Below are 68709 nucleotides of genomic sequence, written 5' to 3' on the forward strand. Positions count from 1 at the left end.
TTTTGGCAATTATGGATAAAGTTGTTATAAACTCTCACATGCAGATTTTTGTGTGGACATAAGTATTCATATCTGTTGGGTAAACAGCTAGGAGCATGATTGTGGAATCTGATAGTGAAACTATGTTTTGCTTTGTAAGCAACTGCCAACTGTCTTCCAAAGTGGCTGTACCATGTTGCATTCCCACCAGCAGTGAGTGACAGTTCCTGTTGCTCCGCATCCTCGCCAACATTTGGTGATGTCAGTGTTTTGGATTTGAGCTATTCTAATAGGTATATAGTAGTATCATTGTTGTTTTAATTTGCAATTACCTGGTGACATATGAAATGGAGCATCTTTTCATATGCTTATTTGCCATCTATATATCATCTCTGGTGAGATGTCTGTTCAGGTCTTTGGTCTATTTTTAAATTGGGTTGTTTGTTTTCTTATTGTTAAGTTTTAAGGGTTCTTTGGATAACCATCTTTTATCAGATATATCATTTGCAAATATTTTCTCCCACACTGTGGCTTGTCTTCTCATTCTCTTGACAGTGTCCTTAGCAGAGCAGAAGTGTTTTGTTTTTTTTTTTAATGAAGTCCAGCTTAGCAATCATTTCTTTTATAGACCATGCCTTTGATGTTATATCTTAAAAGTCATCACCTCTTCCAGAAGTTTTTTTAGTTTTGTCTCTTACATTTAGGTCCACTTTGAATTAGTTTTTTGTGAAAGGTAAAAGGTATATGCCTAGGATTAATTCTTTTTTTTTGATATATCCGATTGCTCCAGCACCTTTTGTTGAAATTACTGTCCTTTCTCTATTGTCAGTTGCCTTTGCTCCTTTGTCAAAATATCGGTTGACTATTTTTGCGGTAGTCTGTATCTGGGCTCTCTATTCTGTTCTGTTGGTCAGTCTGTTGATTCTTTGACCAATAGTACACCATTTTGATTACTGCAGCTTTATTGTAAATCTGGAAATCAGGTAGTGTCAGTCCTCCAACTTTGTTCTTCTTCAGTGTTTTGTTGGTTATTCTGGGTTTTTTTGCCTTTCCACATGACCTTTAGGATCAATTTGTCAATATACACAAAATATCTTACTCAGATTTTGATTGGAATTATTCAAAACTATAGATCATGTTGGGAAGAATTGACATTTAATAAAATTGAGTCTTCCAATCCATGAACACAGAATGCCTCTCCATTTATTTAGAACTTCTTTGATTTCTTTTTTTTTTTTTATTTTTTTTCCAGGGTTCTTCTTTTTTTTTTTTTTTTTATTAAAGGATAGTTGATTTACAATGTTGTGTTAGTTTCAGGTATACAGCACAGTGATTCAGTTTTATATATATATATAAAACTGAATATATATATATATGCACACACATATATATGTGTGTGTGTGTGTGTGTGTATATATATATATATATATATATATATATATATTCTTTTTCAAACTCTTTTCCCTTATAGGTTATTACAAAGTATTGAGTATAGTTCCCTGTGCTATACAGTAGTTTCTTGTTGGTTATCTATTTTATATATAATAGTGTGTATCTGTTAATCCCATACTCTTGATTTATCCCTCCCCTTCCTTTGGGATTCTTTGAGGCATAGGTTTGAAGTACATTCTGAAAGAGATATCATTTTTTTCTGCCATGTACCAGGCTGGTTTTTAAAATATTATTTATAATAATAATAATAATAAATCACTTTTAGTCTTCATTATTATTGAAGGTCTTAACAGTGGGAATGGAAGTGCTCCCAGAAAGGCAGGAGCAACAACAGAGGAAGGTCCCTTGGCCACTGCCTGCTGTGACCTCAGTCAGTTGTCCCCTCTGAGCCTCAGTTTCTTCATTAACAAACTGGAGGATAATGGAGCAGTTCTGAGGGCTAATTGAAAAAAAAGTATGTCCATTGGCACACAGTGGCCACTCAGTTTTTATATCTTGAGTCAGAATCTGTTTCATGAACACAGATTGCGGGCCAGTTTCTTGACCTACTTGAATCTTCATAAAAACTCTCCCACGTGTGGGTATTGTTATGACCCCTTTAGAGATTAAAAAAAGGAGGCTGAGAAATTAACACGCCCAAGTCCACACAGAAGTAAAGGGCATATTTTGCGTCTTAGCTCAGTTGGTCAGATGCCAAGTGTCCTTCTAGCTCAGCTATTGCTGGCCGCACCGTGCAGCATACGGAATCTTAGTTCCCGCGACCGGGAATCGAACCCTTGCCTCCTGCAGTGGAAGCACGGAGTCCTAACCACTGGACCGCCAGGGAAGTCCCTAGCTCTGCCATTTCTGATCACCAGGACCTGGAGGCATTGCCTCTTCCACTGTTTCCCTGCCGATCCTCTTTCCTCGGCTACCTCCAGCCTTTACACATTCTGTTCCCTCTGCCTGGAACACTCTCCTTGGCTGGAGAAGTGGCCAAAGGAAAGGAAGATGAGCCCTATATTTACTTTGAAGCTGGACCCAGACCTCTGCAAGAGTTGCCTGTAAATTCAGAACAGTTCCAAGGATCTGTCTGAGCAGCTCTCCTGGGACCTGCAAGTAGGAATCCAGTGTGTCCCCTCCTGAGGTCCTGTCAAGACCGCTAGCCTTTGAGGAGGGAGGGGGAATGCAGGGGAAAGAGGGAAAGGCTGTCGGACAGGATTACTCCAATCCTGCCACAGCATCATTTGATGTTTCCCAGCCTTGTGTTGGGGAGAAAGAATTTTCCTCTACCCTTCAAAGGTTCTTTTGGCTGGTCTGATGATCAAATTGACATGAGACAGAGTAACAGGGGAAAATCAAATTTAATTTTGTCAGTACGATAACCCCACATACATGAGAGGTTAAAGTTAGAAGGGTAAAATGAGGTATTTATGCTATCCTGAGCTAAGGAATGGGATAGGGACCTGGGGCTTCAACAGGAAGGAGGGCAATTCACAGGAACAAGAAGCAAAAGAGCAGACATTTGGTAATTAGATGTTTGCCCTGCCACACAGATGGGTCACTCAGATAAGATTCATCTCTGGTAATAATTCTCATTTAGGGAGAGACTTCCAATTTAAATTCTTCCAGGTAGTTAAGGGAGGGACAGATGTTTCTCTTGAGCCCACAGGGTCTTGATTTCCTTTAGCTCAAAAGAATCCATATGCCATGGCGTGTTTGGGGGAGGCTGGAGCTGAACCTCTTCAGTTGCATGGCTTAAGATGGTCCAACAGTCTTGTGTTACATGCAAGGCTGTTTTCTCTTACTTAGCTGGAATCCAGATCCTTAGAATTTGGAAACTTGCTAAGTGGACACTGACTGTTCCCTGTAACATTCTTTCCTGGATTTTGACAGATAGTTATTGATAAGAGCTGAAAGTGTATGAGCTCGAACCACATACTAGGCACCGTGCTAAGCATTTTATAAGCATTCGCATTTGATCCTCATGAGAAACCTATGAGCACGGTGCCACACGCCCATTTTACAAGAAACGGGCTTAGAAAGGGTGTCTCTTGCCAAAGGTCACAGAGGCAAGACTAGAGTCCAGGTCTGTGGGATGACCCCTTTTTTGGTGTTGCTGTTGAGATTTAATAATTTTTTTTTTTTTTGCCTTATCAAGGACATTTTTTTTTTTTTAAGGATCACAAATCCTGCTTTCTTTTTTTTAAATTTAATTAATTAATTTATTTATTTTTGGCTGTGTTGGGTCTTCGTTTCTGTGCGAAGGCTTTCTCTAGTTGAGGCAAGCGGGGGCCACTCTTCATCGCGGTGCACGGGCCTCTCACTATCGTGGCCTCTCTTGTTGCGGAGCACAGGCTCCAGACGCACAGGCTCAGTAGTTGTGGCTCACGGGCCTAGTTGCTCCGCGGCATGTGGAATCTTCCCAGACCAGGGCTCGAACCCGTGTCCCCTGCATTAGCAGGCAGATTCTCAACCACTGTGCCACCTGGGAAGCCCAAGGACATTCTTAAGTGAAACCAGCTTTTCCCCACCCCGGAGTGCACGGGGGTAAAGAATACAGTGACTACTAGTACAGTTTGGTGTCACTGCCTTGATTCCTGCTAAGGCACTAGCAGTTTTAGATGCCACTGCTTTACACCTTGAGTGCAAATACCCAAAAAGCGAACAAGGCAGATAATGTCTTAGTATTTTCTAAAGTAATTTTGAACTCACAGACCCCCTAAAAGGGTCTTGGAGGCCTCCAGGGATCCACAGACCACACTTTGAGAACAATCCTCTGGGTTATGGGACTATCAGGGATTTTCTGGTTTTTCTTTCCCTCTTCTTCCTCTACCTCCTTCTTCTCCCTTAACATGTTTTCTAATTTTTCATGCAATCCACATGTCTTACTTATATAATTTTTAAAATTTAAGATTAATTATGAACATCTTTCTACGTTAAATGGGCTCTAAGATTTTAATATATTTACATTTTTAATTAAGAAAATGGATATTCCATATGTAACGATACAGCCATGTATTTATTATATTCATTCTTCTCATGCCACCTTCACACATACAATTTTTTTTACTTCACCTTTCTTTTTTTTTTTTTTAAATTGAAGTATGATTGACGTACAATGTTATATAAGTTTCAGGTGTACAACATAGGGGTTCAAAATTTTTCAAGGTTATACTCCATTTATAGTTCTTATAAAATATTGGCTATATTCCCCGTGTTGTACCATATATCCTTGTTCATGCATAAAATTTAATTTTTTTCCTGTTGGATTCTTTCTTAGGCTGTATCCTAGTCCAGTCATCCTGAGACCACCAAGAACAAACCTTTAGTCTGACAGTCAGCTCAGTTGATCCACTGCAATGAGGGGGAGGAACTGAGGGGGGTCTGACTACACAGAGGGCAAGGCGATTACAGGATTTGGGTGAAGAGTGGGGTTAGGTTAGGTGAAATGTAAACCAAGCAGTGCTTTTTTTTTTTTTTTTTGGCCATGCCACGTAGCATGTGGGATCTTAGTTCCCTATCCAGGGATTGAACCTGTGCCCCCTGCAGTGGAAATGTGGAGTCTTAACCACTGGACTGCCAGGGAAGTCCCAACCAAGCAGTATTTTGATAGGCTCAACACAGCACAGGGCTGCATGAGAAGTGTCAGCTTCAGGTTTGGACAGCAAAGTATCCTGTGTTAAGTGGAAACTACAAAGTTGAGACAGGCGTGGAACGTTGAGTCCAGGAATTCCATACTGGGGCAACTTCTCTGTGTCAAAGTGACTTGGCGCCTCCAGGGTTGTTTCTTTCTTACTAACATAATTTCAGACAGCAAATTCCTGATAGTTTGTGATTGTAGCGGAAAAAAAGAAATCCTGGTAAAAAAGTACAAGTAATAATCACTCACACAGCATGGTTATCGGGACACTTTACAGTTGTAACGTGACCTTGGGAGAAATAATGTTTCCTGTTTACATTGCAGCTGGCTTTGTCCGTGCCTGTCTGGACAGGCAAATTTTACCTGCTCATTCCAAGCTAATCTTTACTTTCTCAGCTATAGACCCCCAAACAGAAGTTCTGAACCAAATGATTTAGTCGTTTTTCTTTTTCACTTCCCCTGACCGCATTACCTAAAACAGTCCAGTTCCACCCCCAATCAGTCACTCTGTTTCTAATAGCTATGGAAATGCACCTCGTCCCCACTGGTCACTGCGGTACCTTCGAGTCCTCAGGGATCAGAGGTGACTCTCCCAAGGAAGCTGCTTCTCACCAGAGGCTGCTGTCCTGGAGGTGGCAGGAAACAGAATCATTGCCACCCGCCACAGGCAGAGGGTTGGGGAGCGGGGCAGTCCCATCCCAAACCAAGGCAGCTCCATTGCACACAAATTTCCAAGGCCCCCGTGGAAGTCTGAACCCAAGAATCTGCAGAAGATGGGCCTCTAGCTGGCATCCCTCCTTCCCTGGAACTTCACCCTGTTGGGCCATGCCCAGCCTCCTTGCACTAGACGATCTAATTTTATATTCATAAGGTACTTACGTAAACAGATACACGTCTCTGTATTTATTTATGTCTGTATTTATTGGCTTGTGGTAAGTCAGGCACAAAACCAGATTATCTTGAAAGAATGAACCGTGGCAATTTGCCATAAAATGATTGCAATAAAAATTTTATTTAGAAGTGATTAGAGATGTTTTAAGGTCATAACATCTTCACAAGTTGAGCTGGAAGGGAGCTTAGTTAGAATGATCTTCTCCAACCCTTTCAGCTCACACAGGAGAAACTCTTTCAAACTCAGAGAAGTTAAGTCACCTGGCCAAGGTAACACAGCACCTCCAGAGCTAACTCTTGGACATAGATTCTCCTGTGGGGCTAGGCAGGTGGGGAATCCTTTGTTCTCTCTCCTCCTTGAAGAGATTTTTTTTTAGGTTACTTTCCTAGTACTGACAAGTGGCCCTGCTAACCGTGGCTTTGTGTCTCAGATGATTAAGTCTTGTTCGTTAAATGGCTTTGTTTTGTCTCCAGGAGGCTCCCAGCTTTCTGGTTGGCTGAGAAAACTGGCCTGTCTGGTCCGGGTTCGCTGCACTCCACACCCCCCCACCCCCACCCCACCGCCGCGCAGGGCGGGCAGAGAACAGCTGACTCCAGCCGCTGCTCATGTGACCGTCACAGCTCCCAGTCCCAGGCCAGGGTGGACACTTTCAGGGGCTCCTTCTGGGAGGGGTACCAGGTAGGCACCCCAGCCCTGCCCGTCCACCGCTGGAACAGCCAAGGGGATACGGGACAGGAGTGGTCGGACAGACTTGGGCAGATCAGAAGTCAGACCCCCTGCGCTGGTCCAGGGCTCTTCGGGCAGCGGGCAGCGGGGAAAGAATGTGGTTGGCCTCGCACTGTCGCACACCACCCCTGCTTGCCCTCCCCCTCCCCCTGTCCCCGACCTCCAGGAAGGCCTGCTCTGCCCTGCCCTTCCTTCTTCTGTTCTTTGGCCTTCCTTTCCCCTCAGCTACAGACCTTTTCCCCTTTCTCTCTGCTGACTTAGCAGCGTGCCGCCCGGCGTGGAAGGATTAATCAGTGACAGGAAGCTGCCTCTTTCGGAGCAGTGACTGCTGTGGTCAGGAGAGCCTCCGCCAGGCCAGCCCTAGGAATCTGTCCTGCTCCCCGCCTGCTGCTTACCCCTGCTCCTGCCATGGGGTGCCTTGGGGCCCTCCTCTTCCTGCTTGGGGGCCTGGGAGCTCTCGCCCAGATCTGCGGTGAGTACCGGGATCTACTCCGTGCCTCTTGCCTGCTGGGTCCTTAGGAGAGAGGACCATCTTGTCCAAGCCCCTCATTATATAGCTGGAGAAACAGGCTCAGATGTGTGTGTGTGGTGGGGATGACTTAGCTGCCCCTCTGGGCTCCCACAGCAGTTTGGACTTAGCTGGACCTCAGCGTTGTAGCACATTGTATTGAGATGAATTGTATGTCTGACTCGCCTCCAGACAAGATCACTTCCATCAATTCAGTCATTTGTTCATTTATTCATTCAATACACATTGATTGAGCCTTCTCTGTGCCAGGCACCATGTTAGGCTTTGGGGAAAGAACAAAGAGCAAGACAGGTCTCCCCCCCTCCCTCCTAGAGCTTCTGTTCTAGTGAAGGGGATGGCGGTCAAGAGACAAGTCAGTGCTGTGTCGGGGGCTGTGATGAGTGCCAAAGGAAGCCCAAGGCCTGGAGGGGGTGGGGAATGCCAATTCAGGGAGAAGGGGTGGGAAGGATTTCCAAGGACCAGGGGGTGATGCAGGAACTGAGACCCGAAAGAGGAAAAGGAGCTGGCAAGGAAAGGAGTGAGGGGCGGGCACCCCGGCAGAGGGAAAGCGAGCGTGTGGAGACCCTGGCGGGTCAGGGCAGTGGCAAGGCGTTTGCTTTACCTTCCATACAGGGGCCTGCCTGCTCCGGTGCCCCCGGGAGTATCTCGGGAACTCTTGGGACCTGTCTGGGAGTTGGAGTGCACAGGCTCAGGGCTGCTCGTGCCCGGAGCCCCATGGGAAGCAGAGGCAGGAAGGGAAGGTGGGCCGCCCGCCTCTTTTCATTCCTCCTCGTCCTCTGCCCACAGCGTTTCACTCTGCCTACACCAGCAGGGTCTCCTGTGACCCTTGGAGAAACAGAGAGGCAGGTTCAGTCGTGTGCAGGTGACACATGAAGCAGTCAAGGGTTGAAGGGGCCAGGTGACCTGCCCAAGGCGCCCCAGCTTTCCAGGGCTTTGCTGGACTCAGTTCTCAGAACTCCAGGTCACGGTCTTCCCTGGGCACCAGGAGCCTCCCGCCCGGCGTGTTCCACAAGTGCCACCAGACCCCTCAGCCCTTGGCTCTTGGTTCCTGTCCAGGCAGTCCCCAGGGGAGACCCGGCACCCTCAGTGGGTGTGAACCTTTCAACAGTTGGTCCATAGGCCTGACCCCAAAAGAGCCCTGGACTGGGTTCGGGGGTGCAGCCCACTGCTGCTGGGCCATTTAGTCACCCCCAGTCTCATTCACTCACTTGTAAAATGGGCTAAGAATGCTCCCCTGCCTTCCTCCTTGGTGTGATGCAAGGATCCCACCACCTGCTTTACCAGGTTCAAGCCCTGTGTGGCTGTGAAACTGACACAGATCTGCGCTAGTGCCCATGCAGGGTGGGCTCCCGTCCTTCCCCTTGTCAAAGCCAGTCCTCAGCTGGCGGAGCTGGGCGGCCCTGTGTGCTGGAGGCCCTGAGGGGAGGGAGCTCGTCCAGGCTCACTTTTATTACCCCGGGTGAATCTTAGCAGCTCCTTCCTGCTAAGGAGGCTGAACTGTGTTTACCCACCTCTCTTTACAGCACCAGCTCCTCTTCCTATCACGCTAATCCCAGGGCTGACTCACCCGCTGGAGGTCAGAGCCCAGGGTGGGGGCGGGGCTCCCTCTCCAGTTTGAAGAAAAGGGAGAGGAAAAGAGAACTGTGGAGGGAGAGATGAGAGAGACAGGCTGAGAGATGGAGAGAATGAGATAGATCCAGAGAGAGAGAGAGAGAGAGAGGGAAATTCCTACAGAAATGGGGGCAGACACACAGAAAAGCACTGAGAAAGAGAAAGGAAAAGAGAAACAGCCCCCTCCCCAGTTCCTTTGCTCCGTCCCCTGGGAGGGAAGGCCTGCCCAGCAGCTGGAGCCCCACAGCAACTGGGAGGCAGTAAATGGGGAAAAGTCTAAAGTGGCTCCAAGGCCACCTACTCAGCTCAGGTTCCCTCCCCAAGGGAGGAAAGCGCCAGTCAGCTGGAGCTGGGAAACACCCCTAAGGCTTCTGCTTCCCTCGTGGGTAAATCCCGAAGCACACAGATAAATGGTCGCAAAGGATGATGGCTTTCTAACAATTCACCTCACAATCTCAGGTCCTTTTCACCTAAACTGAGGGGGCAGGAAAAGTGTTATTCTGAGATCTGCCCAGAGGAAGTTCACCAGGCAGCCCCAGTTAGCCAGTGGGCAGGCTGCAGTGTTTTTGTTTTTGTTTTTTTTTAATTGGAATATAGTTGATTTACAATGTTATGTTAGTTTCAGGTATACAGCAAAGTGAATCAGTTATACATATATATCCACTTTTTTTGAAGATTCTTTCCCCATATAGGTCATTACAGAGTATTGAGTAGAGTTCCCTGTGCTATACAATAGGTCCTTATTACTTATCTATTCTAGATACAGTAGTGTGTATATGTCAATCCCAGTCTCCTAATTTATCCGCCCCCCTTCACCCCTGGTAACCATAGGTTTGTTTTCTACACCTGTGACTCTATTTCTGTTTTAAAACTGGGTATGTAACTTGTTCCCAGCGTGGGTTGAAGTTTTTGTAAATGGGTGGAACACACCCCCAACTTTGGACTTCTGTTTCCTCTTTTGTGCAATGCAATGATGACAGTACCTACGTCACAGGGCTGGCCTGAGGACCGAGGGAGGTGGGGCGCAGTGCCTGGGGCACCCCACGCCGCTCGGCATCCAGTCTCTCTGTCACTCCTGATGGGCAGAGTGGCTGCCTGGCACCCGCGTCCTCTGCCCTGGGCCCACCACCTCTCCCTGGCCCACTCCGGCCGCTCTTTCAGGATACCGGCTTTTCCCCTGTTACCGCTGCCTCTCGTTACAGTCGGACTCCCGCATACGAGTAGGGTGTGTGCCAGGTGACAGTAAGGTGGGGATGTTTATTTCCTGGAGAAGACCCTGGTAAGGTCGCTGGTCGCCTGGCCCTGCGACCTCACTTGGCCTGTTCTCTTTCCTAAGAAATAACAGAGGTGGACAGCACGCTGGTGGAGAGGCTGGGCCAGCGCCTCTTGCCCTGGATGGACCGGCTCTCCCCGGAGCAGCTGAACCCCAGTATCTACGTGGGCCTGCGCCTCTCCAGCCTGCAGGCTGGGGCCAAGGAGGCCCACTACCTGCACAGCCTCAAGCTCAGCTACCAGCAGAGCCTCCTGAGGTCTGGCCACGCTCTCTCTCCTCTTTTCCCCATGGCGTGCTCCACATCCTAAGAGACAGGAGATCTGCGTTCCGGTTTGGGCCTATCACTGCTTTGTTGGGAGACCTTAGGGCAAGTTTCATCTCCTCTGGGCCTTTCTCCGTCTGTGGAATGGGGTTGGTCTGACTAGATTGGAGATGCCAATCCGGGGCCCTTGGGCGGCTACTGTACCCTCCGGTACCTGAGGCAGACATTACTAATCCATGGCTGCACTCTTTCATACTGAGCCCAGCAGCAGTATCGTACTATCCGTGCTCCCTTTCCAGGGGGCATTAAGAGGAAGCCTGTTCTGAGGTCCAGCACGGGAGTCTGAATGACAGGTGAAGGGTCAGGACCACCATGGAGCATCTCCTGCTTGGACTCCCTCTTGAGAAGTGGATGCAGGGCAGGGAGAGGAAAGAAAGGGGAGAGTGTATGGGTGAAGTGTGACCAAAATGGTGGGGCAAACAGGTCATTTGGATGCAAGAGCCCTCAGAGTTTGTCCTTGAGTTTAATTTCTCATCTTTATGAAATAAGCGTGACATACACAACTTACATAACTGACTACATCTGCTTTTGGCAGGTCTTGGAAACGTTCCAACTGCTAGGATTTTTTTTCCGCTTCGTAGTGGTGGTGGTGGGGCACCCCAAGCCAGGCTTACCAGGGTGGCACTTTCTCACTGAAGTGTTGTTAACTGGCGTTGTCCTATGTCTGCCTCCAGCAATGACAACAGTGACTCCGAGCCCAAGCCCTCCATGGGCCAGCTGGCCCTCTACCTGCTTGCTCTCCGGGCCAACTGCGAGTTTGTCGGAGGCCGCAAGGGGGACAGGCTGGTCTCACAGCTGAAGCGGTTCCTGGAGGACGAGAAGGGGGCCATTGGTGAGGAGGCGAGGTCTGCTGGGGCGGGGGAGGGCGCATCAGACAACATTGTCTGGTGAAACGTCTACATCAGAACTTTGGGTTTTTTCCCCAGGCCTCTTTCCTGCCCTCCATTCTGCCTGTCTCCATATCCGCTAGAGGCTTGGGCCTGCCCCGGTAGCCATTCTTGATCAAGCCTTTCCTGCATCCCACATACACTCTGTTGGCAAGCCCTGCTGCTCACCCACCAAGACTGGCCTGATTACCCACCTCTGGGACAGCTGCACAGCCTCCCTACTACTCACTCCTTACCTCTCTCTGCTAACTTTCCTGCCTCCTACCTCAATCTGGCACACACAGAGCGAGTCTTTAAATATAAATCTGATCTTGTTAGTGCTGCTTAAATCCTCCAGCAGCTGCTCCCTGCTGTGTTCACAGCCCTCAGGCCCAGCCTGTCTGCCCTTTTCTCCTCTCCAGGCCCTGCCCACCCACCCTCTGGCTCACCCACTCGCCTGCCCCTCCGTGGGCTCCGGCCACCCTGGCCTTCTCTCAGCTCACAAACCAGCGTCTTGACATATGTTCCCTCTATCTGGAAGGTTTCCTTCCCCTTCTAGCTCACTCCTACTCCACCTTTACCTCTCCCCCGCCCTTTCTCCCCAGCATCCCTGCCTCAGAGAATCCTTCCCCGACTCCCCAGCTACTCAAAGACCTCTGTTATTTGGCCACATGGACCTCGGTCCACAGTTCAGTTATAATCACGGTCTCGTGAGCATGGGTTGTGTTATTTCCGGAGGCCCTGGCTGCACTGTGCCTGGCCTGTCATCACTGTTCATACCTCCAAGCACAGCGCCTGACACTTAGTGGGGTTTCAGCAAGTATGAGTCAAGGAAATGAAGGAAAGAAGGATCCCACGACCCAAAGGAGGGTGTCGGGAAGTGCAGGCAATGGGTCCAGTGCTGGCGGTGCTGGTTGCTGGGAGGGGGCAGAGAGGTCACCCCTCAAGCCCAGCATGACAGCCCCACCCTGTGGTTTTCTCCCTCCCAGGGCATAATCACCAGGGCCACCCTCACACCAGCTACTACCAGTACGGCCTGGGCATCCTGGCCCTGTGTGTCCACCAGAAGCGGGTCCATGACAGCGTGGTGGGCAAGCTCCTGTATGCTGTGGAATACAAACAGCATCTCCAGCAGGGCCACTTCCCTGTGGGTGAGTGGACCAGACCCTGAAGGCCAGGCTGGCACTCCTCCAGCCCCCTGCCCCAAATGAAGGCCTCCACCCCTGGTCCCATGCTCACCTTTCCTTGGGACCCCTCCTATCGAGTCCACTAGGAGCACAATGGTGAGGGTTCGTTGTGGTGCAGGGGCTATGAGCCAGCGCTGGGGCTGGACCGGCTTCCTGACCCCATCCTCCATCGCATACTTACTGTAGGTCACCCTGGACAGATCAGCTGGCCTTTCTGGCTCAGCTTCTCTGGTAAAATAACCCACCAGCAGCATCTCAATAAAAGATGCCTTATATGTAAAGGGCATAGCATGGTACCCAGCATGGAGAAAGTTCTGGATACACAGCTCTGATGTTCTCATCAAATGAGCTGAGAGGCCTGAGGCCTGGATTCTGGATCTGCTTCTTCACTGTGTGACCTTGGGTTTCCAGTGCCCTCTCCTGTCATCATGATTGCAAGGTCTCTTCTAGGCCTGGCTGTGTTCTGTGAGTGTGTGTGCCTCATATAGGGCGGGATAGGATGGAGTAGGTTGGAGGTGGGGAGGGTAGGTACCCAGAGAGAAGAAGGCAGCAGGGCCCCTGCCAGCAGAGAGCTTGTTCTGCCTCAGAGGCTTATAGAAAACCCACCGGGGACACATTAAATCATCCCGGGGTGGGGAGCTTAAAACCCCCCAGGGCCCAAGCAGCTCCCTGGACCTAATAAACCAGACCACCTGGGGGTGGACCCAGGCACCTGCTCCTTTAAAAATCTCCTGGTGAGGAATTCCCTGGCGGTCCAGTGGTTGGGACTCCATGCTTTCACTGCCGAGGGCCCAGGTTCGAGCCCTGGTTGGAGAACTAAGATCCCACAAGCTGTGCAGCACGGCCAGAAAAAAAAAGAAAAAAAAAAAAAAAAGAAAGAAAAATCAAACAAACTCCCCTGGTGATTCTAAAGTGCAGGCAGGTTTGGGAACAAGTGTGTAGGCTAAAGTCCTCTTGGCCCTCCCTCCTCCAGTCTCTCTCCCCAACCTCTAACCCCCAGGCAGCAGACAGGGATACGGTGACCACCCATCCCAGTTTGCCATCCTGGAAACTGGGCAGACTGGGCTGTTGGTCCCCCTAGCTGGTGGAAACTTTCTGAAATGCTGCTCTGACCTTATTGTCCCCCTACCTCCAGCCCTCCCGTGTCTGCCCATTGCCCCAAGGTCCTGCCTGGGCTGACCCCACTTGGCTCTGTCCCTTGCAGACACACTGGCCATGGCGGGCTTGGCCTTCTCCTGTCTGGAGCTATCCAACCTCAACCCCAATCAGAGAAACCGGATCACTGTGGCCCTCGGGAGAGTGCAAGAGAAGATCCTGAAGGCCCAGACCCCAGAGGGCCACTTTGGGAATGTCTACAGCACCCCTCTGGCACTGCAGGTGGGAAGGAGACTCTGGGCTGGGCTCCACCCTGGTGGCTGGTGGGAGGTGCACCGGTGGGGTGCTGGAAGACCTGGCCCCTCCCTGCTGGCTGACCCGCCTCCTCTTCCCCATTCTGTCACCAGTTGCTGATGGCCTCCCTTAGACCCACGGTGGAGCTGGGCACAGCATGCCTCAAGGCCAAGGCTGCTCTGTTGGCCAGCCTACAGCACAAGGCCTTCCAGAACCCTCTCATGATTTCTCAGCTGCTGCCCATCCTGAACCAGAAGAGCTATGTGGACCTCATCTCCACAGACTGTCAGGCACCAAGAGGTAGCCGGGCCTTTCATAGAAGCCCTGCTCTTTTCAATCTGCAATGAGGTCTGCCTGTCCCAGGAAGGGAACTTGCTCCGTCTTGATTTGCTGAGTCAACAGGGGTTTGCAGGTGTGCGTGGGACACACGGGCAGCTAAGATGCAGTCACAGATGCTAGAAGCTCACAGTGTGGGGAGGGAGATATCAAATGGTGAGCTCTGGGCGGGCCATGAATCTCCAGCCCCTTGTGTGATACCCAGTACAGAAGTGTTCGAATGAATGAATGGGGAGAGACACATTTTGGTTAGCTCTGATACATCATAATGAGTCCCAGTTAGCTGCTTGAATCAGGGCTTCATCTGGGGGAGGGGCTGGGGTGGGTGGGTGGGTGAGATTTGCCAGTGGAGAAGAGGGGAGGAAAGGCAGAGCAGGGAGGGGGCAGCAAGGGCAAAGGCTCAGAGGTATACAAGACTGGAGTTGGGGGGAAGGGTCTCACTAAAGAGTGGGGTCTGAGAGAATGAGCTGGAGTGGCAGGCAGGAGGGTGAAAAGGAGGGGAGGCCCTCAGAGGTAACATGCATGTTCTAGAAAGAACCCTGGGTGGGGGGTGCTTGTGGCAGAGAGGTGGGAGGGGGATACTGGAGGCAGAAAAACCAGTGAGGGGCCTGACCTTGGGTGGCGAGGGTGGTGGGAGCTGAGGGACAGGGGAGGCTGGAAAGGCAGCCAGGTGGTGGTGGTGTTGACCGGGATGGGACCGAGGGGAAGGAGGAGGTCTCGATGGGCCACAGTGTCTTCCAGGGAAGAAAGGAGGACTAAGGCCTGGCCCCCTGCCCTCAGACCAGCTGCCCCTTCCCCTCTCCCTGGCACAGTCCTGTTGGAACCAGCTACGGAGACCCCTTCACAGACCCAAGTCCCAGAGCTCATCCATGTCACGCTGAAGGTCTCCAGCATCTTTCCTTCGTACAGACACTCCGTCTCTGTCCCTGTCGGCTCCTCTTTGGAAGATGTCCTGAAGAAGGCCCAGGAGCACAGCAGATTCAGGTGAGACTGCCCCCCCACCCCCATCTCCCAGCCCTCACCCGACTCGACCCCACATCCCCAAAACGGGACATGAATGGGGCAAGGGATGGAGAGAGGGTTCCCTTGGGAGAGGCCCGGGCTCTCTTCCACCTTCTCCACCCCCGACTCACCCACGCTGTGGCGGAAACAGGCATCATGATTAGGAGAGCAGGCTCCCGAGGCAGACCCTCCACATCTGGAATCCCAGCTCAGCCGTTCTCCAGCTAGGGACCAGCCAGTTATTTTCCTGCAGCTCATGAGGATGGCAGTTGTGCTCCCCCCATCCACCAGAGCCCATGCAGGAGTCCGGGAATTAGTGCACGGAGAGGGCATGGTACATGCTTTTTGTGTGCAGGGTCCCGCACTTAGAAGTGCTCGATACATGTTAGCTTTCAGAAGAATAAGGATTTTTATTATCAAACGATCTTGGTCTAATCCCTGTGATGATTTAATTACCTGGGCAAGCCCTCTGCAGAATGTGGAGGTGGGACAACAGCCTTAAACTTGCTTCTCACCCTGAGATTTGACAGATCTGAGGACAAGCATTTCCAGAGCACTGCTCTGTGCCAGCTGTGTCTGTGCCTAAATAAGATGGGAGGGATCACCAGTGGGGATCTGGTCCGGAGAATGAGTACGTTCCACCAGACCCCACTAGACCCCAGACTTCTCTTCTAGAAAAATGTGCCTCTGTTTGAGAGGGTCCCAATTTCTGTCCCCAACTGGAGCTCCCAAAGGACAGCATCCTGCTGCCAGGGAGGACCCACAGCGGGCACCTTGGGGTTGTCTGGAGCAGGGAATTTCAGGCCAGAGATATGCAAAAACTCCTATAAAGGATGAAAATTCCCCCAGACCCCAGGTTAAGTTATTTCTGTAATAATATGACTTATATGTGTACTAATGTTTACTATTTAAAGTCCTTTCTCTTTTTGGCTCTTAGGCGGCTATAAATCCTAAACAGCTTTGCAAATTAAATACAAAGAAAACTGTGAAACCAATAACATTCAAATAGGGACTGTCTGCTGAGGAGCAGGTGTACACACCAGTGCCAGTGAGCCCGACGTGCTCAGCACTTTCTGGGTTTGAGCTGCCGTCAGGCGGAGTTTGCACAGGCAGCTGCAGCTTGTAGACTCTTCCCTGGCCCCGAACACGCCACTTATTACCAAGCTGACCTCAGTCCTCTGGGGGCCACACACCCTGGGCACCCTTGGGAGGCCTTAGTCCGGCAGGCCCTGGGATTACCTAGAACCTGCTGGTATTCGTGTTTGGATATTGTCATCAAAATGGAAAAAAAATTGAACTTAACATTTTTATTCAGAACTCCAGGACCTCTGAGAAAACGTCAGGGATACCAATCTGAGAAATGATTCTCTTGGTGGTGGAGGGGGTGTCTGAGACGGTTTCAGGGGCTAGAAGGGAGGCACATTTGAGGCACGTGAGTGCACAGCAGAGAAAGCTGGATTCTAGAAGGAGAGAGAGGAAAAGAGACAGAGAGAGACGGAGAGAGAGACAGAAAGAGGAGAGAGAGAAACGGAGAGAGGCCGGTACAGAGCGGTTCTCCGGGCAGCCATGTGGCCCCGCACTTAAGGGAGGACTGGGGACGGGCTGCTCCCTAAGACCTTCCCTTTGACCAGGTCACCCTGAGGGTATTTCTGTTTCTTAAAACTATGAAAACCCTCCCTCTCTAAGAACAACACCATTGATAAGGAGACAGGAAGGACAGGGCCACAGTGTTTTAAGAGGATCCCTTTGGGGACTTCCCTGGCGGTACAGTGGTTCAGACTCCAGGCTTCCACTGCAGGGGGCGCGGGTTCGATCCCTGGTCCGGGAACTAGGATCCGGGATCCCTTTGTGTTTGTGGCAGTGGCGTCAGGGAGGGGTGGCATGAAGAAGGAGTCTCTTGGTTGCAAAAGCCAGGAATCTAATCCAAGCCTCTCTGGTAGTGGGGAGCGTGGGGTGTGTACGGTCGGAGAGAAGACTGAGCAACCCAGCCACAAGGATGGGGGTGCCCCTGAGCCACAGAAACTTCTGGAACCAGAGACCCAGAGCCACCACTGGGCGTCTGCCTCTGTCTTGCCTTTTCCTGCTTCTTTCTCACGCTGGCCTCACTGTCTCTCGTGGGCCGTTGTCAGCTTCTGATTCCCACCCCCTGCAATGTCAGCCCCCAGAGGGGATGCAGTCCCCCGAGTGGGCGGTGTCCGTGGGGCTGGAGAGGAGGCGTGGAGGAGAGACCCATGGTGAGGTGGCCCAGGAAGGGTTTGGCTAGCGCTGCCCTGAGAGCGAGGGCAGGACTTTCCTTGTGGGGGTGGTTCTACTTCTGCCCTTGGGTCGAGGGGAGCAAAGTCACTTTTTCTCCCTCTTTGCCTGTCCCTTTGGTAGGTATGGAACACAGGCCTCCTTGTCAGGCCCCTACCTGACCTCCGTGATGGGGAAGAAAGCTGGGGAACGTGAGTTCTGGCAACTCCTCCGAGCCCCCGACACCCCGCTGCTGCAAGGTGAGTCTGGTGGCCAGCCCCCTCCGGACGTGTCCCCCAGCCCAGCCCTGTCCCAGCACTGAGGCTTTGTCGACTCACGCCAGCTTTCCCCTGGACCTTCCTGGGCCTCAGCCTCAGATAACCACTGATGCTCAAGTTTGCATATAATATATTTAACTGTATTCTGAAGAATTTTTATGTACATTATTGTGGCAACTCTAGGAAAGCAGATAGGCAAAAAAGAAGAAATTTAAAATTGCCTGTAATCCGCTACCCAGAAATAACTTCTTTTAACTTTTGGTGTATTTTCTTCCAGATAATTTTTTAAATATGTATGTTTGTTTTTTCATAGAAATGAAGCCATACTCTATAGCAGTGCTCTCCGATAGAAATAAAATGTGAGCCACATGTGTAATTCTAAGTTCTGCAGTTGGTGAAACTAATATTAATAATATATCTTATTTAGTCCAATACATCCAAAATATCATTCCAAGATGTAATCAATGCAAAATAATTAATGACATATTTTGCATGCCTGTTTTTTGTACTTTTCAAGTGCTCAGTAGCCACATGTGGCTAATGGCTGGCATATCGAATGGCACAGCTCTCTATACTGTTTTGCAATTTATTTTTTTCAGCCTTAACATATTGTAGCCATCTGTCTATGTTGGTATATGTGGATCTTCCCCTTTCTTTGTAATAGCCACATAGGATATCTCATCCAGCAGGGTGCTTTGGGCTGCAAGTAACAGAAATGTAATACAAACTAGCTTCCACGACATGCATTGGCTCATCCATTGGCTCATGTGACCAGATTCCAGTGGGAGCAAGGATTTCAGCCTCAGCCCTACCTCCCTGTGACTCTCCTCCTCTCTTTGCTGGCTTCCTACCTCCAGAGAGGCTACTCTGTGTCTTCCTGGGGCTGCTCCCTTTTATGACTTGGGAAACTTGTCTCTGAATCCCCCAGCAAATGTCTCCTGGCATCCTGAAGGCGGACTTGGGACACAGGCGCGTTCCTTGACTCATCCCTGTTGCTAGGAGATGGCCCAGGTTCTGCGCCCATCATTGGCTAGAGAGAAGGGACCATGGCAAGACTGGCTTAGGCCAATTAGGGCCCAGCCCTGGCGTGGAGTGGGATGGGTGGACCACAGCTTATCAACTCCTGCTGGACCTTTAGGGTGTCTCCAGTTTTAACTCTTATGCCCCAAGCTGTCATAAGCATCCCTGAGCATCAGCCCAGTCACCAGACAGACTCTTAAGGGTCATCTGTCCCCGCTCCTGCTACCTGGAACTTCTAGTGGGCATTTGCCATGGGCCAGGCATTGGGCCAAATGCTTTACAGAAGGTGGGACTTGCTGAGGGAGCCCAGTAAAAAGCATTCTCTTTTCCTGCCTGGCTTCTGGACAAATTGAGAAATAAAACCAAGAGGTGACAGATGGAGAGACCAGATCTGGCCTCTATTACTGATAAAGGCTGGACAGAGGAGGTAGCCGACGGGGAGAGCCCGATGGACTCGGCCATGAGGCAGACGTGGGTGGTCGTGTCCTCTACCTACCCCCCTCGACTCCCACTCCAGCAGGAAGCCCACTCCCATGGGGAAAAAAGGAGGGCACGGTTGTTGATATCACTATTATCCTCATTTTAGAAATGGGAACACCAGCACTCAGAGAGGTTAAATAACCTGCCCAGAGTCACACCCCTAGTGAGTGCAGAGCTGGGGCTTGACCGAGGTGTCATGCTGGAGCCTGGATTGTCCCTAGTGAGCAAAGGCTGACTTCACTCATGGTCCCCAGACCACACCGAGCAGGTCCCTCTTCCTGAAGGCCCTTTGGGGGACTATGAAGACAGTGACCCTGCCGGTCAGGTGTTGTCAGGGTCTCTGGTTCCTTTGGCCCCATGTTGGTTATCCGGCGTGCTGTCCCATACCCTCCCACACCCTCTGGGGGTCCCCCACTGCAAAATGAGCCTGTGGGTCTCAGCGACCCTGAGGTCACAACTGAGTTCAGAGTCTCCAGACTGGCTCTGGACAGGCCCCCAGTCTCCCATCACCAAGCCCTGAGCCCATCTTACAGACCGTGGCCTCAGGGCAGGGGTCCAGAAGGTGAGGTTGGTGGGGGGAACACTCCGCCCTGTTAACTCCCATCCCACAATATTTCTGCAGGTATTGCTGACTACAGACCCAGGGATGGAGAAGCCATCGAGCTGAGGCTGGTTGGCTGGTAGACCCCAGGCTCACCACCCCAGCTGCCTCCCACACTTCCTGGGCTTCTGCACTCCCTTCAGACATCCCTGTAACAGGCACACGCCTGACCCTGCTGCCTCCTCTTGTGCACTTGTCCCCGGATCGCCACAGCCACCACCCCTGCGGGGGTCCTAAACCACTGCCCACCCTGGAGCAGGGAGCCCAGCACCTTCCCCGGCAGGTCTGTCTGCCCGGGTCTGGCCCCACCTGGCCCCGCAGGTGTCCCGTGAAGGCCACTCATAGGCTGGAGAGTGTGAGCATCTCAGACTCCTTGGCACGAGGAGGCCACCGGCCGCTGGTGTTGTGAGTACCGCTTGCTCTGGGATGGGGGTCCCGCAAGGAGAGCTCTGTGGCCCTGACCCTAGCTTTCCACTCTTCACTCCATCGGGGCTGCTGCCCCAGAGCCAACTGCGGCATAGCAGCTGGCGAGGGCTCTGCAGGGCTGCTGTCAGCCCACCTCCAAAATGATTAAAGAATTGATTTGGCACATGCCCCAGGGTCCTGATGCCTCATGCTTGGAGCCAGTGTGGGGGCTGGGAGCAGAGAAGGGGGAGAGAGGCCCGTGGGGAGCAGAGGAGGGGGGTGAGCATTCTCCTGGGTACGGGCGGGGGGTGCACAGGAACGGTGCTGGCAGTGGTGACGCTGATTACTGTTTAGGGAGCGTGTACTTGCTGGACGCTCTCTTGCACAACTCTGAGGTTGTCGATGTTTCTATTTTCCTCTCTGCTTTACAGAGGGAGAGTGTCTGGTGGGGGGGCATGGCTTAGGAGACAGACAGACCTGGCCTGGGGAGGCCTCCTGGCTCCTCCACTCAAACACTGAAAATCAGGGGCTTTCATGATTGTGTCGACTTAAAAAAACAAACAAAAAAAAGCATAACGTGAGAGTAGCGAGTTAAGTTTTATTTGGGGCAAAATGAGGACTGTAGCCCAGGAGACAGCATTTCAGATAGCTCTGAGAAACTGCTCTGAAGAGGTAGGGGAGGGGTCAGCACTATAGATGATCTTAGCGAAGGGGGTACATGTAGTCAAGCACACATTTTGGCAGAGAGCTGCTGCTCGTCTCGTGCAGGTTACTGCTCGTTGCCAGGAGCAGATGGCTCCATGAATGATTTTAGTGCTTTTCTAGAGAAGAGAAGATGCAAGAATTGGGCTCATAAAATCTTCTCCTAAGAATATCTGCCTGTTCTGCCTGTTTTTCCCAGAGCACAGAGTGCCTCATTCCTGATTTCCACCCTGAACTCCTTTCAGGGTGTGTTGAAGGTCAGCGGCTACAGGGGCTAGTGACCTAATCCTTGTAGAGGCAGATGGCAGTTGACAAGTTTTAGTTGGCAATTGTTAGGATTACATGGCAGAGTCCAAATGCAACTGAAGGCCCAGGACCCTAGAGCTTTTCCCCAAGGCACAGTCAGGCGTCACCCCAGGCCTCAGCGGCCAGTGGGTTGGGGACCCTGCCTCTGTGTGGGAGGGCCTGGGCTCTGGGCTGCCCTCTGGGAAGTAGGGTTCAGGCCAGGCGGGCACCCCACAAGCCCCACCCCACCGAGGTTAGGAAGGGGGTCTGCCCTTGGAGGGGCCCTCTGACAGCATGTCAGGTTTCACAGTGACTCTCACAGAGCCGTCCACGCCATGGATTAAACATGTGCTTCTTCCTCCGATATTTAGGGTCTGGGCAAGTAGGGGAAGTAAGCGATTTAAAAAATGCTTTACAGACATCCAAGTACCTGAAAGCCAAATGAAAAAGCCGCCTCCGTTTTGAAGGTGAAATGTCTGTGCCCAGATCCCCAGAGTGCTTGTTCACCTGTCCTTTCTTAATCTCGGCCAAGGGCACTTTAGAGAGGATTCAGGACCTGCCCTGGGACCCTCTCCTCACAGAAGGGTGGAGGTTCAGAGAGACCTGCGGCTTCCCGCAGGTCACACAGCCTGTGGGTGTCAGAGCCAAGGTCCCCACCCACTGACCCCAGCCCTTGCCCCTGCACCGCCTTGCTGCCTCCCCACCTCCCGAGGAAGCCAGGGCCCCTCCCATATAGGGGAGGCCAGCTGTGGCAGGTCCCAGGCCAGGCTAGGGGGAGGGTGGACTTAACTAAAGGGAGCACCCCTGCACTGGGCTTTCAGCGTCCACGGTCTGGATGTGATCCTCCCTCTGGAGGAACTGTCTTAGTCGGGGTGTGTTTGGCTCTGAGCAACAGGGAGCTACTGAATCCTGCTCAAATCAAAGGATATTTGCTGACGGACTTTCCTGGCAGTACAGTGGTTAGGACTCCATGCTTCCACTGCAGGGGTCGCGGGTTTGATCCCTGGTCAGGGAACTAAGATCCCACATGCTGCTCGGGGTGGCAAAAAAAATAAAAATAAAAAATAAAAAATAAAAAAGGATATTTGCTGAAAAGACTCAGCCCACCAATTTAAGGGCAGCCGAGGGCAGTAGGGAAATGGAAGTTGGGGCTCAGGGCTCCATCCTTCCACTACCCTCAGGCTCTCTCCTCTCCGTGTCCTCCCCTCCGTCAGCTTCCTCTGAACGTGGCCCCAGCAGTGACTCTTCTGACTTCCAGTTTAATTCCCCAGGCCCTCTTATCTTCTTAGCCTGTGTCCCAAAGCCTGGAGAGGGGTCTGACCGGCACAGCCCACTTCTGGGCCCTGGGTCATGTGTCTAGTCTGGCTCCATCAGCAGGGACCCCGAGAAGGGGCATGGGTGGGAGGACAGTCATGTCCACAGTAAGAGTCTGACAAGCAGTGGCCCCCCTGGAATGGGGGCCCAGGTTTGCGTCTGGCCTGCATTTAGAGCTGTGTGACTCCAGACAAGCCGCGTCCCCTCGCGCAGCCTGTTCCTAACTCACAACTGTGGGGTGGCGCCTTGGTTTACATTCATGCCTGTGAGCTCATCATAGATCACAGATGGGGAGACTGAGTCCCCGCAGTGAAGTGACTGGTCTAGAGACATGCAGCGACATGAGGAGAGACCCGTCCCAAGCCTCTGCAGCTCAGTTACTGGAAATGGGTTCTTCTTCCCTCCTGGTGCTTCCCAGGGTCCCGCCCTGAATCACCTGCTTCCTGCAGCAGTGGTGGGGGGCGGCAGGTGAAGGGCAGCACTCAGACCCAGACCGGAGGGATATGAGAGCCTGTGGGCAGGGGCAGGCTGCTCGGGGCTGCTCTGGGCTTTCAGGTGGACCCCAAGGGGTGCGAAGGAGCCCCTGCTGCCCTCTATGAAGCTGGGTGCCCACCCCCGCCATTCTCCCACAAGGGAACATCCTGTGGAGAGTCTTGCTGCCTGCAGGTCAAGGCAGGTTAAAAACTGGGGCTCGGGAGCCAGGTAGACCTGGTCTGAATCCCCCACCACCACTCAAGCTGCACAATCCCTGCTTTGGGTTCTGCCCTCAGCCTCCCCCTCGCCCCCCTCCCCCCCAAGGGTGTACAGCTCTCTCCCTCCCACCAAGGCCAACATAGGCCTCATCTTGGTTAATCCTCATTCCTCATAGCTCACCCCTCACCAGGCCGGGCAGGTGGGAGTGCTTTTTGGCAGTCTTGGAGGAGGTGTAGACACTGCCTACCACTCCGCAGTAGCTCAGCTCTTAGAAGATTGGGGGGTGTTTACTATTTTTTAATTAATTGCTGTTTTTTTAATTAAAGGAAGCTTAACTGGAAAACTGACAAAATCTCAAAAAGAATCTAACCCTTAGAGGCCCTGATTCCTCCTCTTCAGGAAATGTGGGGCTAGGGGGGCTGCCCCCTTGGCTGGCTCAGTTTCCCTCCCACAACCCCTCCTGGAAAAACCCCATCTAAATACCTGCATATTTTGGTCTTTCACCTGGAAATCTCCTGCCCTACAATTTGGACTATTCAGCAGTGATTTGCAGGCTCATGCGGGTGTCAGAATCACCAGAGGCAAATGAAAAAAAATTCACATCCCTGGGCCCACCAGAGGGTATCTGAATTCAGCAGGTCTGAATCAGTAGTGAGGCTGGGGAATTTTAATCCCAGTCCAAGGATTGTGATGGGGATTAGGGGACACTTGCAGCCATTCTGTGTTCTGACCACCAGAGGGCGCCGTGGACGGAGATGAGCGGTCTCCCTTTGAGGTCTTGTTCCTCCAGACAGGTTGCTCGTTCCTCCATCAAGGACTTGCTGGTCAGACGACAGGCTAGGGGTGAACCGTGTCCCAGTGGGAAGGAGCTTCCACAGAGAAGGAAGCTGGACGTCAGGAAAGAGGCTCACAGTGGGCAGTGATTCTTGCACACTTGGACTCCTGAGCTGAGAGAGGCCAGGGCCCAGCCTGGAATCCCTATCAGCCTGTCCTGCTCTGGGTTGTGCTGTTTACCCAACACCGATGCAAGGGCAAAGGCTTAGTGGCAGCTGCTCTGGCTCCCAGCCCACCTAGGGCTCTTTGTCCTGCCAGGGATGGGGGCAGAGGGTGGACCCCAGGAATTTCAGCTATGAGTCAGCTCTGAGTGCCCAGGGGATGGGACAGGGGCTGCTGGCCAGGGATAGATGCTGGCCGGCGGGACCCTGCTTCCGCAGCTGTGGGTGGCCTTGGTGATTCAGCTTCCCTCTGCCTGCCTAGAGGGGGCCCGCCCTGGGCTGGGAGAGGGAGGAGGTGTTGGGGTTAGGGAGGGGTGAGCGAGGGGTATTAAGGGGCCCCGTGGTCCAACTCTTCCGGATGCTGAGGCCCCATGGGATAACTGTGGCCAGAGATTGGGTGGTTCCGAGACTGGTCCTCGGATGAGGTCTCCTGGGGGGAGGGTGTCCTTGAAAATGTAATCTCTTGAGAGGCTAGGGCTTTTTATCAGGCTCCCTCAGAAAAATACCCCAGGGTCTCCCGCCCTGTGTTCATCTCTATGGGGGGCCTGCCTTGGCGCTGGGTGGGGAGGGGCCTGATCCCCCACCGGTGTGGGGAGGGGGGACGACAGGCTGACCACTCCAGCTAGGAGGAGGTCTGCTGACGGAGGTAACGCTAGGCTGATGGAGGAGGAGCTGCGAGCGGGCGGCGTGGGGGAGGGGCGAGACATCCCTCTCGGCTTCGGGGGCGGAGCCTGGCCGGAGGTGGCGCCTGGGGCTCAGCCCAATTTTCCGGGTGAGGCTCGAGGGGCTGCCGCGGAGGCGGGGCCTAGAGCACGGAGCCTCGCTCCCCGCCAGAACCTGACGAGAGATCCCGCCGCAGCCTGAGCCGCCGGGAGAAGGAGCTGGCGCGCAGGCCCTGCCCGAGCCGAGCTGAGTCGAGCTCGCCGTCTGACACCGGCCGCAGCGCAGGCCGGCGCGTCAGCCCGCCGCGGGGTCTGGGCACTGTCGGAGGCAGCGAGCCCGACCACCGGGACCACCGGCACCACCGGGCGCGGGAGTCCCGATCGCCCTTACAGGCCTGGCCTGAGCACGCTGGAGGACCTGGGGTTTGGACTGAAGAGAAAAGGGATGGAGAATTCCATGTAAGCATAACGTGGGCGCTAGGAGGGGAGAAGAGTGGAGACTTTGCCTGGCACGGGGCAGAGGTGCCCGGCGCTTACTAGGCCAGGCTTCAGCACCAGGGAGCCTGGCATCCCAACAGAAGCGACCTAGGCTCTGCCCTGCCTGAGCCGGGGACACAGCATAGCTCTTGGACCTCGGCTGCCGCAGGCCGGGCACAAGAAGCAGTGCCCTCACCTGAGACCGAGCGGGATACAAAGTGGGGCTCTCTGGTGGCCCAGAGCTGGTCGCTAGGGAGCCGGCCTCCTGCCCCGGCCCCACTGGTACGGATGTGCCGCTGCCCGCGGGAGCGCCATGACGGCAGGATGACCTCAGCTGAGGCAGTGGCGGTGGCTGGCGGTGCTCGGTGGCCGTCCCCCCAGTGGCCCCCTGACACCCCGCGGGCCCTACGGCGGCCTGGCCGGGCCTGGGTGGCCGTGGCAGCGCTGGTGTGGCTGCTGGCGGGAGCCAGCATGTCGAGCCTCAACAAGTGGATTTTCACGGTGCACGGCTTCGGGCGGCCCCTGCTGCTCTCGGCGCTGCACATGCTGGCAGCTGCGCTGGCATGCCACCCGGGGGCACGGCGCCCCATGCCCGGCCGCACCCGTCGCCAAGTGCTGCTGCTCAGCCTCACCTTAGGCGCCTCGATGGCCTGCGGCAACGTGGGCCTGAGCGCTGTGCCCCTGGACCTGGCGCAGCTGGCCACCACCATCACGCCACTGATCACGCTGGCCCTGTCCGCGCTGCTGCTCGGCCGCCGCCACCACCCACTGCAGTTCGCCGCCATGGGCCCGCTCTGCCTGGGGGCCGCCTGCAGCCTGGCCGGAGAGCTCCGGACACCCCCAGCTGGCTGTGGTTTCCTGCTGGCGGCCACCTGCCTCCGTGGGCTCAAGTCCGTTCAGCAGAGTGAGTACCCAGGACACTGGTTGAGGAGGTGGGGTTCGGGGTGGGAGTGTGGCCTGGGTGGCCCTGTGAGGGGCTATGGCCATTATCCAGTTTTACAGATAAAGAAACTGAGGTGCATGGCTTGGGAAGAGTCAGGAACTGAGGCTCAGAAAGGGCCAACCGCTCAGTGAGTTCCAGGCCCCAGACTTAGGCTCTAGAGGCCCAACCAGTGTTTCATCCAGTTGGCTGCCATAGCTCTGTGGTCCATGTTTTGTCAAGCCTGGATCTCCATACCTGATCAAGGAAGTCACTATATTGTCCCCATTTGACAGGTAGAGGGGCTTGCCCTGGGCCATGTGAGCAGCGGAGGCAAGATTTGAACCCAGGCAGGCAGACTTCATGCCGTCCGAGTGATGTGGCATAAGGCTGTGGACCCGAGGGAGACCTGATAGTGGAGACTGGGGAAAGAGAAAGAGGGCAAGGCCATGAGCTGGGATTTGGAAGTCGAGGGCTTTTGCTCAGTCTGGGAAGGGCTGGTGTTTACTGGGAGCTGCAGTGTAACTGGTCCCATGCTAGGTGTTGACCTTGAGTCGTCATGGCAACCACCACCTTCATCCCCATTTTAGAAGGTGATGGAACTGAGACCCAGAGAGGTTCATGATTTGCCCACAGTCACACAGCTCCTAAGGACTGGAATCCTAGTCCATGTGGCTCTGGACCTCAGCTCTGATGAAAGGGGGTTGGGGGCTCTGGACAGAGGGTAAGATGGAGGCTCCAGGCCTAGACCCTGCTAAATCACTCTGCCTGAGGGTGGAGACCACCTTCCTGCCTGTCCTACTGAGGGTCCTTTGAGTCACAGCCTCCACCATCTCTCTGCCTCAACCCAAGGGCGCCCACTCAGGTTGGGGAGGCTTGGGTTCCAGCCACACCTGGGCTCGTGCTTCCTGGGCAAACTTGGGCAGAAGGGGAGATCTGGATCTTGTCTGGGCCTCAGTCTCCCCATCTGTTTGGTGAAGGAGGTCAGAGTTGATAGTCCCAGGGCTTTCTTGGTCTCCCTCCCTTGCAGCTCTGAGATCCTGTGACCCAGGCCTGGGAGAGAGAAGGGGCTGCTCCAAGGGCCCTGGGCTGGGGTTAGGGCAGCCTGCAGCCAGGGAAGGTTGAAGTCAGAGCTCAGCCCTGCCTTGCAGTCATCGGAGCCAGGACCCAGAGTCCCTGTACCCATCCTCCAGGGCCCTGAGGTGGGGCCAAAGCCCAGTTCTATTTTTGCCTTCAGGTTACGTGAGAGCTGGGACCTGAGCTCTGGGCATGAGTCAGTGGGAAACTTGACCTTGTACCCTGCCCTGGGCAGGGCCAGAAGGCTGGGAAGGCCCCAGCCTCAAGGCTCACATCACGCCTGCTGAGGCCCAGCGCTTCTCACACAGGAGGAGCCCCAGCCTGCAGGACAGGCTATGGCCGGCCAGGCCTCAGGCACATGGACATGGGGTGGCAGGTGCCTGGCATCAGGCTGCTCCTTGGCTCTGCCAGCTCTCTCCTTGTCTCCTGCCTGCCCCTGAGGCGGGTTGGATGCTTGCTCCAGGCTCCCACAGCATCCTCTGCTTCCTCCATCAGGACTCCACATGCCTTGTATTGTAGCCTCTTGTTTACCTGTCTGCCTCCCACCAGACAGGAGCTCTGAGAGGGCATGGCCTGGTTTTGAGGCACCTCCATGTCCCCAGCACATGGCCTGGGGCCTGGCCCAGGTAAGGTACCCCTTAAATGGTGGATTTATTAATGGTCTGATGGCAGACTTGGCAGGCTGGTTAAACTCCTTGGCTCAGGGTGCTAAGGAGGGAGCTTAGGAGGCTGGAGGCCCCACCAACAGAGATGGGAGCCCAGCAGAGGTGGGGAGGAACAGACTGGAGATAAGGGGTGAGATGGGTTTTGGACAAGAGGAGGTTTCTACTGCCAGACTTTCCAGGAAAGTCATCAGGGCCAAATTTAGACTAGAGTGTGAATGGCTGACACCAGCTCCTTCCCTGAGGGCAGACTCCATGGGAGCAGAGGATGAAAGTCCAGAAAGAGGAGTGCCCAGCAGCCACGGGCAGGTCCAGCAGCTTCTCTCCTTCCTGAGCCAGTTGTGGACCTGGGGGGCTACACGGGGAGAGGAGTGATGCCACCTTCCCACTCACAGAAAGGCTGGGAAGTGGGGTGCCAGCGTGCTGAGACTTGTCCTCAGCTACATCCACCCGCATGAGGGAACAGCCTGCCCCTGCCCGCTGAGCTCTCAGGCTGCTGGGGAGAAGTAGAGATCACAAGGCAGGGGAGAAGTGCTAGAGCCAAGGTGGGCATAGCTGTGGTTGGGTGGCTACTTCTAAGGGAAACCAGAGAAGGCTGCCTGGGGGAGGAGGCAGGCAGTGATGGTGACTATAATGTAATAATAGTGGCGAACACTTGCTGAGCCCTCACTGTGTGCCCACACCATGCCCAGCTCTTCATACAGCCAGAGTAGGAAAGGGTGTTCTGGGAGGGAGAAGCAGGGCTTGCCAGGGCATGGGTGTCAGCCAGCGGGGGCAGCATATGGGGGATGGTGACAGCTGCTGTGGCCAGCACTTGCTGCTGGGCACCAGGCCCTACGCTCAGCACCTCACAGGCCCCCATGAGGGGCATGTTGACACCTTGCCCATGCTCCCACGAGGGGACAGGCATAGAGAGAGGGCGACTTGTGTGATATCACACAGCTCGTGATGGAGCAGAGACGGGATAAGCCAGAAGCCAGCGGAATGGGGTCTAGAGAACATTTGTCCACTGGTGACTGAAGCTTGGCGTGTTCAGATGCTGAAACAAAAGTGTCTTTGGAGGAAGAGAGGTTGTTTGTTTTTTGTTTGTTTGTTTTTGGCCACACATGTGGCATGCGGGATCTTAGTTCCCCAACCCCACGCCCCCTGCATTGGGAGCACAGAGGCTTAACCGCTGGACCGCCAGGGAAGTCCCAGGAGACGTTGAAATGCAGGGTTTGGTGGGAGCTGGCAGAGGAGGCATCGCTGAGGAGGCAGGATGACAGGCTGGCATTTTGGGGCCCCGGGTGGATGGCCTCTGGCAGAGGATCCCTGCTCTTTCCCTGGACTGCAGCAGAGGGAGGCGGAGGGCTGGGTGGGATGCAGAACAGGCACAAGGGGCAGGGGGAGAAAGTTAGGACCTTCCTGCCTGGCTGCCTCTCAGAGGGTGAAATTTGCCAAAGGTGAAGTTCACCTGAAATCCTAAACACCTTCCAGTGATCGCACCTTTAACACGCAGGCCACGGGCAGCTCGTAATGGTGCTAAATTTGGAGCGGACGAACAGGAGCCATTCCAGTTATCTGTTCATTTCTAGAAATGCTTGACAGAGGGACTGTTGCCTAGAGAACAAAGCCAAAACATCAGAATGAAATCGAGAGAGAAATAAGATTTCCTATTCTAAGCATAGCCTGTGAGTAAGCACCTCTGTGGCTCTTTGGAAAGTGTGTGTCAGAAAATGCATGGAGGCTCAGAGAGCCCTGGGAGGGTATGGGGAGCCATGACTCATCTCTCTCCACAAAAACTGTCTCGTTGCCTTCATGCAAGTACTATCATTTCATCTGAGCCGGGTGTGATTTTATGATGGGCACCGCTGCTTTTGTGAACCAGCTGGGTGGTAACATGAATACACACACACACAGGCACACATGCGCAAGGTGGTAGGATCCCCTCTTTCCTTGCAAAGACTAAGGTTTCCTCTGTGTCCTGGATTCATCTTGACAAGCCCCAGCGTTGGTAGCAAAAGATGCTGATTATTGGTAGCAAAAGATGCTGATTATCAGTGATAAACAGTGAGTGAGAGCCGGGAGCAAACAATGACCTTCTTGTTGTTCCCTGTCATCCCAATGGTCATCGAGTGATCGAACATTTGATTCAAACGGTTTTTATTATTTCAAACTCTCTATCTTTTTTAATCTAAAGGCCACATAGCTAGTAAGTGGCAGAACTGGCCTGCTGGTGGCCTGTCCCTACTCTGGCGTGGGAGCTGCACTGTGGGGCTGAGAGTGCGAGAAGGGCTGAAGCCAAGAAAGCTGGGTCGGGGCCGCTTGGTTCAGGGCCTTCAAAGTTGGTTAAGAGCCCAGGATGTTTTTCTCCAGGGCCTGGGGAGCCCCTGAAGAATTTTTGTTTTCATGTTTATTGATCAGTGGGACATCACAAGCAGATTATTGTTTCAGCCTGTGGGAGGAGTAGGTGATAACGCTTATTTATCTTATCTTTCTACATTTACTGAGCACTTACCTTCTAAGGGCTTTATGTACATTATCTATTTTAATCTTTACAACAACCCTGCATATTTAAGGTTTTATTATCCTCCGATTTTGCAGGTGAGGAAACCTAGGCCTATAGAGGTTAAGTGCCAGGTCACAGGTAGTCAGGAGTGGACCCGGGTCACCACGGGTCACCACTCAGGCAGTCTGACTCTGGATTCTTGACCTTCCCGTTACAGAGCGGGAGCCACTAATTCCACCTGAGGGGTTGGGGCAGGCAGGCTTCCTGGAGGATGGGCAGAGGAGGAGGTCGTGCCGGGTTGGCCTCGTGGGGGTTGTCTTGCGCCGGGTGCTGATGGCTGCTGTCCTGGTTGCAGGTGCCCTGCTGCAGGAGGAGAGGTTGGACGCGGTGACCCTGCTGTATGCCACCTCGCTGCCCAGCTTCTGCCTGCTGGCAGGCGCGGCCCTGGTGCTGGAGGCTGGCGTGGCACCGCTGCCCGCCCCCACCGACTCCCGCCTCTGGGCCTGTATCCTGCTCAGCTGCCTCCTGTCTGTGCTCTACAACCTGGCCAGCTTCTCCCTGCTGGCCCTCACCTCGGCCCTCACTGTCCACGTCCTGGGCAACCTCACTGTCGTGGGCAACCTCGTCCTTTCCCGGCTCCTGTTTGGCAGCCACCTCAGCACCCTCAGCTATGTGGGCATTGCGCTCACCCTTTCAGGAATGTTCCTTTACCACAACTGCGAGTTCTTGGCTTCTTGGGCTGCCCGCCGGGGCTTCTGGCGGAGGGACCAGCCTGGCAAGGGTCTCTGAGACCTGAGGGAGCACAGGGGCCACGCGGGACTGCCTCAGCCTGAATCCAGCCTTGGCCAGTGGCCACGGGAAAACGGGGAGAGTGGGCAGCCGCTGGGGCCGTCGGGGGAGGTGGGTCTTCCTGCAGGGCCACCTTGGAGGCTGGAATGGGGACTCCCAGAGAGACCCACCTCCTGTCCCTGCCTGCCTCTCCTCATCACAGACCCCACTCACCACTGGATGGTGGGTCCAAGCCCGGCACAGTCACTGTGCTTGTCAGAGTAATTATTACGATTAGTATCAACTACTATGCCGAAAACTGCTGGCCAAACTTTGAAAACCTCACCGTGTTCTAATGATGAAGATGATGATGATGGTGATGATGATGATGATGATTCTTGGGGGTCGCACAATCCTTCCTCCAGGAAATGGGGGAGGCAGCTAGGAGGCCCAGGGAAGGGCTTCTTTGCTGCTGGGCTTCCCTAGGGAGTTGGGGTCGTCTGTGCCAACTCCAGGCAGCTGCTGTGGCCTCAGCCCTGGGCCCCCCAGTTTTGGGTCTTCCGTCCTCAAATAAACTATTTTTGCTTGTACACCTGTGTCATTCCTCGGGGTGGCAGCCAAGGGCCAATGGCTGCCAGCTGCCCGCAAGGAAACGAGGACCCCCTCCCTTACCAACCAGGGCCTGGCCAGGCCCCCACCCCAGCCCTCTGCTCCGGCCCCTGCACGCCATCTTCCCACAGCCCCGGGGGCATCTCCTAAAACACACACTTTCTGTGGCTCCACACTGCTCTTGGGACAAGGTCAGAGCTTCCTGCCCCAGACCACAGGGCCCTCGGGGCCTGGCCCCACAGCTTCACCAGGCTCCTCTCCCCTCTCCCCTCCTTGGGCTCCACCTTCCATCTGCACCCGCTTCCTTCAGGTCCCCCCCCCGACACCAAGCCTCCCCACCGGAGCCTCTGCACGTGCTGGTCCCCTGTCTGCTGTCCACTTCCTACATCTGCTTCTCCCTTTCTCATGGCGAAACCCTTGCCTGGGGGTGAAAACCCAAACATGCAACCCTCCTCTAAAAGAAAAACCAAAAAAGAAGCCTGAGAAAGGAAGGGCCTGGACGAGGGGCTATGCCCAGGGCTGTGGGCGCAGAGGGCAAGGAATCGGGTGGCTCCATGGAAGGAGGAGCACTGGGGGGTGGGGGCACCTGGAGGGCTGGCCCGACTCAGCTGCATCACGTCTCATCCTTCCCTTGGCTGTAAGCACTTAACTCCCGCCACCTACCTGCCTCTGCTGGGGGCCGCCTGTTAAAAACCATAAGGTCCCTGCCTGGGTTAGAGAGACCTGGGGCCTAATCCTGCTCCGCCCGCCTCACTGTGTACCTGGGGTAGGTACCTCCCCTCCCTGAGCCTCAGTTTCCATATCTACAAAATGGGCTGATGATCCCCGTGGAGAGGATTCCAGTGAGGAGCCTGGTAGGCAGGGCCCGGGGAGGAGAGAGAACGATGGGGCCAGTGGGCTTGGTCCCTATCTTGGGCTAGTCATCCACTCTCTCTGAGGCTCTAGGCTCATCTGGAAAATGGGAGGATGGGAGCTAGACCAGGCTGGGGTTGGGGTCTCGGGGGCCTGGGACTCAGGGAGGAATCATGCATTCCTTCACGTAGCCAGAATTCGTGGAGGACTGCTGTGCCAGCCAGTGCTAGACAGGGCTGCATGGAGGGTCGGCCCCAGGCTGGGGGTGGGGGAAGTGAGGGCCTGGGAGGCACCCAGCCCGGGCAGGACAGGCACAGGGTTTCCTGGCTCTGGCCTCAGCCCAGGCCCGTCTTGCGGAGGGGAAGTGGTCCTAGGCTGAGTCACTCACCACCCACCCTCCCTGTGACTCAGAGATGCTACCGGCCCAGCCCCGTCCTGGTGCAGCCTGGATACCTCTGGGCTCCGCACTGAGGCTTGGCCAGACAGGAGAGAGGATGAATGGCTTCAGGTGGATAGGGCCTCCTTGGTCCTCCGGACCCTTCCCCATTCAAGGAGCCCCCTGCCAATAGTAGGAGCCTCCTGCAGCGCCCTGGCCCTGGCCCCTGGGCCCCAGGGAATGCTTGGCTTTAGAGTGAGCCTCCCATCCGATCAGAGCCAGCCCCTGGCGGTTGTGGGGGCAGAGTGGGGGGAATTGGAGCTGTGCTTGACCTGGGGGCCACCCAGCATTGAGGTGATTCCCTCAGGGTCAGAGTTAAAGCCCTCCCTACCACCCCTGCCAACAGTGGGCACAGTGAGCACTGGCCTGGCAGTCAGAAAGCCTGGGTTTGTGTCCTGGCCCCCTTTCTCGCCTGTCTGACCTGTCTGGTCTCTGCCGCCTTCACAGGGATACTCACAGGGAAGGGCTTATCAGGTGATTCCCATTGACAGCCCTCTTGACTCTGCTTCTCACTTGTTCTGTTTCCTCGGGCGAGACACTTCACCTCCCCAGCCTCCCTCCTTGTACCCAGTCCCTGCTGGGAAGCCATCTCTGGATAACAGATGTCACCTTCCTTCGGGGGCGTGGGGGGGTCTCTTCCCTACCCTCACCCCTGCCCTGCCCCATGCCAGGCTGGGTTGAAAGCCACAAAGTTCACCCCAGCTCCCTGCACCTCTCCAGGCAGGGCCCTGAGCACATCCCACTCTCAGAACTGCCTGCTCACCGCTGTCTCCCCAGCACCAGCACAGAGCCTGGCGTGGATGGAGTAGGCGGGAGAGAATACCAGTCAAGAGCAGTGTTTGGACCCGGGTTCAAACCCCAGCCCTGGTGTGTCTGAGCTGTGTGACTTTGGGCGGGAGTCTTCCCCTCCTGTGGCTCTGTGTGTTAAGTGGGGGCAGCGGCAGAGCCTCACCCCGTCTGGCTCTGGGAGGCAGCAGGGGCTAACGTACATGCCCAGTGCTTAGCGACAGTGCCTGAAACTTGTGGATGAAAAATTAACCAGTCGATCTAAGAAAAAAATGGAAATTTTATTCGAGCCAATTTGAGGATGATAACCCAGGATGAGCATCTCAGAAAGCTCTGAGAACTGTTCCACCCATTAGCAGTCCAGGCACAGTTATGTAAGTTTTTTTTAAGACAGAGGGCTGTACATCAAACGACATATTATTGACAGTTTACATAATCCAGATCTAAGCATCATCGTGGTGGGTCATGTGACCCCTTACAAGATCAGGAAGGGGTGTTATCTTTTAAGGAGTTGCCTGGATGCTGGAAGATTGTTGCTCTTTATGGTTGAGTGGGTATTCCTGCCAATGGGGGAGGTTTGGTCGATGCATAAATGCAGATACACAATGCACAGTGTGGGGAGAGAGGAGGCCAAAAGGCAGAGAAGAATTTTATATGTTTAGGTTTATCCTGTCTTGCCATTAGATATGAATTTTATTTCACAAACCTAACAGGTCCTCGAGACATGTTAGCAGACTGGCTCACTACAAACGCCTCCCAGTTCCTCTCCCAAGACTTCCCTTGCTGCCCCCACTCCCAGGCTTCCCCTGCACATCGAGGGCCCCAGGGCATGCTCTTGCCCCAGCTCCCACCCCCTCACCCTGCCTTGGAGGAAGCTGGGTCTGTGCTGGGCATCCTGCCATTGTGGATTCAGAACAAAGCTTCTGCCTTGTCTCAGCCCCAGCTGCCAGGGGGCCTTTCCCACCCTCCCCAGGGGAGCCTTGAATTGTCATTCCAGGGTGCCAGGGTAAACAAGGACTCTTGCTCCCAAATCAGCTCAGGGATGCCAGGGACTCCACGATCACACTGTTCCTGCTCAGTTGTAAATACTTCTGAGAAATAACGCAAAATACAGTGGAGAGCCATGGAAGGTTTTGAGCAGACAAGGACCATGATGCAACAACAAACATTTTTTGATAACGGCCCTTCAGTTTAGTCTGGATCCTACGTGGAGGAAAAATTGAAGGGGCTTGGGACAAGAGGTAGGGAGACAAGGGAAGAACTATTGTTGTGGTCCATTGAGCAGATGACAGTGGGGCCCGTGTCTCGGGCATGGTGCAGAGTAGCATCACTTGTACTGATTTGGGGTAACAAGTTATCCCCAAACATTATGGCTGAGAGCAATGAATATAAATTATCTCGGCTTCTGTGGATCAGGCATTTGGGAGTGGTTGAGTGGAATAGTTCTGACTCAGGGTCTCTCATGAGGTTGCAGTCAAATGTCAGCCAGGGCTGCAGTCATATAAAGGCTTGACTGTGGCTGGCAGGTCCACTTCTAAGATGAATCATTCACATGGCTGTTGGCAGGAGACCTCAGTTCCTTGCCATGTGGGCCCTTCCACAGGGCTCCTTGGTGTACTCATGACATGGTAGTTGGTTTCCACCAGAGTGAGTGATTCAAGAGAGCAAGAAGCCACAATGTCCTTTTTGATCCAATTTCAAAAGTCACACTCATTTCTCTAATATCTTCATTTATTAATTCAAATTATTGTCATTTCTCTGATGTCTTATTGGTTACAAGTCAACCCTATTCAATATGGGCCCTCCCACCTTGACTACATAAGGGCATGCACCAGGAGGAGGGGATCATTGAGGTGAGTTGAGATCATTGAGGTCACCTCTGAGGCTGGCTACCACATCAGCTTGTTGAGTGAGTGATTGAGGACACAGCCTGGGGCCATGCGGAATGAGTCTGGGAGCTTCCTGCTCCAGGTGGGATCTCATCAGCTACACTTCTGAATCCTTCCTGACACAGTACTATACAATCCTGGCCCACAGCAGGCACTTGGCAAATGCTTGTCTCTGTGACGGCTGGAGGCTTCTTCCTCTGCTCCTCACTGCAGACAAGGAGAAGGCCTGGGCTCCTGGGTCTGGTAGGTAAAGCTCTGGTTCTCTGATGTTTCCAAGCCCACTCCCCGTGACCTCTCCAGCTATATGAGGCCACCCCTGCTCCCTGTGCCTGATGGAGCCTTCCAGTACCTAGGCCTCCTTCTGCCCCCTCCTGACTGCCACAACCCTCATGTGCCCCCTCCCTCCTTCTCCAAATACTGCCAGCATCCCAGTGGGTAGATTCTGGCTCAGCAGTACCTGCTGCCTGGGCTGGGCACTTCTTTTTATATGTTTAAACTTTCTTTGGTGGAAGAACCCTTGTCCATGCTTCTTATGCTGGAGCCCGATATCAAATAAGCCAAAGCAGAGTTGCCCTAGATGAACCAGGAACCCCACACACCTCTGCCAAGTTTCCCAGGTGAAAACCACCGATCTTGTCCAACCCTTATACACATAGAAAACTGAAGCCCAAAGAGATGGCCTTAGTCCACTGGGCTGCTACAACAAAATGCCATAGACTGGGTGGCTTATAAACAATGGAAATTTATTGCTCACAGTTCTGGAGGCTGGAAGTCTGAGATCAGGGTGCCAGCATGGTCGGGTGAGGGCCCTCTTCTGGGTCACAGGCTTCATTTATAAGGGCTTCATTTATAAGGGCACTAATCCCATTCTTGAGGGCTCCACTCTCATGACCTCATCACCTAATTACCTCCCAAAGTCCCCACCTCCCAATACTATCACCTTGGGCATTAGGTCTCAACATGTGAATTTTAGGGAGACACCAACGTTCGGACCATAGCAGCGATCTTGCACAAAGAGGGAGCAGCAGGGTGAGGTCTTCATCTCCTAATTCTTGGGATCCTGCCGTTCCTTGCTCCCCACTCTGTTGTGAAGAACAGAGCCAGGGTGTGAGGTTATAGAGGTGTGCGGGGTCCGGCCGAGTTTCACAGGGGGTGTCTGCCGGATATTCCCCAGCTCAGTCAGCAAAACATTTTTTTCTTCAGGGGAAAGGCATTACAGATATTTTGCCAAGGGAAGTCTAGAAAGATCTGTGGTAAGAGGCTTTTATGTGTATTTAAATCTTTCTGCTTTTGAGTGTCTCTTGGCACCTGTGAGAGGGGGAGTAGGATGGTGTATTAGTCCAGGTCCTCTGAGAAGCAAGCACCAAGATGGGAGTAAAAGTGCAAAGATTTTATGAGGGCAAACATTTGTGAGAGAAAATGGGAAGGGGGCTGGGAAGGCTAGGAGAGCCCATCAGACTGTGATGCAAGTGGAGGGGAGAGGGAAGGAAGTTTGGCGGGAAGCGTTCTTGACCACACAGCTGACAGCAAGGAAGCCAATCAGAAGAGTCCATGTCTCCTAGGACCGGGCCCGCCTTAGTATCTCTGCTATACTGGGGAATTGGCTAGAGGGAGCCTGAGGGAAGTCTAGTCTCAGCATAAACATGGCGATGGATTTCAGAGTGTCACGGCGGGGCCCTTGTTCGGTATTGCATCCTGTAATCGGAGGCCTGTGGGACACGTTCTTATGGCCACCCTAGATGGCATGGTGACTCCCATTTTACAGGCAGAATTCCAGAAAAATTCCAGGGTCTGCCTGAAGTCACAAAGCAGAATGAGAATCCTCACCTCTCGACTCTCATCCCGAGCTCCTTCCTGTGTGACATAAGTCCTCAGTCCAGAGGTGGTTGATGGATTCTTAGTGCATCTGGACTTAGCATCCCAGGTAGGTAAGCAGGGCTGTGTGCTTCAGGGTGAAGAGCTACCTGTCCCTAGATTTGTAATGAGATCACCACCTCAACAGAGGTTGTTCAGGAAAATCCTCAGGGCCACCGTTTATCTGGCAGGGTATTATGAACTTCACAGAAACGTCTCACACCAAATTTAATTGACTTTAATTCATCATAAACAAAGAAAGTGATTCTGTACTTTTGGAGTAGGAAAGTTAAAAGTTCATGAAATCAGAGGCTTGGAATCTCTGCTCCAAGCCAGGCTGTTGGGCTCTGAGGGACATTTCATTCTCCCCTCTTACAGGATTGCGTTAAAACTCCAACATGACAGGAATTCCAGTGGTCAGGACTCTTCGCTTCCACTGCAGGGGGGCACAGGTTTGATCCCTGGTTGGGGAACTAAGATCCAGCCTCTCTACTCTGAATCCAGAGGAACAGAGTAGACTGTTTGCAAAAAAAGGACTTGGACCCTCTCAAGAGTTCTCAACCTCAACTTCTTCCACTTGGGATGTGAAATGCTGGTCCTGCCATATCCAAATCTGAATATTGAAAGAATAATTTAAAAAAGAGGATCCAAAATTATATTTTCTCAACTATGAACAAAAAAAAATGCATAGAAAGAAGGAAATATATCACAATACCTAAGTGTTGACTTGGTTACTGCTTGAGGATAGTATTGTAGATGGACCGTATTTATTTTCCTTTTTCCACAAATGAGTATGTAGTTTTAAAAATACATTTCTTAGGGTTCCAGTTCTGACTAAGATAGAGTAAACATAGTCTGTCCTTCCACTGAATGCAAATAAAAACCCTGGACAGAATGCAGGAAGCAGCTCTCTGAGGACTCTGAAAAAGAAATGGTAGCAGGTGGACTGGGAAAGGGAACCAGAACCTGGAGTATAAACAATCTGGTGGCGGTCTCCTGTTTTGCTTTTTGCTCCTGTATCTGCTGGCCTGGTCTCAGAGGCAGTGTGAATCCTGGAACTGTGCAGTAGACATGGAAAGAAAGAATTCCAAGAGCAGCCCTGTCTTTCTGGTCTGAGGAGTAGGAAGGAAGGCCTCTTCAGGACAGAAAGAGCGAGGGAAATCTCTTTTTTTGTTGTTGTTTTCTCATATAGTCCTGTCCCCGGGCAAGCCTCATATTGAAGTTGAAACTGGGCAGCAGAAGTAGCAGTAACAGTGGAAGCCGGGAAAGCACCTAAAACTCGGAGGGGAATCCTTTTGTCTGACCAAAAGAACTGTGGCTTGAAAGGTGTGTGTGCTGGGGAGGAATCCCCTTGCTTTTTTCTCTCTGTTCGTCCTGTCACCTGTCCCAGAGCAGAACCGGTCACAGAATGTATGCAGGAGAGCAGGGAGACTAAAAGCCCTGATTTCTAGCTGGAGGACCAGGGAAAGGGTGGTCTTGAAACCTGGGGAGTGTGGGAGAAACTGTGGAGAGGAGGAAGCTTGAGAAATGGATCCCATAGGCTCACATGTATGGATCTGATCCTAAACAGTATTCCAATGACTTTGAGAATGAAACTACTATGCAGACCACCCAGATTTCAGACTGGGCCCTGGGTGGCACAAGCTTAGGGCAGATCTGACTTACGTTGCAAAAGTTTTGAAAACTGATAATTGAACTATGGCCCTGTTAAAAAAACAAAATTCAACTGCGTAAATTTTAAAAATCTTATTGGCTTTATTCAGTGATTCATGAATTGGGCAGTATCCAATCTAGCAAACAGAAAGAGCTCTGAGGAGCTGTACAAAATGAAAGACTTTTATAGGCAAAAGGGAGCAGAAACGAGGAAGTTATTCTAGGCAGAAAATCGCATTGGTTATTGCAAGGTTACTTTCCTTTAGGGGATGGCAGGGGTCTATCAGGCAGATTACTTAACTAGTGCTGATCAGGTGATTCCTGTTTGACTGGTTTAATATTCCATTTCTGGGATAGCTGAAACTGTAGTTAAGTCTCAGTTTGGTGATGTGGGGCTTAGCATAAGTGACTCCATTTGGGGCCTGTTATCTTGTTTTTAACAGACCACAGGAGGCAGACCAGAACTGATCCTAAATGGATCAAATGCCTCCTAAAACAAAGACTCAACATTTTCCATAGGATTTAACCAAGACCTAGAGTCTCACAATATACTATTCAAAATGACCAGGATACAATCCAAAATTACTCTGCATACAAAGAACCAAGAAAGTCTAAACACTGAGATGACCCAAATGTTGGACTTATCAGAAAAAGACCTTAGAAATGAAAATATAGAAAGTCTCAACAGAGAAATAGAAGATATAGAAAATAACCAAATAAAAAATTTTAAACTAAGAAAATACATTAATCAAAATCTGAAAATATATCAGATGGCCTTAGTAGCAGAATGGCAGAGGAAATTCAGCGAACTTGAAGTCAGAGCCGTAGAAATTATCTGTAATAAGCAGAACATCCACCTCTGCCAAATGCCCTGTTCCCTGGAACATGTGAACGTTACTTTACATGATAAAAGAGAGTTTGCAGATGTAACTGAGGTTATGGACTTTAAAATCCGGACTATCTAGATTATTGGGTGGGCCTAGTCTAATCACATGAATCCTTAAAAGCAGAGATTTTTCTCTGGCTGGATTTGGAGGTGCAGCAGAAGGAAAAGTCAGAGGTATTCAAAGCATGAGAGGGACTCAACCCACTATTTTTGGAGGGGCCACATGGAAAGCATTAAAAGGACTGTGGGCAGCTTCTAGGAGAACAGAGCAGCCCCCAGCTGATAGTTAGTAAGGAAGTGAGGTCTTTTTCAACTACAAGGAACTGAATTCAGTCAACAATCTCAAGCTTGGAAGCAGAATCTTCCCCAGAGCCTCCAGTAAAAAACACACATGATTTCAGCCTTAGGAAACGCCTTGATTTTGGCCTTGTGAGACCCTAAGCAGAAGACTCAGTCAAGCCCAGCCAGACTTCTGACCTATAGAAATTGTGAAGTAATAAAAAGGTGCTGTTTTAAGCCACTAAGTTTGTGGTAATTTGTCATAGCAGCAAGAGAAAACTAATACATTTCCCAATATGACTAGCAGTGAGAAGTAGTAAGATATTAATTTAAGTGGATTATGAAAAGTTATATGTATATTATAATCTCTAGTGCAACCTCTAAAAAAACTATACAAAATTAAAGTGGAATACTTAAAAACATTAATAATTCAAAAGAAGGCAGGAAAAGGGAAATAAAGGGATGAAAAACAGAAAGGACAAATAGAAAACAATAAAATGGTAGACTTAAATCCAAATATCAATATTTTGGGCATAAACACACCAATTAAGAGACAAATTGGATATATTAAAAAAGACCCATCTACATGCTGTCTACAGGAAACACACTTTAGGTTAAAAGTAAATGGATATAAAAAGATGTATCACGCAAACACTACTTAAAACAAAACTGGAGTGGTTATGTTAATGTCAGACAAAATAGACTTCAAAAAATTAGGAAGGATAAAGAGACAGTGCATATTGATAAAAGGGTCAATTCACCATGAAGACATAACAATCCTAGGTATGTATGCACCTAAAAACAAAGCTTCAAAATACATGAAACAAAAATTAATAGAATTGCAAGGAGATGTACACAAATCCACAATTTTAGTTGGATACCTCAACATTCCTCTCTTAGTAATCAATAGAACAAGTAAAAAGAAAACCAGGAAGAGTGTAAAAGAATTGAAACCACCATCAATCAACTGGTCCTAACTGACATTTATTGAACACTCTATCCAAAATAATCTTTTTTTCCCCAAGTGCACATGAAACATTCACCAAGACAGACCATATCCTACATCATTAAGTAAACATTAACAAATTTAGAAGAAATGAAATCATACAACATATGTTCTCTGACCTTGATGGAATTAAACTAGAAACCAATAACAGAGAGATGGTTGTAAATTTTCCAAATACTTAGAAGTTAAACTACACATTTCTAAATAATACATGGGTTAAGGAGGACATTACAAGGGAAATTAGAAAATGTTTTGAAATGGACAAAAATGAAAATGCAGTATACAAAACTTTGTGGGATGCAGGTGTCAAATCAATAATCAAAGTTTCCACCTTAGGAAATTAGAAAAAAGAGCAAAATAAACTCAAAGCAAGCAGAACTATGGAAATAGTAAAGAGCAGAAATCAATGAAATAGAAAAGGGAAGAACAATAGAGAAAATTAAAGACACAAGGTAGGTAATTCTTTAAAAAGATTTTTTAAATTGATAAACCTCTAGCCAGACTAACAAAGAAATAGAGAAGACAAATAATCAGTGTGGAGAATGGAAATGCGATGTCACTATAGACCCTGCAGTTAATAAGGATATTAAGGGAATACTATAAACAATTCCACATGCATAAATTTGACAATTAGATGAAATGGACCTATTCCTCGAAAATCACAAACTACCAAAACTCACCAAAGATGAAATAGATAATTTGATTAATCCTTTAACTATTAATGGAATTGAATTCTTTGTTAAATCCTTCTGAAAAAGAAATCTACAGGCCCAAATAGTTTCACTGCTGAAGTCTACCAAACATTCAAAGAAGAAATAACACCAATTCACATATCTCTTCCAGAAAATAGAATAGAGAATACTTTCCAACTCTTCCTTAACCTAATAAAGGGCAACTACAAAAAGGCCTATAGCTAACATCATAGTTAATGGTAAAAGACTGAACACCTTCTAAGATTAGGTATAAGGTAAGACTTACTATAAAAGCTACAGTAATCAAGATAGTGTGGTATCGGTAAAGAGAAAGACACGTATCAAACAGAATGAAGAGTATGCAAAGGTGCAAAGGCAGCTCAATGCACAAAGGACAGCCTTCAACAAACGGAGTTGAAACCATTAGACATCCACATGAAAAAATATGAACCTCAAACTAAACCTCACACCTTATACAAAAGGATCATGGAAATAAGTGAAAATTTTAAACTCTCAAACATTAGAGAAAATCTTTGTGATATTAGGTTAGGCAAAGTGTTCTCAGACGTGACATCAAAACAACGATCCATAAAAGGAAAAACTGGTAAGTAGCACTTCATCAAAATTTAAAACTTTTGCTCTGCAAAATACACTTTTAAGAGAAATGAAAAGACAAGCTAGACTGAGGAAAAATATTCACAAATCCATATCTGATAAAGGACTTGTATCCAGAATATACAAAGAATTCTCAATATTCAATAGTGAGAAAACAACTCAATTTAAAAACAGGTAAAAAAGTTGAATAGACACTTCACCAAAGAGGGAATGTGGAAGGCAATTAAACACACAAAAAGATGCTTAACATCATTAGGGAAATGCAAATTAAAACCACAATAAGCTAATACCACACACCTATCAGAATGGCTGAAATAAAATATATTGGCAGTTCCAAATACTCTTGAGAAATTGGATCTCTCATAGTGGAAGGCAAAATGGTATTGCCACTCTGGAAACCTGGTAGTTTCTAAAAGTTAAACATAACCTTTACCATACAACTGAGCAATCCCACTCATAAACTTATGTTCACATAAAAACCTATACACAAATATTTGTAGCAGTTTTATTCAAAATCGCCCCAAACTGGAAACAACCCAAATATCCTTCAACGGGTGAAGGTAAAACAAACTGTAGAGCATCCAACAATGGAATACCACTTAGCCATAAAAAGCAACATGTGTGAATCTCAAAGACAGACAGAAAGTAGCCAGTCTCTAGGTGTGACATTCTCTATGATTCTATGTATGTGACAATGTGGAAAAGACAAATCTATAGGGAATGGAGAACAGATAGGTGTTTGCCAGAGGTTGGTGTGGGGCAAAGGTGTGACTGCCAAGGGGCAGCGTAAGGGAATTCTTTGGTTGATGGAACTGCCCTGTGTCCTGATTGTGGAGGTAGTTACACGAATGTGTTAAAAAACAGAGAACTTTACACAGGAGAAAGTTAATTTTATGGTATGTTAATTAAAAATTTTTAAAAACTGAAACAAAAGATATTCAAATAAATTTCTCTTTAAAAATGTTTTCAAAGAAATTTTCCACCTGGGTTTCTTCCTGATGGGTTTCTTCTGCTTTGAGGGGGCTCTGCCAAACCAGCCCTGGTGTTTGTGGTTCTGTTTATTCATCTGTAAAATGAGATCAGTCTCGAGTAGCGATTTTCCTGCTCCCCCGACCCTAAAATTACACCCCTGGGCAGGCCCTTTGTGGAAGTGAGGGTGGGGCAGGTTTGGAGAGAAGGAGCATTTGGCCTCCAGTGGGCTCTGACCCACAGAGCGGTTGTGCTCTTGACTGGCCCATGTGCTGTTTGTCTGAAAATCTCTGGATTAGAATAGCTGCTCTTGACCCAGATCCTCACACACCTGGGGGGTTTGAACAATCCTGGATTTCAGGGCCTACTGGTAGGGCCCACTCATTTATCCCTTTGGCACATACCCCACTGGACCCCAGCGGTCAGCCTGACCAGGGCACTGGCTCTAATGATCAGCAATCTAAACAAGGCCCTTTCGGGGAAGCTGGAAGTGTGCTCCTTATTCTAGGAGTCCCAGATTGAGCATGGATTAAACATTGTGCTTAATCCAATGGGAAGTCTGAAAAGGCTTCAAGGTCTAGGCCTCCTTAAAGGCAGGGTCTGAAAGGACTGAAACCATTTTTCTCCCACACAGGATGACTTTTTGGAAGAGCACTTTCTAAGCAATAAAGGGCTGTGCGCAGATCGGGGAGCTGCTGTTGTGAAGACGACTTGCTGACCCGGGCCAGCAGGGCCAGAGTATCATTCGTGATGAGAGCTGCCGGTTACACCGAGCACCAAGCACCTACCATGTGCCAGGCACCGTGCTAAGCAAGCACTGAATCTTCACGACAACCCCGTGAGGAAAGGGCTGTCGTCGCCTGGACGAGGAAACTGAGGCTCCAAGAGGCCCCAGATCACACAGGCAGGAGGTGACAAGGCTGGGTTCCGGTCCCCAGCTCCAGCCTTCTGAGCCGAGGCCTGTGAGAGGAACCTCTGAGCCTGATGTCAGGCCTGCTCTCCACACGTGCCCCGAGATGGAGACCAATACCACCTTTCATCAAAGGCTGGTAGGGGATCTTGCCACGTACAACAGCGCACAAAAAGAAATGTTTTTAAAGAAATTTTATACAAAGGAATGCTTCCTTTGAAAACTATCTTATGCGTAAGTCCAATCTAGAAAACCAGAGTTGAAGGTGGAAGCAGGGTTGGCTTGGGGCCCCCAGGGCTCCTGGAGTACCGCTTGAAGGCTACTTATCCAGTAGGTTGGCACTTACTGTGAGAAGCATGGGAGGTGCCATGATGCTTAAGGCTGGCTTCGTGTTCAAAAGAATGAGGCGGGGTTGTGGCAGACTCACTCCTGGGTTGGTCGGTCATGGAGAGGGCTGCAGAATACCAAGCTTGCCATATGCGTTGGGTGCTGGTCCATTTGGTTCACCCTCCCTTCTGGTCAGCAGCCATGAGCTGTCACTTGCAGGGTAGGAAACTTATCTTCACCATCTTACATTTAATAAGCTGAACCTTTAAAGATATGAATTATAAGATTAAGAGCTGCAGTATCCTTCCTTTTTTCTTGCCCTTAAAAAAGGCATCATCTGGTTTTTCTGTATCAGTGAAAGTAGAATGTTTTAAGTACAGATCTTGGTGTAGGATCAATGGCAGATCTGTACCTCTGACCTGGGGCAGGGGCTGGTGGAATGGCTCACAGTGGAATCATCAGACGGACCTCCTTCTCATAGATGTCGGGGATCACTCCCATGGGGGAGCTGACCATGTGCACAGTGTTCTTGCCAAACAGCTGGAACTCATAGTGGATGAGCTGCTCCCAAAAGCCATTGTTGGGCCGGATGATGGGCCGGCATGACTTGGTCCATGTGTGGGCATCCAGCAGGGACATGGCGTGGTACTTCATGAGATAGGCAAGGCAGAGGGTGGCCGAGCGGCTCACGCCGGCGGCACAGTGCAACAGGGTGCGGCCCTGCTTCACCTCCACGCTGTGGATGTGGTCTGCAATGGGGTCGAAGAAGTCACAGAGACGCGACATGGGTGTGTCAGCCACAGGCACCTGCACGTAGTGGATGTCCTCGTATAAGGTGTTCACCACCTCCACTGAGACGTTGATGACCGTGGTGATGTGGTTGCTGGAGAGCATGAGCTTGTTGTTGGCGGCTACCCCGTTGCTGATATACAGGCTGCTGGTGATCTGTGAGAGGCCGCTGACCGAGGGCTGCCGGAACTGAACCGGGAAGGCACATGGAGATGCTGTCATCGGGCCGGTGGGTCAGCGGCCAGTGAGACATGGACGCTGCACCTTCCTGCTAGGCTGTGTCCGTAGAAAACTGCAAGGAGGGAGAAGGGACAAATGAGGAGCCAAAGTTCTGTCCCCCCACTTAACATAATTCAGTGGCTGCCCACTGTCACGATGAGATGGAGCCCCTTAGCTTGGCTGTCAAGGCCATTTGTGGCCCAGCTCCTGCCCATCTCTTCAGTCTCCTGTTAACCTTTCCCGCGTCCTGAAGGGCCTCGGCTGGGCTGAGCCACTTACAGTTCCGTATGGACACTGGTCCTTCCTGGCCCAGGGCCTTTCCTGCTCTCATCCTAGAACGCCCTTTCCTTACAAGCCTGTCAGGTCCTAATCTGTTCCATTCAGCAGAGGACTGTTGAGCATTGGGATCTTAGCCAAGGGTCACTTCCTGAGGGAAACCTTCCAGAACTACACCCCTCACCCGTATATGATCAAGTCCCAGCTCCAGGCAGGCCCTATGTGCCCTGCTTCCTAACATTTCCTGAAGAATTGCTTTTGCCGTGATCCGTCTGTGAGTTCTCTTGGGATATCACTGTGTCTATCTTCACTCCTACTATATCACCAGTGCCCAGTTGCGTGTCCCCACAAGTAGGTGCTTAAAAATATTTGCTGAATGAAGAAATGACTCCAACAACCACAACTCTGCCTCCTGAGAGGTTTTCTGGAAAAGATGAGGTCTCTGGCCATGTTTCTCTAGAATTTTGGGGAGGAGCTGGGTGGAGGTGAGGGTGGTTCTTAGGCTGCTGGAGAGGAAGGCCAAAGGCTGCATAGACAAATCCTACCTGCCAGTACCCCAGAGTCCAATGCAATAGGCTCACCCCAGGTAGGGCAGATGGGGCTGGTTTGTTCTAAAAGTCTTGTGAGGGTAGGGGAAAAGCCCCACCCCCAACCTCACCCAGTTGGAAGCCTAAATGCTAAGGAATGTTCCGGATCCTCATCATCTGAAAACCCAGAGAGAAGTGAACTGAGGGCCCCCAAAACTAGTACCCAGTGGGCAACAGGAATAGGGGAGACTGCTGTTCATCACAGGGACAAAAAGTGTGCAGAGGAGATACTGCTCTGCAAGGTGAGGGTAGTAATGAGAGGAAAGTCATTTTCATGCTAGTCAAGAAATATTTATCAGGCACTGTAGTAGGTGCTGGGGATACTGAAATGTACAAGTCAGCCATACCCCCCCCCCCAGAGCTCAAAGTCTAGTGGGAGAGACAGACATTAAATAGGCAATTATGGGCGCAACAGAGTTGGAAAATAGGGATAACAGTGCCTACCTTATAAGAATCTTCTGAGGATTAAATGAGGTAACCCGGGTAAAGTGTTTAACAACAGGGCCTGGCACATTTATCTACAAATGATAACTACTGTTGCTGTTGTTAGGGAAGTTAAAATGCAGGGCATTATGGGAATGAAGAATAATGGTATTCATTTCAGGCTGGGGCTACGGAGTTGCGAAGATCGCCTGAAGAAATGACACAAAGATCTGAAGAACGTTTAGCGTGAGGGGGAGGGAGAGGGAGAAAGAGCGACTCGGCAGCATCTCAGTTTCACCATTTTATAGCGTACAAAGCCTTTGGTTCGATCTCCAAAACAGCATAACGAGCCAGTGTCTGGAGTTAATATCTCCATTTTACACACGGGGAAGGTGAGGCAGAGTGGGGAAAAGGACCTGTCTAGGATCACAAAGCAAGGTTCAAAAGCCGGTCTTTCTGGCCTCATTATGTGTGGGAAAAGTGGGCAAACACCTCGGAGTTTTCGTTAATACTGGGTTATAAACGTGGAACAAAGTCCAAGGGTTGACGGGAGAAAGGGGCCGCTTCCAGGGCTGAGTCAGGTAGGTTTCCTGGGGAGTTGGCGTTGGAATGGGCTTCTTCGCCCGCTCAGTGTCAAGACCTCGGTGTCTTACCTCTCTCTCGCGGGCGGGAGGGCAGGTTAGTTCAGGAAACAACCTTGGGCGAGGGTCTCCAGGTGAGAGAAGACCGGTCACGACCCAGGAGCCACAATCCCCGCCGGCCCGGTGCTCCGGTTTCCATAGCAATGGTCCCTCGTCGCGGGGAGGAATGGGCCGTGCTGGGTCTCCGGAGAAACCCAGTCCTCGTCTCCCCGTCCCGGAGCTGCCCCGCCCGGATTCACCCGGTTACCCGCCCTGCGATCACGCGGGGACCACAGCAGTCCTAGTCAAGAAGTAGGGTCTGCTCTGCGCGCTGCAACCAGCAGCCTGTCACCCAGCCAGTCTCCATGGCAACGCGCCGGGCCGCACCACGGCAGCCGCCGAGGGACAATCCTGCCGCGTCCGCAGCCTTCCGGGCTTTGCGCACAAGGCCCGCCCACCGCACCGCCCATCCCCCACCTCGGTCCCGCCTTTCTCTCGCGTCTCCCGGGCAACGCGCGGTGTACGGCGCCTCGCGTCTGCGCAGAGGCTCGCTCCGCGTCTGCGCCAGCCTACAGAGCTTGGGTACCGACCTGGCTCCCGTTCTCGAGTCGCTCCCTAAGGTGGAAGGAGAGAATCCTGCTGTTAGCCAGCAGCCCAGGCCCTCCGTCACATGGAAGCTAGGCTCGCCCATTGCCTGTGCGGTGGCCCCCCAGGCGACCACCAGTTCTGGCACCAGCCCGGCCTCGGCCTTCTTCCGGCGCAGTAGGCTCGGCAGCCGCCCCGACATTCACGTACGGACCAAGCCGCAGATCTGCTTCCTGCGGCCGCGGACCGCTCAGCCGCCGGTGCTCTTCAGGTGCGGCCTGGAGGCCCAGAGCGTTCGTCAGAGCCCGGGCCCCCGGGGGGAGCCGAACTCCCTCAGACCCCTGCTCCCTGAGCCGGCCGCGGGGACCTTGGCCCTGGCTCTCCAGAGCCTCGGGCCCCTCAGAGCCCGGCCCTTTCTTAGACCCCAGGAGAGTCTGAATTTCCCAGCCCAGCGCCTCGCCCGCCGTGGAGCCCTAACGCCCTCAGTCCAGACTCCAAGGGAGTCTGGAATTCCCACCTCCAACCCACATATCCTCCGAATCGCCGCGGGCCTGGCCCTCTAGTCTACCAGGTTTGATGTCGTGTATCCCGACGGTCCCTAGCGCCCTCTGGGCCGAGCCTTGAATTTCCTGAGAGCCTGATGAGGCGCAGGTCCCCTCAGGCCTGACACTCCCCTCCTCAGCCTCTACTTTCTGCAGTGGCCCAGGGAAAGCCCCCAGTTCCCTCAGCCGGGCCCCAATCCCCACAGACCCCAGTTTCCCCTCCCCTCCTCCATTTCACAGCCCCCTCACAGCATCCTCCAGGCTCCCACAGAGGCCTTGCTTTGGAAAGCAATTTGGTTCAAAATGATCATTATTTATTACTTGAAAGGGAATATTTCCATAAAACTGCCTTTTTCCCCCCTTCCCAGGAAGTAATGGTAAATTTGGTGCACCACTGAGTGGGTGAAGACTGTTTCATGTGTCTTTAAGTATTTTAGGTCTTTTTTTTGTTTTTCTAATGGACTTTGGGAGCCTTTTGTTTTGTGAGCATCTTGATCTCTAAACTAGCCTTTTCCAACACCTCATGTCTTTGCTGTCAGAAAAAACGTAAATGGGAGATAAGGGGTGTTTGTTTCTACTAGTCTGTAAATGTAAAAACTTTCATAAAACCACAGTCCCAAACTGGCTGAAAATGAATTAGGAAAAACAAATTTTAATCCTTCAAAATGTTTTAGCCTTTAAAAATTGTCCTAGTTTTTGACCTATCAAAATAATATACACTTATCATAGAAAAATCAGGCAAGCAAAATGAATGGCTAGAGACAATCACTGTTACTATTTTGGTGTATATTGTTCCATTTCTATTCATATATATGTACTGCAACATGATTACACATTTTTTTTGTGGGAGGGTGGGGGGTATATGTCACAAAAAAGTTTACTATTTTGTAATCTTTTTTCCCCCACCCAATACACTTTGGATGTCTGTTTTATTCATAACTGCGTAATATTTTATTGTATGACCTAACCACAATTTATTCATTTGCTTCCCTATCATATATTTAGGTAGTTTCCAAATTTTAGAAAGAAAATATTATGAGTAATTATTTTTAAGTGGGCAAAAATATGTATGTAGTTGTAAAACCACTTCACGGTGTCAAAATTATCAAAAAGTGAAAACTCAAGGCCTGGTATTATCCATTTTTGACCAATTCCTCATTTTGACCAAATTGTTATCTCTAGTTTGTCCTGGAGCACCTGGCTCCATTCCATCACACCCCATCCCATCCCAACTTCTACCTCTCACCCTCCAGAGTATCCTCAAGTCCTTGTCCACCCCAAACTTCCTTCACTTTTCTAGACTTTTCCCAAACCCTTTTCCCTTAGAATTCCCCCATCAACCAACCTAACCTCTGTCCAAACACTTCATTCTCTTTTTTCCTGTTTCCTCTGACCTCCCCCACCCAGATCCCCCTTAGACCTAGGCTTGAGCAGTGCCCCCCCATCTCAACCCCCCTCAGATTCATCCCTCTGACTTTGCTTCTTTCATCTAAGACCCTCGCCTCCCATTTCAAACTGCGTTTTCTTAAGATGACTGCTCCCGTGGACAGTTCTGAATCCCTGTTGACACTTCTCTTGTGGATTACTTTGACCTTTCTACATCCTTCTCAGGATGGTTTTCCCTCTCAGCATCCAAGAAACACCCATTTAGCGCACTTTTCCTACAAGAAGAAACCTAGGCCTACTCCCTTGCTCCTCTGACAACTATGACAGGGTGGTGCCTCTCCCAAGAAACTTGGGGAAGCCTCAGCCACTACCCCAGGATCCCATCAGATCAGGTCCTGTCCTAGCCCTGGCCTAGCCATCAAGCCTGTACCACCTTCTCCTCCCTCTCCAGCTTAATGAATTCCAGTGAAGCAGCAGTGAAAAAAGTTTTACCCAAGAGCCGCTTATCTCGGGTGATTATTCGTGACAACCTCAGTGCACAACGAATCTATGAGATGGAGGTAAAGTTGTCACAAGCTTTTGCATTAGAGGGTGTTAGTGGCTTGATCCATGTTCATTTCACTCTCCCCAAAACCTTGCGGGGAGATCACAGATCTTAGAGGTGATAGGAAGCCATCAAAGTACTCTAATATAAGCCCATTTTACAGAGGAGGCAGTTGAGACTCAGGGTTACTGATTTGCCCAAGGTGTCACAGCTGTTCCTGGGCTGAGGGAACCAAGGAGGACTCCATGTGTCTTGGCTCCGGTGGCATTTTTTTCCCTCAAAGTACATTAGCTTTCTATTTAGGGACTCCCTGAATGGATTCCTACTATCTCCCATAAAAAGAAGTCTTGGCTCTTAGAGCTTGAAGTGGCATTGACACCATTTGGTCATTTTTTTCCTTCAGGGATTATCCCCCACTTTCCACATGAGAACTGAGGCTCTTCTACTTTTTGTTTATGGACAAGAAGGGTTTGACCTGCTTACCCAGAAGCCCTCAGAAGAAGAGGGAAACCGCAGCATCATCATCCCACAGACCCTGATTAATTCATTAAATACATCTTTGGGGACTGCTTGGGACAGGCACTGTTTTGGGCACTAGGAAGAGGCTAGTGAACACGATGGACTCTGAGAACGTGCTCGTTTCTTCCAGCAGAGCAGGCAGCCCAGAGTTGAGCTGCTGTCCCCTTCTTGACTCTGTTGAACCTCCCTCCATGTTCCAGGACCAAATCTGGATGGGCGCATGGGATTCTGACATTGAAAACAGTGGGAAAGATGTAAGAGATGGTGTCAGATCCTCTTAAGGGTCACAGAGACCAAAAGAAGACTGGAGGCCTGGGTGTTTCTCCCTCTGCTAAACTTCCAGTGGCGTGGTGTAGTGGGAATAGGGTGGACTTGGACATGGGCAGGCCAGCTTTGTGTGAACTTGGGGAGTCACTTTTCCTCCAGGACTCTTTTCTCATTTGTAAAATAGGATCTATTGGGATCCTCTCAGTTGCAGGTGACACAAACTGAACTTGAACTCGTTCAAGCAAAATAGAGAATGATGAGTTTACATAATCGAGGGTAGATAGGGCAGGGTCACCAGTGTTTGGGATGAGAGATGGCAGGGGCTCCAATGCCATTGGATGTGTCTTCCACTCTCCCTGTCAGCTCCCCTTCTGCTTCTTTCTGCATGTTGGCATCGTCATCAGGCTGGCTGTCCCTGGGGAGCATGGCCACAGGAAACCCTGGCCTGTAGCCCAGAAAGGAAATGGAGTGCTTCCACTGTTGGTCAAGTTAGACAAATCCTGGAGAAGGACTCCAGTTGGCCCAAGTTGGGTCACGGGCCCATCCACGCCCCAGTCACTGTGGTCAGGTAGTGTAGGCTACTCTGACTGGCCCAGGATGGGTTGGGGGCCAACCCCTATAACCAGTGGATTTGGAGATATTGCACCTCTGGTAAGTGGGGTGAGGATCTGTGAGATATAACTGGAAACTCTCTTGAGTTGGCTTTATATGTGCCATCCTCCAGCCATCCAGAAGTTCTCCTTTTGAAGCCGTATTGAGCCCTTACATGTTTTGGGTACACAATGTCCATTATGTATTATTACCCCATTTAATAGTTCAGCAAACTGAGGCTCAGAGATGGAGTAACTTCACTAAGGGGTGTCATTGTGGACTTGCAAACCCAGGTCTGACTGACCATGGTGCAGGATGTTCTCCCTAAGGACGGGGACTGTCTTCTCTGTAGACCCAGTGACTTGCTGAGGGCCCAGCTTGTAGGAACTCAGTAGATTTGAGAGGCCTTGAGTGGCAGCGTGGCAGTCTTTCTCTCTCCCCCGCAAAGTGCTCCCAGCTTTGGCTAGCCACTGGCTTCTCAGGGCCTCCAGGAGGGCAGCTAAGATCTAGTGTCTTGGGAATCCTCTGAGCAACGCTCTGAGAACAGTGGATGATGGCCGGTATCCCTTTATCTATGGCCACAGTTCTCAACCAGGACAGCTTTGCTCCTCAGGGACTCTGGCGCTGTCTGGAGGCCTTTTTGGTAGCACAAGTGAGAGTGGGATGGTGCTACTGGCATTTAGTAGGTGGAGGCCAGGGATGCTAATGCTGCTGAATATCTTACAATGCACAGGCCAGCCCCCCGCCACAAAGAATTGCCTGGCCCCATGTCAGTAGTACCAAGGCAAGAGACCCTGATCCATAGTAAAAGTGCAATCACTCTGTGCCTTGCTTAGAAATATCTGGGCATGTGTCCCACCTTCCTGACTACGTTGTAGTTGCTGTGAAGACCTGCAGCTGATTTTTCATAGTATCCTCTCCACAGCTACCTCATTGGAATAAGTAAATGAATAAGACAAAGGATATGCCTTCCCAAAGCTAGCAGTCTTGTTAGGGACAGGATAGAAATGGTAGAATAGAATAAATAAGTAGAGTTCAGTGTGACATAGGGGGTGTCACCAACAATATGTGGGGGGCACCAAGTGAGTAATAGGGACTGGGTGATAGGAGTTAAGGAAGGGGGTTTACAAGATGCACCCTTTCTCCTCCTCCCCTCCCCTCTCTTTCTCACCACTCTTCAAATAGAGATGTTAGGTCAAAATGAGGCTCTGAGGCTGCAGACTGTCAGAAGGTACCATAGGAGTTACCTAGCTCAATGCCCTCACTTTAAAATAGGGAAACTGAGGCTCCCTGTGAGCCAAGTTATTGATGAAATATTGGGTCCAGCTGGCTCCTTTTCCACCCTCATATCCGGAGCACAGATGCCTCTCTTACTGTGAAGTAGCTTCTTCATCCTAACCTCACCTCTGTTTTTTGTAAGACAAGAGCTTCAGACAAGACCAAGAAAAAGATGGGCCACTTGTATGACCACCTGAAAAAAAAATTCATGACAGACCAGCTCAGAAAGCTGGGGCGCTGGCGACGGGAATCCATGAACGTCCGGCAGTACCTGGATAGCATCCGAGTGTACAAGGAGCCTAACAAGAAAGACCAGCCACCATAGTCAAGGCAGAGTGATCTGCCCTGGGGCCATGACGACACTAGGCCGACAGGAGAAGAGCTGGAAGGGAGCCAGTCTACACCGTTGTAGAACAACAATAAATGAGACCAGTGGACAGTGGAGCACAAAACCCCTCAGCAATTCTAATATTTCTTGCCCTGTCCTATCCCCTCTTTTCTGGTGAAGGTGATTCTGATAGTCCTGTAGCTGCCCAAGTGGAAACGGCTGAATCGAACTGGCTTCCAAGGTTAAGGCATGACCTTTGGTACCCACATGTCTGTTACAATGCCAGGCCAGGTGTGCTGGGACAGTGGTACCTTGGATGGGAAGGGCTCGGTAATGCTGCTGCCTGGCATTCCAGTGGTAAGGAGTCAGGGTGGGGCATCAGGCAGACCTGGGTTAAGGTCTATTTCTGCCATCCATCAGCTGTGTGACTTTGTAACCTCTCTGAGCCTCTGTTTCCTTATCCTAAAGAATGGGGAAGTAGTGCGGGAACCTACCTCTAAGAACTGGCATGAGGATGTGGAGCGCTCGGCCCGGGGCCTGTCATTCTCAGTGGCTCTCATCATGATGCCTGCAGTTAGCTTCCAGCCTTGTCAGTCCCCACTTCCTGGCCTGCCTGCTGTCCCAGCTACGCCCCGACAGTCCATGACATGCCTTTACTTGCTCAGGCTCCTCATCTAGAATGCCTCTTCAGCCCCCCAGGGCTCTCAGAAAGCTCTCTGCCTCCTTCAAGCCTTGTCTCAATGCCATCCCCCCCACCCCACAAGCTTCTCTGACCGTCTTCTGCCTCCTGCTTGCCCCTCCCCCACCCTGCCCAAGCCACATGGGTTCCCCTCCACTCTGAACTTGGCTTACCTGTGGTGGCTTCACTCTGCCTTCCGTGGTAGATGTTTGGGTATTTGTCCCAGCCCTTGATTAGACTGTACAGTCTTTGACAGCGGGGGCCAAGGATCCCCCAAGATTTAGTTCAGGCCTCTTCCGTGCCATTTCCCCCGCCCAGCCCCACCAGAAAAGGCTGCTCCTTCCTGTGCCAACACGTCTGTCTGCACCGAGCACGCGGTTGGCCATTTCTTGTTGCTCCCTGTCTCCGAATGTCTCGATGGCCAGGATGCTGACTCGTTCATCTCTGCAACCACAATGCCCAGTAACATTGAGTAGTCACTCTATGTTTTTTGAATAAATGATCATTCCTTTGTTTAATTACAGCTTCAGCACAGTGCACAGAGTAAGGGCCTAGTACATATTTTTTTAAGTTAACCAAGTCCTCTCACTTTACAGATGAGGAAACTGAGGCCCAGAGAGGTGACCTGACTTGCCTAAGGTCATGCAGCAAGTTAGTGGCAGAGAACTAGAAGCAGGTTTCCTGACTGCCGTGGAGTGGTCATTCTGCATCACCACAGTTGCTAGGTAAGGACCTCAGTCCTCTTGGTGGCTTTCAGAAGCCCTCTTCATTCGTCCTCGTCCTCATCCTCATCCAGGTGTGGGGAACCAGATGTCCATGATGCTTTTATTTTCCCTTTTTTTTTTTTTGGCCGCACTGCATGGCATGTGGGATCTTATTAGTTCCCCAACCAGGGATCAAACCCACACCCCTCTGCAGTGGAAGTGCCAGATTCTTAACCACTGGACCGCCGGGGAAGTCCCCTATTTTCTCTTTTAATGGTCTTCTTTTGAAAACATGCTACTTTTCAGTGGGAGCCCAAACAGTCTTCTTCTGGGTTTTTGTCTGTTTTCTTGGCTGAGCACAACTGATTAGAATAATTGACTTTAAGTATTTAAATTTTATTATACAAGCAATATGACCACATTTGCCCAAAACAAAAATTCTTATATTAGATCAACCACTGCTAGCATTTTGATGTTTTTCTTATATTTTGTGTATTCATTTCATTTCAACAACAGTCTTTTTCCTTGGCACTGTACCTAGAGAAGGGGAAAGGAAGGCTTTGGGGATCCTGGCGTCTTCAGAGGGCCCACAGAGCAGCCCCAGCCCCTCTTTTCTCCAGAGTGTCCCCAGGAATTCTCCACCTACTAAATCTTCCCTAATGCAGCCTCTCTGAGCCTCACCCCAGTCTAGCCCCTGGCCACATGCACCCTTCTTCCCTAGATGGCTGGCCTTGGCAGAGGGTCTTTGCATCCTCATGCTGTGGCCCAACGGACTGGGGGACCCCTGGGAGTGGGGCGGGTGGGGGAGTTGGGATGTCAACCTAAAAGTCACTTTATAAGCCACTAACTCTTCACAGACTGTATGGACTTAGTCTTCCCATTTTTGCATGAAAAAACCAGAGGATGTTGCATTTAAGTAAGGAACAAGAAGTGATGAAATTCTGGAGAAGCCGCCTAATTGTTGAGAGGAAAAAAAAATAAAAGGGAAGGAAAATCAGTGAAGGAAGAATGGAGGAGTGTTGGATGGGAAGATATTATTTAAGAAATAGAATCTTGAAGCTAAGGAGGGCCTTAGGGATTCTTTAGTCCAGAGGACACACACACACACACACACACACACACACACACACACACACACGGAACTCTTAGTTCAAATGAAGTCTCACCTGGAAGCCCATTCCAGTCAAACCACTGACATTATTCACATTTATTGAGCACTCATATTCCAGGCACAAGGCTCAGCTCTTTTCAAACATGAGTCATTGATTCCTCCCAACAACAAAGTAAGTAATTTTCTTAGCCCTGTTTTATAGATGAGAGCAAGAATCCCGCCTAAGATTGGGCAGCTAGTAAGTGACAAAGCCCACCTCAAGCCTGTCTCGTCCAAAGACCATCTCCTAAGTGCCATGTGATAAGCTCCCAATCTTTATCACTCTAGTTGGAAGTGGAGGCAGGGGACCCTGAGCCCTCGGGAGCATGAGTTCACAGACAGTGATGTGGCGCCTCAGCTGTGTCGTCAGCTACCTGAGGTTGGCTGTTTCGCAGACAGCTGGACTAAACTCCAGGTCCCCCTTCTACCGGGTAGCTAAGGGGAACTTGTCACCCATTCTGGGATGGACAGACTGTTAGGGAGAGTTAGGCTGCGTTAGTTGTGGACGAGGCACATGCCCACCCAGGAAGTGGAAGAACAGAACACAGGAGTCCTGACCATTGCCCATTAGCTATGTAAAGATGTTTTCAGTTTTGTCCTCAGGAAACCTTTGTGGAATATCCTTTGTGTCTGAAGAACCGTGCTGATGGCAGGGGGCAGATGAATGATACTCTTTTAATGGGATTGAGTGTTTTGGATGTACCTTTAGTTCTTGCTGAAGACACATTTCCTTCCCTCCTCCCCTTTCACCACATGCACGTCACTCCTTTAGGGTACTTGAAAAGCCTTCCCAGTTTAAAAATCTTGCTAGGTGCACAGTGAACCTAGTTCCTTCTCCAGAGTTTCTCCATGACCTGGAACAAAAGGAGGGAACTTCTGTTTACCAAGCACCTGTTAAACGCAAGGCATTTTATATCCTACCTCACTGAGTCCTCACAACTGTACTCTTCAGGTATCACGCCCACTTTTAAGGTGAGGAAACCAAGGCACAGAGAGGCTAAGGAACTTGCTTGGAGTCGCTAGGTTTGAACCAGGGTGTGAGACGCATAAGGCGTGCTCTTTCCACGCCACCCGGCCACCCGAGTGATGCTCGGCTTCATTGCAAGCACCGCCCTCAATTTCAGCCATTGTCAGCTGCAGGAACTGCTCTGTGAGGGATGCCCATTCATGGCCCTGGACCCTGACTTTCCTCCTAGGCTACCACTGTTGGCCATGTGGTCAGTGACACGGCAGGGAGGAATTCTTGGGTGAGGACTTGTTCTCTTCATGGCCTGTCCCAGCTCCAAGCTGTCAGGCAGGGGCAGTGGCTTCAGATCCCAGCAGGTGGATGTGGAGCAGCCTACCAAGGGGCTAGGCAGCTAGAATTATAGGGGCAGTTAGGGAGCAGGGGAGGCAGTTGCAGCTAAGAGTGATCCCAAAGTTCTTACACATCCACCCCATCCATCTATCCACATACCCATCCACCCATCCACTCACTTATCCATCTGTCCATGTGGCACTTCACCCCACAATCAGAACACAAAGGTGGAGAAACTGATTTTCTTGTTTGCTGTGACACCTCTCACTTCTCCCAATCATTGTGGGGAAGTGGGGTGACCTGCCGACTGGGAGTGCCTCTGCCCTGATTCACTCCAACCTTGGGCAAGTCACATCTCTGCGCTGAGAGTTTGGGGGGCTGGAAAAACCTCAGAGCTGCCTCATGCAGGCCATTTCTCTTATTTCATCAACGGGTGACAGAGGCAGAGAGTGGGGAACTGACTGGCCAAGGTCAGATAAGGAATTAGTGTTGGATTTGGGACTGGATGCCAGGGTGCTGCCACTCATTCGTAAAGTGGGAATGGGAATCCTGGCTCTCCTCACTTTCTGGGATTGTAGGGAGGACCCCACGAGATAAGTGGTGGGAAAGCGCTTTGAGAAGTGAGGTCACCAGGGCAGAAAGTCCCAGAGATGCAACCAAGGCCCCAACTGCTGGGCCAGCACAGATCCCACAATGACCACAAGGGGTCAGCAGACGCATGTGCACTCAGCTGGGATCTGCTGGAAGGCACATACCTGTGAGCCAGGGCCTGGGAGGGAGACCAAATCATTTAATTCCTGGCGACCCCTAGCACAAACAAGAGGATGGATGCATCCCAGCCCAGCCCATTGTTGAATCGGGAAGTGTTACTCGAGTATTACAATTCAGAGCCTCGTCCAGCCGCTGACTCGGGAACTCTGCAGGGCTTTGAGGGCTCAGAGGGCTGGGCCAGGAGCAGGCCTTGACTGGAACGCCCTGTCTCCCCCAGTAACCTTTCTCTGGGCTTCAGCTCTCTCACCTGCAACTGTTCCAAGGGGGGTGGTGCTGGTGGCTGATGTCTGCACTTCCTTCTGTTCTCAAGCCTGGGATGTGGCACAGAGCTTTGCACGCATAATGCTCCATAAATGTCTGCTGAGTAAATGGGAGCAACTCCTGCCCCGAGCAAAGCCAGAAAAATCCAGGTCAGCTTGTGGCCACAGATACAAATGTAGATGCTGGTTTGTGTCTCCTTTACCCAGGAAAAGAGATGCACAAGCTAAGAAGGAGGCAGGGCAGCATGTAGCTAAGAGCACAAATTTGGAAGGAAGGCCTCAGTTCAAATCCCAGGTCAGCTGCTTTCCAGCTCTATGCCCCTTAGCAAGTGCCCTGTAAAATAAGTCGGTGTAGATTTCCTCTGCTGTTATGCAATTAGATCTGGCTTACCTCTTGTCCCTTTGCCGAATGAGACTATCTGGCTGGAAGCTCTGCGTAGGGCAGAATGTGAAATAGCAGAGTCAGGAGGGCTGTGTTCTGTGGTGCCCACATCCACTCTGCAAGCCCTTGCTGACCTCAGGTGTTTCATTCAGTTTCTTTAGAGAAGAGACATACTGTTTTCCGCCTGGGAGAAATGTTACCTGCACATTGCAAACTTCATTGTAGAGAGGGGTAGGGCAGTGGGTTGGAGCAGTTATCCTCCCACCAAACCTGCCCCCGCCCCCGCCGTCCCTGCTCCAGGTTGTACGTGAGTCTATGTTTATTATACACTGAGCAGATATAAAAGGATATTGGAAAATATGTGTACGGCATACAAATAATACAAGAGACCCATGGGCTCACAAACCTGTTTGAGGAATAAAATCCCCCATTTTAGTTCCCTGTTCTCGCTCCTACCCTCTGCCATAACCTGTTGACTTTGAGCCCAAAGCCTCCCTGGATTCTCTCAAGCCAGCTGGCTCCTACCTCCCCTTTAGCTGGCTTAGACAGTGTTCTCAGCTGCTGCTTCCACCTGTTTTGCTCATAAGAGCTCTCATCCTCTTTCCATATTCTAAGCACTTGTTGAAATCTCTCATTCATCAGTGATCCATCTTTCTTTCTACCTTTCTTTCTTTCTTTTTTTTTTTTTGGCCATGCCACATGGCATGCGGGATCTTAGTTCCCTGATCAGGAATCAAACCCGTGCTCCCCGCAGTGGAAGCTTGGAGTCCTAACCACTGGGCTGCCAGGGAATTCCCTCAGTGATCCATCTTTATTTAAAATTGAAACATCCCCAACATGGCCTTCCCAAGCCCTCTTAACTGTTCTCTTTTTCTCCATGGCATGTCACCTTCTAAATGATTTATTTGGTATATTTCTGTCTCTTCTTACTAGAATGTAAGCTCCAGGATGGCAGGAATTTTTGTCAGATTTCTTTCACTGCTTAATCATCAGGACCTAGAAGAAGACTTGGCATATGATATGAATTCAATGAACATTTGTTAAATAAAGTCTTCTTTCTATCTCTATTGCTGTTGAATGCTTAGTACTTTTGGAATTTTTTTATACTTTTGTTTCAGTGGGGTCTCTTTGGGTCTCAAGAAAGATGGAAGGCAAACATGTGTTCTTGTTAGATACCCTGAGCTAAAAGTCTCAGTGTCAGTGGTCCTTAATGTGGAGGGATCATGGACCCCTTTAAGATTATGATGAAACCTACCACAAATCGGCACTTACACTTAAAATTTACATATAATTTATGAAAACCATACACTTCATCTTAAGGACCTGTTCTCTTAGAACATTTCTGGAAAGATGTGTAGAAACTATCAACACACTAGCCCCAGAGAGGAGGAAGAGGGGAGTTCTTCTTTCATTATGTATCCTGTATACTTCAGTTTTATATAGTGCAAGCATTACAATTTCAAAGTTTTAGAAACCAGTTAAATATTTTAAAGAAACCTATGTTCTAACCCCTTGAGGTGATCACAAGCTCACATGTGTTCAGGGGCCAGGGAGGTCAGTGCATGTGGCTTTAGGACAATAGGCAGAGGTGGGAGCTGTGGCTAAATGGAGCTTGCACACCCCACCCCAAGATGCTTAAATGCAATGGCATGAAAAACATGGTGTTGATCAAACTTTTCTGGCCTGTTTTTTTAAAAAAATATATTTATTTATTTTTATTTTTGCCTGCGTTGGGTCTTCATTGCTGCCCGCGGGCTTTCTCTAGTTGTGGCGAGCGGGGGCTACTCTTTGTTGCTGTGCACGGGCTTCTCATTGCGGTGGCTTCTCTTGTTGCAGAGCACCGGCTCTAGGCGCGCGTGCTTCAGTAGTTGTGGCACACAGGCTTAGTTGCTCTGCAACATGTGGGATCTTCCCAGACCAGGGCTCTAACCCGTGTTCCCTGTATTGGCAGGCGGATTCTTAACCACTGCACCACCAGGGAAGCCCGGGATAGATTCTTTAAAATCAGTGATGTTAACCTTTCTGGGATCACAGACTCCTTTGGGAATCCCATGGAAACTAGGGACCTTCCCCCTAGGAAAATGCACAGACAGGTAAAACTCCACAGGCTACTGCAGCATCTTCACAGACCGCCAGCTAAGATTACCCAGGGATGTCCAGGAGCTCCAAGAACTTCGCTTTCGGATGCGTTCCTTGTACTAAAACGCTCGGCTTACTAAACTCTTTCTCTATTCCTTTAGAGAGCCTGAACTATGTTGCCACTTGCGGCGAAGTGCCCTGGCCGAAGCAGAGGCCAGCTGGCCCAGGCGGTGGTGGGGCGGTGGCTTCGGGCCCCTGAGCCTGGTGGCAGCGGGAGGGACCCATAGACAGGTAATGGCTGCCATGGGGGGCGGTGGGCGTCCTCCTCAGCTTTTAGCATCATCCGGCTGGGCCCCTGCGCTTCGGGCGCATGTTCTGGGTTTTGCGGAGCGAACCTGCCCGGGTCAGAGGCGGGGAGCTCCGGCGCGGGGCCCGCGAACAGAGCTGCGCTGGGAGCCGGCGGGCTCCGCATTCATCATTGTTCCCACAGCGCCTGGCACGGGTTGGGGCGCAGGCAGGGATGGTGGTTCGAAGCGCGCCGTCCCTTCCGCGTCGCCCGCTCGCCGAGCTCTCGCCCCACAAGCGTTTCCTGGGCGCCTTCCAAGGGCCAGCCCCGGAGCCGGGAGCTGGCGACGCAAGGGAGGGACCAGGGTCCAAGTCCAGCCCGCTGACGAAGGCAGCGCAGGGCGCACGGGCAGCGGAGGAACCCGCGCGCGCCCCCGCCGCGTGCTCGTGACGGCGCCCCCGGCCCCGCCCCAGGCCTCCGCCTCTCGCTTCCCCCCTCCCCCCGGCTCGGCCGCGCTCCGGTCGGCGGGCTCCATGGGGAAAGCGGCCGCTCTGTGCCGAGGCGGTGGCTGTAGCGGCCGCTCCCGCGGGCTCTCGTCGTTCTTCACGGTTGTTCCCTGCCTGTCCTGCCACACGGCGGCGCCGAGCATGAGCGCTTCCACGCCCGGCTCCGAGCCGGAGCCCAAGCCTCGGCACCAGCCGGTGCCCCAGCCCAAACGGGATCTGGTGTCAGAACAGGTGTCGGAGCCAGTTTCTGAGACGGTGCCAGGATCGGAGCCTGAGTCCAGGAAGATGTCTGAGCCAAGGCCAGGGTTCAAACAGGAATTGGAACTGCTGCAGGGGTTGGGGACCGGGTCAGGGCCCCAGGAAGAGTTGGGCTCAAGCCTGGGGGCTGGGCCCTTCACCAAGGCCCCATCCGAGCAGGTGCTGACGCTGGGGCCAGTAGTGGGGAGCGTGCCCTTGACCAAACTCGAGTCCGGGTTGTTGCCGGCATCAAAGGCCCCGCGACCAGGGCAGGTGAAGACACATCTTGGGGCTCCATTGCCAGGGAGTGGCACGCCCTCCGCTCTCCTGATGGTCTCACTTCCTCTGGACAGCTTCAAGGGCTGGCTTCTCAAGTGGACCAACTACCTGAAGGGCTACCAGCGCCGCTGGTTCGTGCTCAGCAACGGCCTCCTGTCTTACTACAGGTATGGAAGTGTCAGGGTGGGTTGGCTGAGTTGGGAGGGTGGTGATGCTGCAGCCATGGTGACAGAGGGCATCCAGAGTTGGAGGGCACTGCCATTGGCCTAGGGGTGTTTGGGAACGCGCACTCCAGCAGGAGAAATAATGCCTCTGGCCAACCTTCAAGGGCTGGGGCCCTGACCTCAGGCAGGGGAGCCCCTGTGGACATGACCTCTGGCAAGCTTGGGTCTAGGGAGTGAGCAGTGACGTTGGAGTGAGGGAGTGATTTGGGACCTCGGGACCCCTCTGGTCCTGGTAGTTGTGGGACCTGGGGCAGCCAGCCAGAGTCAGCCCCCAACGTCCTTGATTCAGGAGCTTTCTGGTTCAGGAGCTAAGATCACTGTATTAGGGACTGAGGGGGACAGTAACCTTGTTCAGTCCTTGGGACCCACTCACGGGAAGGGCTCCTGCTCCCTCCTCAGTTGGTCAGACTATTTCCCACTTTTCCTGGTGCCTGCTGGTTGCTGGGCCTTGGCCTGGGGGCACAGCAGACTTACAGACACATCAGACGTGGCTTCTGCCCTTCAGGAGCCCATCTTGGCATTCAGTGGAGAACCAGGAAGCGTCCCACCGTGGCCTTTCTTATTCTAGAAGCAGCGTGGACTTCAACAGTGAAGTCCAGTGGTGAGATAGCTAACACTGTGTTCCACTGAAATGGATTGAAAGGGGGAAAGATCCTGAAGGCCGTCTAGGTATATTTCCTGGGGATGGTCGGTTTAAACTTTGAGATCTCTGATCACTCTATACTATCAATTCTCAAACCTGAGCGAGCACTGGAATTCCCTGAGGGCTTATTGAAACATCAAGTGCTCAGCCCCCCTGCTGAGTTTCTGCTGCAGTGGGTGTAGGAGGGGCCTGAGATTCAGCTTTTTTAACAAGTTCCCAGGTGATGCTGCTCTGGACCACAGTTTGAGAAGCACAGCTCCATTGTCATTGCAGACAGGAGGGCCCTGCCATTCTGTTTGCTGAAGCTCGGGTCACTTTGCTCCCTTCACTCGGCTGGGCAGTATCTCTTCAGGTCAGCCACCAGAGCATTTATATTTTCCTTCCTCGCCTTTTTGGAACCCAGCTTCTAGAGGATAGTTGAGTCTGTGATGCCACTGAGAATTTGGGAGCTCCACTGAACTTAAGTGATGGTTCCCACTCAAAGTGGGGATCACTGTCTTTAATTCCTGGCAGGGGAGAAAGCTGACCTGTGTTTCTATAAATTTATTTATTTTATTTATTTTATTTTTGTGTTGGGTCTTCATTGCTGCACGCAGGCTTTCCCTAGTTGCGGCGAGCGGGGGCTACTCTTTGTTGCGGTGTGCAGGCTTCTCATTGCGGTGGCTTCCCTTGTTTTGGAGCACAGGCTCTAGGCGCGAGGGCTTCAGTAGTTGCAGCACGAGGGCTCAATAATTGTGGCTCACGGGCTCTAGAGCACAGGCTCAGTAGTTGTGGCGCACGGGCTTAGTTGCTCCGCGGCATGTGGGATCTTCCCGGACCAGGGCTCGAACCCATGTCCCCTGCATTGGCAGGTGGATTCCTAACCACTGCGCCACCAGGGAAGCCCTGACCTGTGTTTCTAATGTGTTCATCTCATGTGGTGTCATTGGTGCCCCTCGGCCCACTTGGCTGCACCATACAGATCACAGGACAGAGTGTTCTTAGAATTTGGCAACTGAGCAAAAAGAGATCCTTTTCCAAATGGTGTTTTTATCCCACTTCCCATACTCCATCAAGTGTGTAAACATTTTACCAAGGCATACAATGATAGGGATCATCAGTGATTTGCTATAAATGTCACTCTGTCTTCTTATAGGCAAGGGACATAACACATAGGGCATGTTGACTGTGGACCACACTCTCTGTTTTATGTTATGTTCATTTATTTCATCATTGAAATCACACTGTGAGGTGGGTTCCAGGATTGTACAAATGAGGAGTTCTGAGGTTTGCCAGAGGGATGTGGCTTGTCCAAAGTCACTGGGCAGGGTAGGCAGTAGAGAGAGATTCTGACCCAGGCCCTTTGCACTCCAAAGTCTGTGCCTGTCCCAGATGTGTGTCCTAATGCCTATTCATCCTTGAGTTCAGCATTTCTGAGTTATCTGCATTTTACCAGGTACTACTAGGGGTCAGTATTTGAGGTCAAGGTAATGTTTATGAGTCTAGGGTCCCACAGTGGCAGGAAGGCCTAGTTCTAGTGGAAGTAAAATCTGACCTATGTATTTTTGTTTTATTTTAATTGGAAGAGCAAAAAAGTCCCTCTTTTTTTCTTAAGATAACTGTGTATAGACAGTTAGCATTTCAAGATTATCTCAAAAGTACAGATTCTCTGGGTAATTAAGAAAAATTCTTCTTGCTTGCTGATAAGGTTGTGGGGACAAATACTGGTTTTGGGGGGAGAAGGGGGTGGGGACAAGTTTTCTTGTTGTGTGCTTGCACAGTCCAGCTCTGTAGTTTCATTTGTGGACATTTCTAGATTCCAAGGTGGGCAGGATTGTTGCTCGACTCACTTGGGTAGGATGAATGATCCCTGACATTTGTACAGCCCTCTCCCTCCTTTAGCCCCACGTGAGGCCGGCCACGAAGGTGTCTTCATTCCCATTTTAGAGGAAGGGAAACTGAGGTCGAAGGAGCAAACTTTAGTGGTGTATCCTGAGGCACCCAGCTTGCGGGGTGTGCCTCCAGTGCCACAGGAGATGAGTCAGTCTCCAAGTGCAGAAAGGCCCTTCCGAGGTGGAGCTGGAATCACCACTTCTCCCTGCACTCCAGTTCTGCCTTCTGGAAGACGGCTTTGGTCTGCTCTTCCTCGGGCCTCGCAGCACTTCAGATGTTTGACACCACTCTCCTGTCCCTGCTTCTGGTCTGAATCCTGCCTTCCAGACCAGGCCTGGCTGTCGTGCCTGCTGGGCTCAAGGACTGAGCGCCCTTTGGGCCTGCCGCTCACAGTCCTGACAGCGCAGGTTATCCAGGGCTCCATTTGCACCCAGCGCCGGGCATGGGTCACCTCCTCCAACCTGCCCCAGACCCCCAGTTCTCAGTAGTTCTCCAAGTGTGTGTGGTTGGAATAGAGGCAAATTCAGGTGCTTGGAGCTGCAAACAGAATGAGAGAACTTTTATTCATGATCTCCTTTCCTTAGGGGTCAGGTAGAGTCGGCTTTAGTCCTGGGATGACAGCTGGGGAAGGAATCAGAGCTGCTTCTCTTGCTAGCTTCCCTTTTGGAAAGACCACTCTCTAATTTTTTTCTTTTAATTAAGCGAAGCCTGGTGTTTGGAGAAAATGCGGGCATGTGTCTTGTCTTCCCTCCCTGATCCCATCTTCCAGCCTTCCCCCCTCCAAGATAACCATCATCCAAATCCTGGTCACCATCCACTTTCTTTTCTTTTTATTTAGTTTTATTTAACCTATATGCAATTTTAAAAAAAAAACACATTTTTCATTTCAACCATTTGAAACTTTATAAAAAAGCATATTGTACAGCATATGATTTTGGGGGACTAATTTTGACTGCTTTATAACAGCCCAGGATGTGAGCGCAGTTTTTACTTATTCATGCTCCTCTTGATGGGTGACTACAAAAATGCTTGTACACGTGCGGGTGTTCCTCTTGGGTGAAATCACTGGGTTGTGGAGAATGTGAATGCCAAACTCTTTTCCAAAGCAGTTGTGTCAATTTATAGTCCCACTGGCAAGAAATAAAGAGATTTTTGTGGATCTCTATCCTTTGCCGAACTTGGTATTGTCAGCATTGATTTTGCCAATTAAATGGTTATTGCACTGTAGTCTTGACCTGCATTTCAATCCCCATTATTTTTACTTTGATAGAAAATCAGTGGGGGTTTGGATTAGAATTTCTCCATTAAGTATCGCTTCCTCGAGTGCTTCTGCCCTAGATTTTGCTGGAAAAGCTCATTCGATTGCTCAAGTTTATTCTAAGGGAGAAAGTACATAGTGCCAACAGCTGGGCTTAGTAAATTTATATTATCAAGAATAAAAAGATGCTCTTTGTAAATACTGTCACATATAGAAAGTATTTCTGGGAGGTCTGGGTAATTGTTGGCAGGTTTTTACTTCTTTCCAACAATGTGCTAGGAATATAAATACAGGAGACGAGGTTCTTATTCCATTGCCTGGCACTCTTAATCCCATATCTATTTGAATATTCGAATATCAATAAGGGGAATATGGTTTTGCGCTCTTTTTTTTTTTCTTTTTTGGTTGTTAGTTCCCATTTAAAAAATTTCATCCCCAGTTCTTATCTCCCAGGGAACATGGAAGAATTCATAAATGATGCAGAATTTTCAAAGGTATTAGCCCCAGCAAGTCCTTACGGAAAGAGTGTTTCAAACATAAGTTTTATCCACATTAATGACAAAATTGATTTGATTAAACAAAATTCTGTTTCGTTGTATACAAGTTGCCTGTTTGGCGACATTATAAATGACATCTGTTTCCCAGGAAATGATTTCAAACAAAATATGAAACAGAAATGTTTTGTTTTAATTTATTATTGTTCAGACTGATGTATGGGTAAGAATGGCAAAGCCAGTTAGCAAGGAAGGGCTCAAAGAAATTAGTCTGGGTCTATAAGAAAGAAGGCTACAGTCAAGTGAAAGTAAGTTTTGAAAGTCTTCTGGCTGAGGAAGCCCACTGAACATATGGTGAGCTGGGCCCACTTTGGGGTGGTGGCCAAGACATCTTTGCCTCTAGGATGGATCAAGTACTCCTTCCTCCAGTGGGGCCAACTCTCAAAGGCAAACTCTCATGGAGACTATTTTTTTTTAAATAAAGTTTTATTGGAACACAGTCATGCCCATTCATTTTGTCTGTGGCTGCTTTTTTTTTTTTGGCCGCGCGGCTTGTGGGATCTTAGTTCCCTGACCAGGGATCGAACCTGGACCCCCAGCAGTGAAAGCGCAGTGTCTTAACCAGTGGACCACCAGGGCGTATTTTTAATATCAGTTTACGTGATGCTTGAAGGATGGAGATGGAAAAGACTATCCAGTTGCAAAGTGTCCCTGAAAACATGAAGTTGAAGGTGCAAGTCTTCAGGTTAAGCCGCTGGGGTTTCCACCTCAGAAGGCGGCCTTATTATATTGGATTCAGCCTTAATTTGAAATATCATCCAGTGTTTCATACTATGAGGCCAGGTAGGAGGCTGAAAAGGAATGCCCAAGCTGATAATGTGTAAACATTGGTTTGAAGTCCGTTTCTTTAACGTTTAGCACGAGGGTGTTGCAAAGAGCCTGCGAGTGGACTGGCAGAGTGTTTTGGAGAAGCACAGTGCATTCTTAGCAAGGTCTAGTGACACGAATTATGATTTCCCCCCACAGCCCGCTCCCCTTCCTGACCTTCCTCTTTCTATGAATAGCTGAAAACCTCTGAGTCATGCTTGCTGCCTCCTACCTGCCTCACCCCACATCAGATGGAACTGCTGAGCCCTACCTGTCTCCTTCCTTTCATCCATCCTTCCTCCCCATTCCTAGCACCACATCCTGGCTCAGGTCTGCCTTCTGCTGAGCTGGTGCCCCAGCCCCCAGCTGTTGCCCTGGACAGGGTCCCCGGTGTGGTGCCACCTCCCTCCCTGAGGGCCCTGGATTTGCCTGTCTTCTCCAGGCATCTCTTTCAACAGTTCCATCCCCTGTGTTAGCAGTCCCCCACTTTGGGTTTTTCCCATTTGAAATATCCATGGTAGCCCCAGACTGACCTAAGGACCACATCTTCCTCCTTTGGGAGTTTACAGGGTTTGTGTATGGGCATCTCTGCAGACAGCTTTGTGCCAAAGGAACACCGTGGCCAAGTTTGGCATCTTCTTCGTGTTCTACATGAAGCCTAGCACAGTGCTTTGCCACTGATACACCCTCAGTAGCTTGGTTAATCTGAATGGATGAGTGAGTGAATGAATGAGAATTGCCTGCAATTTTATGGGGTTTC

The 68709-nt window shown here is 51.0% G+C and overlaps 4 protein-coding genes across 10 annotated transcripts; 3 read left to right on the forward strand and 1 right to left on the reverse strand.

Annotated features, from left to right (window-relative positions):
• Positions 1-6519: 6519 nt before the first annotated feature.
• TCN2 (transcobalamin 2) lies at positions 6520-20390 on the forward strand. 3 transcript variants are annotated; one of them, XM_061169458.1, is made up of 10 exons: positions 6521-6623; positions 6936-7143; positions 10148-10340; positions 11081-11238; positions 12262-12423; positions 13664-13836; positions 13962-14148; positions 14997-15168; positions 17563-17678; positions 19819-20390. In XM_061169458.1, exons 2-10 carry the CDS (start codon positions 7080-7082, stop codon positions 19878-19880), a joined length of 1287 nt encoding a protein of 428 aa, XP_061025441.1. In that variant the 5' UTR covers positions 6521-6623; positions 6936-7079; the 3' UTR covers positions 19881-20390. The 3 variants fall into 3 exon arrangements, with proteins under 3 accessions (XP_061025443.1, XP_061025441.1, XP_061025442.1); XM_061169459.1 differs by having other exon boundaries at positions 6524-6623; positions 6933-7143; XM_061169460.1 differs by lacking the exon at positions 12262-12423 and having other exon boundaries at positions 6520-6623.
• Positions 20391-24886: 4496 nt separating this feature from the next.
• On the forward strand, positions 24887-31834 carry SLC35E4 (solute carrier family 35 member E4). Its single transcript, XM_061169826.1, has 2 exons — positions 24887-26234; positions 30832-31834. The coding sequence occupies exons 1-2, from the start codon at positions 25619-25621 to the stop codon at positions 31263-31265; spliced, it is 1050 nt and encodes a 349-aa protein (XP_061025809.1). The 5' UTR covers positions 24887-25618; the 3' UTR covers positions 31266-31834.
• An 11228-nt stretch (positions 31835-43062) lies between these two features.
• DUSP18 (dual specificity phosphatase 18) lies at positions 43063-48536 on the reverse strand. 5 transcript variants are annotated; one of them, XM_061169168.1, is made up of 4 exons: positions 48512-48536; positions 47955-48222; positions 45476-46088; positions 43063-45270 (listed from the first exon to the last, which is right to left on the reverse strand). In XM_061169168.1, exons 3-4 carry the CDS (start codon positions 46016-46018, stop codon positions 45217-45219), a joined length of 597 nt encoding a protein of 198 aa, XP_061025151.1. In that variant the 5' UTR covers positions 46019-46088; positions 47955-48222; positions 48512-48536; the 3' UTR covers positions 43063-45216. The 5 variants fall into 5 exon arrangements, with proteins under 5 accessions (XP_061025151.1, XP_061025149.1, XP_061025152.1 ...); XM_061169166.1 differs by lacking the exon at positions 48512-48536 and having other exon boundaries at positions 47955-48283; XM_061169169.1 differs by lacking the exon at positions 48512-48536 and having other exon boundaries at positions 45456-46088; positions 47955-48283.
• On the forward strand, positions 48287-53958 carry C15H5orf52 (chromosome 15 C5orf52 homolog). Its single transcript, XM_061169256.1, has 3 exons — positions 48287-48777; positions 50886-50999; positions 53781-53958. Exons 1-3 carry the CDS (start codon positions 48287-48289, stop codon positions 53956-53958), a joined length of 783 nt encoding a protein of 260 aa, XP_061025239.1.
• The last annotated feature ends 14751 nt before the right edge of the window (positions 53959-68709 follow it).

This window comes from Eubalaena glacialis, chromosome 15 (assembly GCF_028564815.1).
Source record: "Eubalaena glacialis isolate mEubGla1 chromosome 15, mEubGla1.1.hap2.+ XY, whole genome shotgun sequence".
Lineage (NCBI taxonomy): Eukaryota > Metazoa > Chordata > Mammalia > Artiodactyla > Balaenidae > Eubalaena > Eubalaena glacialis.

What these genes read in the sequence shown, in the direction of transcription:
- TCN2 (XM_061169458.1), top strand. Translation starts at nt 7,080, where the DNA reads ATGGGGTGCCTTGGGGCCCTCCTCTTCCTGCTTGGGGGCCTGGGAGCT. An exon ending in GCAGGGCCACTTCCCTGTGG is followed by an intron (nt 12,424 to 13,663) that starts GTGAGTGGACCA and finishes TGTCCCTTGCAG; the next exon opens with ACACACTGGCCATGGCGGGC. An exon ending in CAGGAGCACAGCAGATTCAG is followed by an intron (nt 15,169 to 17,562) that starts GTGAGACTGCCC and finishes TCCCTTTGGTAG; the next exon opens with GTATGGAACACAGGCCTCCT.
- SLC35E4 (XM_061169826.1), top strand. Translation starts at nt 25,619, where the DNA reads ATGTGCCGCTGCCCGCGGGAGCGCCATGACGGCAGGATGACCTCAGCT. An exon ending in GCTCAAGTCCGTTCAGCAGA is followed by an intron (nt 26,235 to 30,831) that starts GTGAGTACCCAG and finishes TCCTGGTTGCAG; the next exon opens with GTGCCCTGCTGCAGGAGGAG.
- DUSP18 (XM_061169168.1), bottom strand. Translation starts at nt 46,018, where the DNA reads ATGACAGCATCTCCATGTGCCTTCCCGGTTCAGTTCCGGCAGCCCTCG. An exon ending in CCGACATCTATGAGAAGGAG is followed by an intron (nt 45,271 to 45,475) that starts GTCCGTCTGATG and finishes ATATCTTTAAAG; the next exon opens with GTTCAGCTTATTAAATGTAA.
- C15H5orf52 (XM_061169256.1), top strand. Translation starts at nt 48,287, where the DNA reads ATGGCAACGCGCCGGGCCGCACCACGGCAGCCGCCGAGGGACAATCCT. An exon ending in CAGCCGCCGGTGCTCTTCAG is followed by an intron (nt 48,778 to 50,885) that starts GTGCGGCCTGGA and finishes CTCCCTCTCCAG; the next exon opens with CTTAATGAATTCCAGTGAAG. An exon ending in ATCTATGAGATGGAGGTAAA is followed by an intron (nt 51,000 to 53,780) that starts GTTGTCACAAGC and finishes TTGTAAGACAAG; the next exon opens with AGCTTCAGACAAGACCAAGA.